The sequence below is a fragment of the Quercus lobata genome, chromosome 7, assembly GCF_001633185.2.
Source record: "Quercus lobata isolate SW786 chromosome 7, ValleyOak3.0 Primary Assembly, whole genome shotgun sequence".
NCBI lineage: Eukaryota > Viridiplantae > Streptophyta > Magnoliopsida > Fagales > Fagaceae > Quercus > Quercus lobata.
The window spans coordinates 16,048,840-16,120,928 of NC_044910.1; the positions used below are offsets into that span (position 1 = coordinate 16,048,840).

General features: G+C 35.9%; 1 protein-coding gene across 3 annotated transcripts; it reads right to left on the bottom strand.

Annotated features, from left to right (window-relative positions):
• Positions 1-543: 543 nt before the first annotated feature.
• Positions 544-27,932, bottom strand: LOC115952895 (protein DETOXIFICATION 25-like). Of its 3 annotated transcripts, none has more exons than XM_031070230.1 (10): positions 27,784-27,932; positions 27,544-27,621; positions 13,428-13,677; positions 12,742-13,283; positions 3,620-3,706; positions 3,474-3,530; positions 3,130-3,368; positions 2,862-2,980; positions 1,736-1,822; positions 544-763 (listed from the first exon to the last, which is right to left on the bottom strand). In XM_031070230.1, the coding sequence occupies exons 3-10, from the start codon at positions 13,671-13,673 to the stop codon at positions 701-703; spliced, it is 1,440 nt and encodes a 479-aa protein (XP_030926090.1). In that variant the 5' UTR covers positions 13,674-13,677; positions 27,544-27,621; positions 27,784-27,932; the 3' UTR covers positions 544-700. The 3 variants fall into 3 exon arrangements, with proteins under 3 accessions (XP_030926090.1, XP_030926089.1, XP_030926088.1); XM_031070229.1 differs by having other exon boundaries at positions 27,544-27,639; XM_031070228.1 differs by having other exon boundaries at positions 27,544-27,642.
• Between the last annotated feature and the right edge of the window lie 44,157 nt (positions 27,933-72,089).

Genomic DNA, 72,089 nt, shown 5'->3' on the forward strand with positions numbered 1-72,089 from the left:
TGGCGTCCTTTTTTGTAGCCTAGCTAGCTCCAACTTGTATTGGAGCTAGCCTAGAGTAGCTAATATAGTAGCTCATCAGCTAGCTTTTAAAATATTAATGCTTTGCAGTTTTTTTATTTATTGTATTTTAAACTTCGAGTCCTTTATGGTGATTTTCTTGCATGTAATTAGATATGGTGTTAGAGTTGTTATTTATGTTTGAAAAAAAAAAATTCATGTAATTTGTGTGGTAGAGAATCAAATGAACGAGAAGAAGAAGAAAATTACATCCCTATTCTCTTTCACTTGTTCAGAAAATACTTGCTGCCCTCTTAGAAAAAATTTCTCTTTGATATCAAATCTTAGAGAAACTTGTAAAAAATCATTGTTCCCTACTATTGCAAAACCAACACTAGCCAGATATGCTCAACATGTTTATGAACTAACAGTGTGGATAAAGGAAGTTCCTTCTTTTGTTCACTTCTACATGCCTAATTTGGCTTATGATATTTAATGAAATTTTGTTTAATAAAAAAAAAAATTGAGTGTAAGGCATTAATGCAATTAAGTAGTTCAATTCATGTTAGTTGTTACTCCTTGATTAATTCTCTACTGTTATTAAAATGTACTTTTCATTAAGGCAAAACGAATAGATATCCTTGTCAAAACAAAATCAAATTACAAGATAAAAAGCCTTTAAAAAAGCCATCAACGCTTTACTCTAATTAGTTTCCTCAGGCAAATCCAAATACCATCGATTCAGACGTTCAGATGCCTTTTTAACCTATCAAAAAGAAGGCAAAAATAAATTGTTGATCATCTATTATAGCATATATATATATATAATAGACCTTAAATTAACACCAGATATGCATTGAACAGTCACTATTAGAATTCATACAACAATGATAATTGGAAACTACTGTTGACTTCAAGCTATGAAGCACGGTGCAGATTTGGATTTGAATGTGAGTGTAGGACGTGGCAATTTTCGAAAAAATAGGGTGCGGATGTGGTAGGATACATTTTTAATAAATTATTAAATATATTTTTATATAGTGAATTTAATATTTTTTATATAAAAAAATTCAAATAAAGGGGTAGAGTTTATTATTAAAAAACAATTATTTATGATTTGTTTTTAATAAAGTCAATATTTTTGGTAGTTGTAAATAAAAAACCACCTTCCAAGAAGCTTCCTTTGCTCATTTTTCAATTCCCAAGCCCACCCACGTGAAACAATTGACTTTCTCACCTACTTAATTTATATTCTTTTGTTATAAACCTTTATTCTTCTTCCTCACCTCTTCTAAGTTCTAACCATTTCTTTGTGTCTTCTCATCTTCTTCTTCCTTCTCTCTCTCTCTCAATTTTTTTATTTTATTTTTTTTTTATTTATTTTTTTCTCTCACAAGGCCACATGAAGCAGAAGAATGGCAGCCAGCGGCCCATTTTGGCCTGTTTCAGCGGCCGTATCGGTTGGAATCAGGTCGTATCGATCTGATTCGATGGCCGTTTTGGCCTGAATTGGACCATATCGGCTGTTTCAGCTCTTGTTTTTGCTGGAATTGGCCCGAATCGGAGCAAATCGGTCAGTTTTGGCCCGAATCGAAGAGAAAAGGCTAATTAGCGCGTCGGATGCCATGTCAAGGCGAGTTTGGTATGGGTGTAGCGGCCCTGGAGCCGCACCCGTGCTTTCTAGACTTCAAGTCTTAATTAGTATAACTTTATTTAATACTTTCACAGTTTAACTTACCTCGTTGTCCCAGTTTGTTCTCCATATAATGAAGAAAAGAACAATTGTCTGCATCAGCTCTCCACATAACAACCCAATCCATAGACCCTATAAATTAAACAAAGAAAAGTGAACTTTAAGCATAGGAAAACAGAAAGTAGAAAAAACAAAGTGTATTTATTATTTTGTTCTCTAATTTCCGAAAAAAAGAAAAAAGAAAATTTTATCTTAGTTTTAAATCAAAGTATTTATTAAATTCTGTTTAAAATGTGACATCATTAGGATTTAGTCAAAAAAACCTTAACCACTTCATTTTAATCTAAACGTCAGGAGGAAAATTTTAATAATTTATAAAAAGTTTATTAAACTAAATTATGATAGGGTAAACTCACAAAAGGGTAAATTGTAATTGAAAGTTTGTTAGCAAAATGTAAAATCTGTCATCTTAGGTGTGTCAAGGACGGTTTTGTGACAAAGGCCGAAATGCAAAAAGGGCCAAATCTACTCTCGAAGTTTTTAAAAATGTGATCATTTTAAGGGTTCAAGTCCAAAATTCCAAATATATAATAAATAAAGGATAAGGGTGCTTCAAAAAGACAAAAATCAAAATGATAATAACAAAAATGCAGAAATAGTGACTGGAACACTAGGAAGGTAGATTGTAATTTTCTTTAAATCAAATATTGAAATATTTTAGCATATAACTAAAGAAAAATTAAGGGGAAACATTAAACATGTTAATAAAAATGAAATAAATAAATAAATGTAGAGAGATTAATTAAAAGATGATGAGAAACCATTGTCGTTGTTCCTTTTCAAATTTCAATCGATCAACAATTAATGGTGTTTCTTTTTTTGACTGAACAATTAATGGTGTTTCAGTTACTATGTACATTTTATGTTCTTTTCTCATGGTTTAATAATACAGATAGAATAAGTTTTTATGTCTAAGATTAATTTCCTTTTTTCCATTAAGCAAGCATATACAATTATAATTTACAATATATCTACCATTGACACAATTAATTAATATTTGTAAAAATATATTGTGCTTTTTGATATATGAAAATTACTAAATCAGTTGAGGAAAATTATTTTACGTCATGTGATGATCTAACATTCTCTAGGTGCACTAATCACTTCTTACCTGCACTTCAAGATCGGCCACATAAGCAAGCAGAATTCCAATTGGCACGCCAACCACATAATAGCAGCAAATGTTAACAATTGCAACAATACCTTGTAAACCTGCACCCACGGCCACACCTGATGACAAGAACCTAAACGTGAGTAAAAGTTGAAAACATGTTTACATATATCAATGTATATATGTATATATGCTTGCTAAAAGTTCAATATGATGAAACAATAGAAAACGCTATTGCTCTCAGCTAATCAGTAGACGAAACACTCACCTGTAAGTACTGGTTGAACACTGTTTAGTAAGACTGAGAAAGCAAGTAGAGTAGAGAGACTTGACACAGCTTCGGCAACCTCTTCATCACTTGTAAACCAGTAAGAAATTTTATTCCCAAAAGCTAAAAACAAGGCCCAAAAAATCACTCCAATAGTTATTGAAGTACAAAGAATAACTTTAATGGAAAATTTTGCAGCTTTAGCATTTCCTTTGCCAATCTCGTTTGATACGCGCACACTGTACAAGTTACATAACAAGAGGATTGAGTTTGGAGACAAAAAGTGGCAGCTTCACAATTGAGAGAGAGAGAGAGAGAGAGAGATGAAATCATGAAAGCCTTACCAAGCAGCACCTAAGAATCCAAGGTACATCATGAATTCCCATGCAACGATATTAAGGCTACAAAAAGGAGTTAAAAGTTGAATTCTATTTTTCAAGTAAATTGAATAGAAAAAGAAGATCAATATGGAAAATGAGATAAATCTTACCAGATAGAGAAAGCTGATATGCTTACAGTTGCATTTGTCATATATCCAGCCAACAAAACCAAGATAGCACTGTACCAAAGCTCTAAGCTGTTGAAGATAAAATAAAAATCATTGAAAGGCATTAGATATTACTGCCTGAACCACACAACTGTGTGTTTGTTTGCACAGCAACCTCATAATCTGTTGGTTCCCAAAAGCCCTCAATAATTGAGGCCCAATACATGAAATTTTCAAATTTTAAATGGGATAGAGTAGAGATGTGGAGGTTTGATCTGAGAATCACCTACTATGATATGATAAACTATATTTATTTTAAAATTTTAAACTATTAAAACAGATGTAATATTTAATCATTAACCATTATTTGAGTATTTTATATACTTGGAAGGCAAGAATTTTAGATTAACTTTTGAGTATGGGACAACATTGTATATGATCCCATTGTTATTGCGTTTCCTGATTGTTATGCCTTGTTTTATTGTTTAAAGATGATTGATGCATTGGATATCGCTTAAGTGAAATGCAAGCCAATTTGATCGCGGATAAGAGTTTCAGTTCTAGATATGATTAGGTCTTGGTCATGACATTAATAATTGTTAAAAAAGTGATGTAAAATCCAGAAAACCCCCAAATGAAGTGGAGAAAATATACTCATTTTGTATAAGTATGTGTAATAGTACAAGTAATATAAGTAAAAGACGAGTAAGTTATAGTGGGCCTAAAACTGAGGCTTATACATCAACAGTCCCTCTCAAACTCAAGGATGATGAGAGAATAGCTTAAATTTGGAAACAATAGATCACGAAAATTTTCTATAAGATGTCACTTAGTAAAGATGTCGACAAGCTGATCTTGAGAGGAAGTAGAGACCATTCAGAGAGAACCTTGAAGGGGTGATGCCAGACAAAATGACAATCAATTTCAATGTGCGTAGTATGTTCGTGGAAGACATCATTATGAGCGATCTAAATGGCATTTCAGTTGTCACAATAGATAGAAGTGGTAAAAGAAGTACCGACACCTAAATCCTTGAGTAAGCAACATAACCAAAGGAGTTCATATGTGGTATTAGTTAAGGCATGATATTCTTCCTTGATACTGGAATGGGCCACAACATAATGTTCCTTACTTTGCCAATGAGATTAGAGAGGAGTCAAGGAGAAAGTAATAACCAATTATGGACCATCCCCTGTCCAATCAACATTAAAGTTGACTCATAGAGTGAAAGGAGATTGGACAAAGAAGTATAGACCATGGAAAAGAGTGCCTTTAAAATATCAAAGAATGCACAAGACTGCAACATAGTGATTTAATTGTGGGGTAGACAAGAACTAGCTCACTTGGTGTACAACATAGAAGATGCTTGGACGAGTGACTAAGATATAATAGACTACAAACCAATTGCTGATAAAGGGTGAAATTAGGCAGTGGTTCTCCAATGGAAAGTTGCGCATTAAGTTCGAGATCATTATTGTTGAGGTCATTACTGATAATTATCATATCATCAGCATAATGAAGAAATCAAATGGTGCCTTTATCAGTGCAACGAAGGAATATAGCAAAAAGAAAATAGCAAAGTCATAAGAACTAGTAAAATAACTCAAATGAGAAACCATGGAGTTGAACTTAGCAAACCAAGCACGATGAGCTTACTTAAGACTATAAAGTGCACAAAAGAGTTAACCGTCCTTGTCTGAGGATGAAAGAGACTACATGGAGGTTGCATATAGATTTCTTCACTCAAATCCCTTATTAAGAAAGATATCTTTAACATCATTCTTGAAGAGGAGCCACTATCGAAAGGCTACAACAACCAATAGTGTGCAAAAGAATAAGGGACAAGCAACCAGAGCAAAGGTTTATTATAGTCAATGCCATACTCTGGTGTGAAACCTTTGGCAACCAGACTGTTAGGAACCTATATTTCCATTGTAGTGTAATTGTACATGTGGACCTTACTGATTGTAGCAGGTAGGTAGTTATTAGTTAGTTACTTTGGGGTTAAGGGTTACCACACTAGTTAATAAGGTAAAGAGTGGTTAAGAGGGTGAGTTAGTTGTACTTGAGTTAGTTAGGATTACACCACGGGTATAAGGGAAGCACTGTGTAACAGAACAGATTCATTGTCTTGTGAATAATACATTGCTCATTCTTTCTCTCCATGGAGGTCAGGTTCCCTTGAAGTGACCAATCCATTTCCCTTTCTATGCACTAACAGAGCCTTAACATTTGGTATCAAAGCATTTGATCCTTCCATACCACCATGACAGAAACTCATTCCACTTCCCAAAATTCCAATTCACAAAACTTCGAGAAACAGAATTAAGAGAAAATTGTAGCTTTAGCTAAGGTTTCTGAAAATCACGAACATGCATTACAAGAAATCTTGAAGCAATTGCAGACCATTATTGGGTTCATGCAAAAAATTTCTGAAGCAAAGGATAAGCGCCAAATTTCCAATTCAAGTTCTCGAGCTCTTCTCATCAACAGTAATGGAGGAAACCTAGAGTCTTCACCTCTCAATTCCCTCAAGAATCTGAAATTGGACTTTCCAAGTTTTTGTGGAGAGGACCCAACTTGTTGGGGTTATAAAGCTAACCAATTCTTTTCCTATCACAATACCCCTAAACATTAGAAGGTAATGATGGCTTTGTATCATCTTGAGGAAGAAGCTCTCACTTGGTTCCAAGATGCAGAGCAAGTAGGTGGTTTTCCTAGCTGGGAGGTCTTCATCAAAGCATTGCAGACTTGTTTTGGTGTCATGGCTTATGATGATCCTATAGGGTCACTCACCAAACTTAAGCAAACATCCACTGTGATTGCTTACAAAGGTAACTTTGAAATCTTGTCTAATAGAATTTTTGGGTTATCTAAGTCACACAAATTGAGTTGTTTTCTAAGTGGATTGAATGATGAAATTAGACAACCAGTTAGAATGTTTGTCCCTAAAACTCTTAATGAAGCTTTTGGGTTAGGAAAAATTCAAGAAGAATACCTATCTAATGGTAGGAAGGTTAGGAATTTAATGGATACTGGTAAGGTTTCAATTTTGGGTACACCTAAGTTGGAGGCTAGAGTGGAGTCTAGGATTAAAGTTCCTTTGTTGTGGTTGACTGGAGCACAAATGGAGGAAAGAAGAAAATTGGGGCTTTGTTACAATTATGATGAGAAGTGGCAGATGGGGCATAAATGTAAAAGTGCTAAATTGTTTTTGTTGGAAGAAGTAATGGAGGTGGAACCTAAACCTTCTGGGGTACAATTGGTGGAGATTAATAAGGATAAAGTGTTGCTTGATAACCAGGATGTCAGTTTAAGGAGTGGAGTGGACCCTGTTGAGATTACACTATATGCATTAGTAGGGAATCCTACTTCTAATACCATGAGGATAAAAGGTTGGATTCAAAATCATGATGTGGTATCTCTCATTGACTCTGGGAGCACCCATAATTTCTTGGATGTTGCTGTGTTACCAGTTTTACATTTACAGCTGGATACTTCTCAAATATTGAAGGTTAGAGTAGCTGATGGCACAGTTCTTAAGACCTTAGGGAGCTGTCATGGGGTTACTATCACCTTACAAGGGCATAGGTTTGTTGTAGATTTTAATATCTTGCATTTGGGTGGCTGTGATGTGGTTTTGGGTACACAATAGTTGAGTACTTTGGGGGTAATCAGCTGGGACTTTCACTTGTTAACTATGAGGTTCCTATATAGGGGTAAGAGTGTATTTCTCCAAGGATTGCAGCTTGTTGCTTCTTCAACTATTTCTGATGCTGATAAGTTTTTTGGTGGGTCAACTAGAAAGGGCTTGGTGTTGCAAATCACTACGATAGATTCTGTTGCTTCTGTCCTAATCACCTCTTCCACCAGAGTTGGTTGCCTTGTTGGGTGAGTTCTCCTAGGTTTTTGCTGTCCTTACTGGCCTGCCTCCCATTAGAGGTCATGAGCACAGCATCAATCTCAAGGAAGGCACACAACTTGTGTGTGAGAGACCATACAGGTACCCTCATTTCCAAAAGTCTGAAATTAAAAAGATAGTGAATGAATTGTTGGAAGTAGGGTCAATACAGCCTAGCCAGAGTCCATTTTCTTCACCTGTTTTGCTTGTAAGGAAGGCTGATGGTAGTTGTCGCATGTGTATAGATTATAGGGCTCTTAATAAGACCACTATTAAAGATAAATTTCCTATACCTGTTGTGGATGAGTTGTAGGATGAATTGGCAGGTGCTTCAGTGTTTTCTAAGTTGGACCTTAGGTCAAGTTATCATCAAATTAGGATGAGGAGTGAGAATGTTCCTAAAATAGCTTTTAGAACTCATAAAGGGCATTATGAGTTTTTAGTCATGCCCTTTGGGTTGACTAATGCACCAGCCACTTTTCAGGCTTTAATGAATTCCATCTTTAGACCTTATCTAAGGAAATTTGTCCTGGTGTTCTTTGATGACATTTTGGTTTACAGCCAATCCTTAGATGCTCATTTATCTCATCTTAGGACTGTTTTGGAGGTTTTATTGTCACACCAAATATTTGCTAAGCAGTAAGTTTGTGTTTGGGTCATATCATTTCTGGTGAGGGTGTTAAGGTATACCCCAAGAAAATATCAGCTATGGTGCAATGGCCAATACCTGATTCTGTCAAGGCTTTGAGAGTTTCCTAAGGCTAACTGGCTATTACAGGAAATTTATAAAAGGTTATGGTTCCATTACACAACCCTTAACTGATCTCCTCAAGAAGGATTCTTTCCTTTGGAGTGATAAGGCTTTGGAAGCTTTTACAAGGTTGATGGAGGCTGTGACTCATCCTCCTGTGTTGGCTCTTCTTGATTTTTCAAAGCCATTCATTATTGAGTGTGATGCTTTAGGGAGGGGTTTAGGGGCTGTACTTATGTAGGATTAGAGACCTATTGCTTTCCATAGTCAAGCATTGAAAGGCAAATACCTTCATTTATTCACTTATGAGATTGAATTGATGGCTTTAGCTTCTGCAGTAAAAAATGGAGATCTTATCTATTGGGAAGGCCTTTTGTGGTTAAAACCGACCACTAGAGCCTTAAGTTTCTTCTTGAACAAAGAATTGCTATCCCATCTCAGCAGAAGTGGCTTGCTTAACTCTTGGGATATGCTTTTGTTGTGGAATATAAAAGGAGTTGTGATAATAGGGTAGCTGATGCCTTGTCCAGACAGTTTGGGGTTGATTTTGACTTGCCTGCTTCTAGTTCTGATTCCAGGACAAGTTGCTTGATGCTCTTGATTGTCCCTAACCCTACTTGGTTGGATGAATTGAAAGCTAGCTATTCATTAGATGCTTTTGTCCAACAACTTATTGTTGTTGTCCAAGCTGGTTCTCCTCCTAAAGGCTTCACTTTTCAGAATGGGTTATTGTTTTACAAGGGCAGGTTCTTTGTTGGTCCATCTTATCCCTTAAGTTTCGATTTTTGCATCATGTTCATAGCAGCCCCTTGGCTGGCCACTCTGGATTCCTGAAGTCTTATTAGAGGGCTAAGAGTGACTTTTATTGGAATGGAATGAAGTCTGACCTCAAGAGGTTCATTAGGGAGTGTGACATCTGCCAAAGGATCAAGTCTGATACATCTTCCCCTTCTAGTCTACTTCAACCACTGTCTATCCCTGTTACTCCTTGGACTGATGTGAGTTTGGACATTGTAGAGGGTCTTTCTAAATCTATGGGGTATGAGGTTATCTTGGTGGTGGTGGATAGGGTGACCAAGTATGTGCATTTTGTTCCTGTTTCACATCCATATAATGCAGCCAAGATTGCCTCTCTTTACGTGCATCATATCTTTAAATTATATGGCATGCCTTCTTCTACTGTGAGTGATAGGGATGCCACCTTCACTTCATTGTTTTGGTCTGAATTGTTTAGATTGCAAGGCACTGTTTTGGCTATGTCTATTTAGATTGCAAGACACTGTTTTGGCCATGTCCATTGCCTATCACCCTTAGACAGATGGGCAGATTGAAATTGTTAATAGGAGTTTGGAGCAATATCTAAGGGTTTTCACTAGTGATAGACCTCATCAGTGGGCTTCTTGGCTACCATTAGCTGAATTTTGGTTTAATTTCTCATTTCATACTAGTTTGCAGCTAACTCCTTTTGAAGCTTTGTATGGCTTTCCTCCGCTTAAGCTCCAAGGTTATGTGCCTGGTACTACTAGGGTGGATGCTTTGGATTCACTGTTAAGTAAAAGGCAGGCTGTTTTGGACACCTTAAAGGTTCATTTGGCTGTTGCTCAAGCTAGAATGAAGACCTATGCTGATAGCCACAAGCAGGAGAGGTCTTTTGCAATGGGGGATTGGGTTTTTCTGAGATTGCAGCCCTATAGGCAGCAGTCATTGGCTTCCAAGGGCAGATGGAAGTTATCTCCAAGATATTTTGGGCCATTTTAGGTACTGAAGAAGATTGGTAGTGTGTCTTACAAGCTAGATTTGCCATCTGAGTCAAGAATCCACCCTGTTTTTCATGTGTCATGTTTGAAGCTAAAGCTGGGTCAGCATGTCACACCCTTACCTACTCTACCTCCTGTTGATGAATCTGGTCAAGTGTTTACTGAACCAGTGGTTGTTCTGCAGAAAAGGACTAAATCTTTGAGGTCTAGGGTCATCACAGAAGTCTTGGTGCAGTGGTCAGGTGCTTCTCTTGATGATGCAACATGGGAATCCCTTCATCAGCTACAGCTCTCCTTCCCTCACCTTGTGGACAAGGTGCTTTGAAAGGGAGGGGTAATGTTAGGAACCTATATTTCCATTGTAGTGTAATTGTACATGTGGACCTTACTGATTGTAATAGGTAGGTAGTTATTAGTTAGTTACTTTGGGGTTAAGGGTTACCACACTAGTTAATAAGGTGAAGAGTGGTTAAGAGGGTGAGTTAGTTGTATTGTGAGGGTGAGTTAGTTGTACTGGAGTTAGTTAGGATTACACCATGGGTATATAAGGGAAGCATTGTGTAACAAAATAGATTCATTGTCTTGTGAATAATACATTGCTCATTCTCTCTCTCTCTCTCTCTAATCTTCCATGGAGGTCAGGTCCCCTTGAAGTGACCAATCCATTTCCCTTTCTATGCACTAACAGAGCCTTAACATAGACAAGCATTGTATCTCTCAATAGACCCATTGGATCAAGTATTGATCTTCAAAACCGACTTATAACTAACCATAGACTTGTTAAGAGGTAGATAATATTAATAAGATCTCAAGTATGGTCTTTAGCTAATGCATTAAGTTCCTCATTCATTATAGTATATCATAGAAGGTTAGTGGTCGCCTCAGCTTGTGCAATGTAGCAAGAGTTGTTTAGCAATGGGAATGGGAAAGAAAGGATCATACCCAAGAAGAGCAATGAAGTGTAGGGTTTGACATAGGAGGGGACCTAATAGTAGTGTGAGGCAGCTCTCGGAGGGTAGTCTAGGAAAGTGCTTAAATGTTCAAAGAGTGATCAGGTGTAGCACTCGAAGGGTTGAATAAAAACACAGCTAGAGAAATCAGAGGACTCGTATGGAAAAAGGTATAAAAAGAAGAAAGTTAAAAGGAGGGACAAAATTTAAATACCTTAGTAAAAATTCAATGTTGTTAGAAGACATGTCAACAATGAGTAACTGGATCATAATAACAATAGACCTTCTAAGTTTCGCCGTTCCTAAGGAAGTAGGAAAGACTAGAGTGAGGCTCAAGTTTGGTATGCCTATAAGCCTTTAGCCAGTGCTTTTGGTAGCTCATGTTGGATCAATTGGTTTCATTCTCGCAATGTTGAGTTGATTGGCTTGAGATTGTTCCAACAATACGATTGAAGATGTGATTGGATGTTGGAAGATGATGGTTTTGGAATAGACAATGATCTTGGTAGTAGTGAGCAGCTTTTGATAGAAACAGAAGCACTAGAAATGTCTGACAACTACGAAGTGACGTTGAACAGCTTTGATGGTGGCAATGGTGACCAGAGAAGGCAGGGGTGTCAGAGGAATGCCTAGGAAGACAAGACTATTCCTGAAAACCAAAATGTTAGAGTGATCGCTTTGATACCATGTTAGAATTGTAAATCAATTATATTGTATTCAATGTGTAAAAGTATACAAAGGACTGTCTTTATATAGATAGACATAGTAGTGTAGTGCAAGTATGAAGTATGTGTTCAATACAAATAATATGAGTGTGAAACATGTAAAATATGGTATGCCTAAAACCAGTTGGACTTGTATCCTAGAAGTTACGGTAAATTAATGTATTCCTTTAGGAACTATTTTTTTTTTGCTAGAGAATGTCATGTACCTTAGCAAGGGAGTAATAAAAAAAGGGCAGATAGTGAAATAAATTTAACTCTATAAGAGCATTAGCATTGATGGAGCTAAAATTTTTAGTTTTTAGCATCTCAAAAACCCATTTTATCTATTTTAATACACCTAACATCAATGATTCTATTTTTTTTTACTACTTCGATTAAAATAATATAAAGAACTCATTAAAATTAAAAAAAAAAAAAAATTCTACCACAAAAAATTTAGGAACCAGCCACAACAACCTCCACCACCACTCAATCAGCCATAGCCATAGCCATAGCCATAACCACCACTGTGACAACCACAACCAACGGTAGAAAAAAAAAAAAAACAAAAAAACAAAAACACAACCCATCACCAACAACTACTGCCACCACTAGCCACAACCCACCATCTCAACCACAACCCACTGCCACAACCAAATTCACTACCACCACCACCACCACCAACTCTGCCACACCGACCCACAATGACCCACACTAATCCACCCAATACTGGCTCACACCGATTCACCCAACACTGATCCACCCACTACCACCACGAACCTAAATGAAGAGGTAGGCAAAAGAAAGGAGAAGACTGGAGAGAGAGAGAAAAAAAGAGAGAAGGAAAAAAAAAATAAAAAATAGAAGACCAGAGAGAGAAAAAAAGAACAAAGAGAGAAATTTTTATTTTTATTTTTTTTATTTTATACCTTTGTTGAATTTTTTAACAATAACACTATTGATGTAGCTTAGTTTTTGTTGTTTGTGGTACTAAAAATAGCAATTTGGCAATATATCTTGATCAATGCTAATGCTTTAATGTGAAAAACAACTTGTAATTACCAAAGCATCACGCCAGAGGAAATTGACAGCTTTACTACAGGCCATAGATCGATGAAGGCAGCAGTAGAGAATCCTTTCCATGTATTTGGACACCAACCTCCGAAAATGTACACAAACTCTCCACCGATTGGTAACCAACAAGCTATGTTGAACGCACCCATGGCACCAGCAACCCCCAAGTCAAGTATGCTCACGAATATCCAAGATAAAAGGATATGAAGTATAAACGAGAAAGAAGATAGCCATCCAATAATCGAGTTTTTAAGTTGTGCTTGTAAGTACATTTGGATGGTAAAGGAAAAAACAAAGGAATAGAATATAGGAATGAACCATAAGGAGATTTCTTCAGATGCTACTGCTATTGCTTCATCCTCACCAAGTAGCCTAAATAAGGGAGTTGTGAAGATGAAGATTGGTACCATGATTGTTGCTGTAACAGCATCAACGATCCATGAACGTTGCAAGTAAATACCCATCATATGATACTGTCCTGCCCCAAATGCTTGCCCACATAAAGTCTCAGTCGCACTTGACATGCCCAACTTCAAAAAAGAAAATAAAAAATTATAATAATAGAAAAAAAGAATTTTGTTTTTATTGTATATGACTATACAAATTGATTATATCTACGCTCAATGGTAGCTCTTAAGTAAAGGTAAAACAAAATCAACAGCTAACTAGCTTACCAGTATCCCATTTACAAATCGTAAAAGAACACTCTGCACAAGTGCATATGCAGCAAGGTCCAGTTCAGAAACATGTCCAAGAAACACTTGTGTAACCACTATCATTCCAAATGAAGTCACTCTAGACAATATGGATGGAAATGCTATCCTCCATATGAGCTTTGATTCAACCCAAATCCTTCTTTTAAGATCAGTTGGCACTTCTGATTCTGATCCAAGAAGCCTCTCCTCCACTGCATTATCCATTGTTCTGTATAATAAAATAAAAAATGAAACAGTTTTGAGTACACTTGGGTTTTCAACTTCTTAACAATTGACCCCATTAAAAAAAATAAATAAATGAGAGCATGCCTGATTTTGTGCAGGATAATTGTCAATTGAAAAATGAAAAAAAAAAAAAATGCACAAACTAGTACTAATTTTACTATAAAAGACTTACAATGAATGTTGTTAGAATTATAGTTAAATGAATAAATTTACTTTTTTTTTTTTAACAATTTAAACTTTTTGGACAACTAATAATTTATCATAATATTGGAGTAGATAATCTTAAATTCAAAACTTTATATCAACATAATGAATAAAATAGGGATGTTTATCCCACATTGATTGTGTGTGTTTAGTGTCCGCTGTTTATAAATCCAGTCTACAACTATAAAAGTTAGGTCATTTTGTAATTGTACTCTAGTTATGTAATGTATTATAAAATCGGTTTAAAATACTAATAAGTAGTATTATTATTTTCATGTATATTCTAATAAGTATTACTATTTACTAAAAAAGAAAAAACATAATGAATACTTGAAATACATTTAGTAATTAATGACAAATAAGTTTTTAATATTTTTATAGTAATATGTGTACTATCCCAACATCATTCTTAAACAATTTGTTTATTTTACTAATACGATTCTTATAAAAATGTTAAGACAGGAGGCTATCCCCATATCGAAAATTGAAATTTAGTCCTATCATACCAATAATATAATATGAGATGAGTTCAAGTTACACCTGGTGTAACTCTTTTAGAGTTACACCATTTTTAAATCATTGGATTTAAGTAGATCCAACGGAAAAAAAAAATCCTCATTAATGTTAATATTTTAATTGATCTCATTTATTATCTTTTATTTAATATATTCCATACTTATCTCTAAACCAAAAAAAAAAAAAAGCCTACGTCTCTCTCTCCTCCATAATTACGTTTTTCTCTACTCTTTCTTTCTCCTCCATTGCTTTTCTCCAACTCAATTCCATTGCCTTTCTCTTAATTCCAATCTCACCACCATGCTCCTTGCCTCATCAACATGAACACTCCAGATCTTATCTCATGATCATGAAGGTTGTTTTTCAACAAGAACCCACTACAAAGAAGCATTAGTTTCTTTACTCAACTCATTAAACGGAAAATTATTCCTCAGACAACTAATTGAGAGCCATAATAACACTGCATTGATCAAACCCAAAACTATACTCGACACAGCATAATATGTATTCCAAGTTTCTTGCAGATATAAACAATCATGAATAATAAGACCAATGACAACAAGAACATGAATTTAATCAAAACCTTGTCTTTAAAAAAAAAAAATAAAACAATACATAAAACCTAAAAAGTAGTACACAAATTCATTATTAATAAAAATTAATTTCAAATTGAACTACCTTTGTCAATATCGTATACCCACAAAAGTTTGAACGAAAATTAAAATCTATATATTTTAAAGTATCTGGCATATAAACAATGAAGACCCAAAATTTTTTTATTTAATTATAAACCAAAATATATAATAGCGTAAAAAAATTATTTTGAAGAATCAAAAACATAGAATACAACAAGCTCTCTCAAAATCAAATACCTCCAGAAGGAAAAAAAAATTTTAACATAAATTTAAAAATAATCAAAATAGAATTATATTATATATATATAAAAAAAAAGATGAAAAATAATTTCAGGGACTTTGTGTTTATTAGAAGGCTCGATTAATTGATTAATAAACAGAAAGTATAAAAATTTATTAAAAGAAAGAAAAGCAAGAGAAAAAACCTCTTGAAGATGAACCGAAAATGAAAAAGGTTTTTTTTCAAAAAAAAGAAAAGAAAAAGAAAGAGTTTTTTCTTTTTCTGATCAGAACTGAATGAAGCTCGTGGGTTTTGTTTGGTTAAGCAAATTGAAACAGATATGGCTTTTGCTTAGTGCTTCAACTATTTATATTCTACTACTAATATTATCCTATACTTGATAGCCAATTCATTAATTAAAAAAAATTAATTAAAAATTTAAAAAATAAGTGAGAAAGTGTCAATGTGGTTGTTCACAGGTCTTTACAGACGTGGGGAACAATATTTTTTATAAATTTTTAATTAATAGTAATTCTCTTTAAAGCAACTAATACTTGTTTGTAGTGAGTTCTTGTTGAAAAACAACCTTCATGATCATGAGACAAGATCTGGAGTGTTCACGTTGATGAGGCAATGAGCATGGTGGTGAGATTGGAATTAGGAGAAAGGAAATGGAATTGAGTTGGAGAAAAGCAATGGAGGAGAAAGAGAGAGCAGAGAAAAACGTGTTTAGGAAGGAGAGAGAGACGTAGACTTTTTTTTTTTGGGTTTAGAGATAGATATGGAATGTATTAAATAAGGGATAATAAATGAGATCAATTAGGATATTAGTATTAATGAGAGTTTTTTTTTTTTTTTACCGTTGGATTTACTTAAATCTAATGGTTTAAAAAATGTGTAACTCTTTAGAGTTACACCAGGTGTAACTTGAACCCATTTCATATATTATATAAACAATGAAGAAGAAATATTAGACCTCTCTACCTTTGAAAATATAAAGTTAGCTAAGTTATAACTTATAAGGGCTACTGGGCTAGTATTTCGTTTTCCCTTTTCCAAGCCTGAGGGATTACAGAATTAAAAATGGAGCCCAAAACGAGTTTTCCAAAATTGTCTCCAGTCATAAAGAATCTTAGTGGATTACAATAAATCATAAAATAAAAAAGAAAAGTGCAAAAACTTGTAATTTAACGGGTTGACATATCCTAATTTTCTTAAGAGATATATTTAAAGTTCAAAATTCCTACCTTTAATAAAAAAAAAAAAAAAAAACTTGTTTTAAAAAAACTAATAATGTAAGAAATTGTTCCCCTACCAATAATGTGGAGCAACCAATGCAGGTCCCAAAAAGTTTTGACTCAAGTCCCTAAATTTAATAAATGTTCCCTTTACCAATAATGTGGAACAACCAATGCAGTTCCAATTCATCAGAAAAAAAAAAAGGGAAATGTTACCCATAGGAACATGCAATTTAATGATAAAATAATAAATGTTATTGACAGCTTTTTATATTTCCTATAAAAGTAGTATCAAAACTTTCTTATTATATTTTATGGGAAATGCTAACGAGTACCCTTAAGGTACTGGTTAAGAATCCAGTTAAAGAAAGTTTTTATAGGAAAATAAAAAAAATCAATTAATATTTTGACAGCTTTTTTCATTTCCCATAAAAGTGATGTTAAAACTTTTTTTAATTGGATTTTTAACCAGTGCCCTAAGGGCACTCGTTAGCATGACCCATATTTTATTACCAGTTTATTTATTTATTTATTTTATTGATATTTTATTAATAGTTGTCCTAAGAGTATCATGCAAGTTCCTAAATTTAGTAAATGTTCCCTTTAATAATGTGGAGCAACCAACGCAAGTCCCAAAATTTTTTGATGCAAGTCCTTAAATGTGTCCAACTACCTTTCTAAAAAGTGATAGGATAAAAAATATTTTATTTTCTTTCATTTTTGTTTGGTTTGGAGTGGAAAAGTTGAGGGAAGGAACAAAAAATGAGTTTAAATAAATTTACTCATAAACCCTTGTTAAAAAATGATGTCCAATTAAAACAAAAAAAGTTACAAATAATCACAAAAAAAGAGCAATCACCCAAATTTATTAAAAAAAAAAAAAATCATGTCAAAAAAAAAAAAATCACGTCTAGTTAAAAAAAAAAAAACCAACTATTACACCCAAGCCCTAGAAATCAAAAGAAAAAAGAAAAAGAAAAAAAAGAAGAGGCAATGTTACTGCCCAGAAGAAGAAGAAAAAAGAAAAAGAAAAAAAGAAAGAAGAAAGAAGGCACACCCAAGCCTAGAAAATCAAAAGGAAAAAAAAGAATAGAAAAAAAGAAAGTAAAAAAGAAAAGGCAACATTAATGTTACTGCCCAGAAGAAGAAAAAAAAAAAAAACAGAGAAAGAAGGCACGCCCAGGCTTAGAAAATCAAAAGAAAAAAAAAAAAGAAGAGGCGACGTTGCCTAGAAGAAAAAAAGAAAAGAAAAAGGCAACGTAATTGCCCAGGAGAGAGAGAGAAAGAATAAATAAAGGCAACTTGAAGAAGATCATGTGCATATGGGTATTTTTGTCAATCAAGAAAAAATTCATCTTCACTAAGTTTTATATCTATTTTGGAGAGAACATTTTGGTGGGCTAGGTGTTTTCTCTCTGGATCCTATCATTTATTTTCCTTTTTCTTTACCCAACTAAACACACTCTAAAAAAGTTTTCCTTTCTATTTTTTCTTCAAAGTTTTCCATCTACTCTGTTTCACATTCAAACAAACACACCCTTAGTATCACAAATAAATTTACAATTTTTTTTTTCATTTGAATAATAATTCACAAATTGATTATTAGGTTAATAGTTAAAACTCTTCCTTCTAAAAAAAGGTGAATACTCTTAATAATAATAATAATAATAATAATAATAATATATAATTATATGTAATAATAGGTGAAGCAAAATTAGATTTCAACACACCCTTAAAGTTTTCTACATAAATAAATTTACAAATAATTTTTTCATTTGAATTACAATAATCACACATCTAATTGAATAAATTGGAGGTTAATAATAGTTAAAACTCAATAAGTCTCCACTGCAAAAAAGGTGAATACATATCTCCCATGTCTCCTCCTCTCTCATAATAATAATAATTATAATGTTCAAACAATAATTCAATCCCACTCTTCCTTGCTTCACACTCTCATACATAGCGCTTCATTGGCGCCTCCAAGAAGATTCCAAGCTCAATGATTTGTTCTTATTTTTTAATGATTTGTTCTTATTTTTTATAGTTTTTAGTGTGTCTGGATTAAGATTTTGTTAATTTGTTAAAAGTGACAAAAATATAATCATATATATTATATTAAGTTGAAGTTCAATTTTAGAATTCAAATTGAATCAAATTGATTTCTAATTGTAGTTTAATTTTGTGCTATGTGTCCAATTTGATTTTTAAATGTTGGTGTTAAGTTACTTCTATTCATAATGCTCAATGTGGAAATTGAATCTACTAAGATAAACATCTTATCATCACAATTGTTAATATTTCCGTGCGTAAGCACGGACTACATGCTAGTAATACAAATAATGCACCTACATTGTATATGAAAATTATTCAATGATTTATATAGGACAAGGAGAAATCTTTCAAATTCCTCTTATATTTTTTTGATTGAATGTGAATTTTGAAATTTTAACTATTAGATTTCATGCTCTTTATTTTCTTAACACGCATGTCAAATTTGATTTAAATTGGGTATTATTTACTATTTGATCAATAAACTTATTTTTTACCACAAAAACTTGAAGTTCAAAGATTTTCTTGAAATTTTGCAAGCATAAAAAATATCATAAGAACATGCAATTTAATGGTTAGATTTTCAAAATTCACAACCAAGAAAAAGATAGAGTAGGAGTTTGAATGATTTCTCCCTAAATTAGTTTGGAGAGAAACATTTTTCCATTTATACAACTTTTTAAAATTATTATTGAATTTTTGAAAATTCAATCTAGCTTTAAGGAGTTGATATTTTTATATAGTAACATTGATTCTCTTTTTATATTAAATACTTCAAAGTATTATAATAATTGAAGGGTCGGGTTTAAGTGATAACTCAATACTAATAGCATCATTTATGATGTCTCATATCTATAATTTGAACCCTATCTCCTCCTCTCCCATTAAGTGTGTGTGTGTCAAAGAGTCCTAGGCTATTGTCGTCTAACTCTTTATAAACTCTCACTAATAGACAAAATAATAATAAACTAACAAAACTCTTTATAAACTCCTTTATTGCAATATAGGTTACTATTTTGGCACAAAATGATAATTTTATAATTTAGAAAAAAAAAATGTAATAAGTCCTTAAGCTACCAGCCTATCATAATAGAGTAAAATGGTAAATGCACTATATGGTGTTGGAAAATTTTAGTGCCAAAACATGTCAAAAATGGCTTTTGTAGGTTTCTATTTGTTTAAAGATGAGAAGTTGTTGCCCTTTGGTTAATATTTACTAGACCAACAAATAAATTTATGAGTGATGTTTCTTTAACCCAATTTCAATTTGAAACTAGCGAGGTATAGTCAATTGAAGTTGATATAGCAACGATGTCCCTGAGAGTCCACTCATAACTCCCTTAAGTGAAAACGGTAAAGTTCTAAATTTTTAGTTCTAATACTATTGTTTGCACTAATGTAAAGCACTTTTTGCACAAATTTTAGAGGGGCCAAGTGCAGCCTTACCAAAGCTAAAAACTTTAGATCTTAAAATCTTCTTCCTAAGCCTAAATAAAGAAAAATCAACCTTGTACCAAGAGCAAAAACAAGAAAAACAAAGTGTGTTCTTGATAACGCCATGAGTTCTAAACCTTTCTTTAAACCATAGAGATCTTTTATATTGAATTTGCTGCAACAAATCTTCAAGGAGGTTCCCTGTAGTGCTAGAGATTTTGGTTCATGTGGACGAGAAATTTATAGAAGAAATCACTATACAAGGAGTACAGAAGTTCTAAGACTACTGTGGTAAAAAGACAAACAAATGCGTTTGCAGAGTTTGAACTTACAATAGAGAGTCTAAATGTGCAAAGGTTTTATAAATATTCAATTGTAATTATTCTTTTTTAGTATATTTTTTACAACATTGCGACCCCAGAGTAGTTTTTCTATTGAAGATATTTTTTTTAGTTGGTGTTCTACTTTGTTATGGATAAGAGCTAACTCACAGATTCTTAGAGTTCAGGTTGTTGTGATAGGTGATAACTATAATATGAAATGCTAAGAACCTGGGTTGTTGTAATCTTCTTAAAAATTCCATATGGACTCTGGTTCCTCCACATGTTGCTCGCAATGTTATCAGCTGCAAATGGGTATTCCGGCTAGTGGCGAAGGGCTTTCATTAATTACCTGGAGTTGATTTTGGTAAGACTTTTAGCCCAATTGTTAAACCCACTACGGTACGTATAGTTTTATGTATTGCGGTTTCTAAGGGTTGGGTTATACGACAAATTGATGTTCAAAATGCATTCTTGGACGGTCATCTCTCTAAAGCTGTTTATATGACTCAGCCCCCGAGTTTTACTCACCCCCAATTTTCCAAGCATGTTTGCAAATTGCAGAAGGCCCTATATGGCCTAAAATAGGCTCCTCATGCCTGGTTCTCACGACTCTCTGGTCATTTGCTTAATTTTGGTTTCAAAGGCTCAAGATCAGATTCTTCTATGTTCATTTATCATGGTACTGCATTCACCATACTCTTTCTCATTTATGTGGATGATATAATTATTTACGAGCTCCAAACCCTCTGCTATTGATGATCTTCTTTGGAATTTGCATTTGGATTTCGCTATTAATGATTTGGGGAATCTCAATTTCTTATTTGGTTTTGAGGTTGTGCCTATTTTGCTGGCATTTTCTTGTCTCAAAAACACTATATTCTTGCTCTTCTTCAAAAGTCCAAGATTTTGGAGGCTACGCCAGTAAGCTCCCTTATGGCACAATCAACTAGTCTCTTTGCCTTTGAGGGTGATCCTCTTGATGATGTTACCATTTATAGAAGCACTGTTGGCACCTTGAAGTACCTCTCCCTTGCTCGCCCCAATATTAATTTCAAAGTTAACAAGCTCTCTCAATACATGCATTGCCCCACATCTATTCACTGGCACTATGTCAAGCGTCTTTTGTGTTATCTTAAACAAACACTACACTTTGGTTTGCAACTCAGATGCTCTATATTCCATTCTTTTCAAGCCTTTTATGATGCAGATTGGGCTAGATGTCGATCAGGATGATCATCGATCTATTGGAGATTTCTACATTTTTCTAGGTGATAATCTCATTTCATGGGGCTGTAAGAACCAAGTCACTGTGGTCGCTCCAGTACAGAAGGTGAGTACAAAACCCTTGCTAATACTGTTGTAGAGGTCAAATGGCTATGAGTTCTTTTATCCAAATTTGGTACTCTTGTGTCACAGTCTCCTATTCTGTGGTGTGGCAGCATTGGAGCTACCTATCTATCTTCAAAACCTATTTTCCATGCTTGCACAAAGAATGTGGAAATTGATTTTCACTTTGTTCATGATATGGTTGCTGATGGCTCTCTGTGGTGGGCCTTTTGTGTTGTTGGGCTTTAACCTTCTTCTGCTATACCACGGCCCTTGATTCTGGGGTAGGAGAGCTAGGGCTAGCCTAAGTGAAACACACCTTAGACCAGTTTGTGCACAAGTTGGGCCATCCTAATACAGACACACCTCGGCTTGAGTATTGAGTATGCGACGTGCCTATGACAGAAACAACTGATACAAATATTACAACAGGAACAATATGGCAAAATAACTATAACATTTGACAAGTAATACTAACGCTTAAATAAAAAGAAAACCTAACGGGGTCCTGGTAGAATAATATAACCGCAGAAAACAATGCTACAGTAAACAATTCAATAATAAGGTAACAAGCTAATCATTCCTTAATCATGAAAGTAAAACTCATTTTCTAGAGGAATGAACTTATTCTTCTCAAACTCATTTTCTAGAGGAATGAACCTATTCTTCTCAACAAATGCAAGTCCAAAGAGGGAACCGATCCCCAATGCGAGTAAAGGCTTCTGCCATAGAGATTGCACATTTTGGAAAAAGGACCTAGATAGCTTAAATTTTAACTCTTAAGTCCTCAAAGAGAGGGTTTGTCAAGAGGGAAAGAAATGGGTAGCCTATTAATGCATGCCTTTATTCCTATCACTCATGCTTTTTTCTAGTTTGCTTTGTTTTCTTTTCTTTTCTCTCTTCTTTTTCCTTGTTCTACCTCTATTTATTTCCGTGATGATGATACCTCTTTTCCGATGATCCTTTACTGTTCACAGCTACCACCCTTCATATTGTCTGCCATGAAGGGATTTGCCGCTTTTACCCCTCAATTGCTTTTAGCTCCTTGTGGGTGTCCTTCCAAGACTGCCCACTGGCCTGCCGGTTGCCCAACCACTACAATTACACTGAATGTGTTGGTTGCACCATTCCTTATTCCCAAACAAAATGGCTTGTCTTGTTTCTTACCTTCCTCTGTTCTCACTACTCTTACTTGGATCAGGATTAAGCCTCTCTCTCACCTACCTCTATGGCATGCATTAAATGGTCCCAGCTCGTTCTTACTTCTTTTGGGTGAGATGCCATCCTAGTAGAACATTTCTCCCAAAGAAGTTTGAGTGGGAACCTCAAAATAGACCCCTTCTTTCTCCCCACTGCCAAACCACACCCTCTGATACTCTTGACCTGTGGCCCACCTCCCATGTATTGGCTGGGTACAAGTGGTGGTACTTGGGCCCTTTGTATAGGCTCCACTTCCGTCTGAATCCATCCCTTTCTGGCCTTCACGCCATTTCTGTTGCCTCCGCATTTGTCTGATTCTATTGTACATTTTGGTGGGTGTTTTTAACTCTTGCGGCATGAAGGACATATGGGCTTTTGGGCTTGTGTTCCCTGCCTTTCACTCCTTCCCTGGACTAGGTATTGCTTGGGTGAAGGCCTTCTCCATCTTGCCTAGCCCATGTTTTTTTCTTTCTTATGTCCCTGGGCTTCATGGCTAGGGATCCTACCATGCCACTTCCTTGTTCCTGCTATATCATTACCTCTTTTTTATTTCTTGTTACTCGTGGGCTTATGGGTTAATGCTCCTGCCATGCTAGTCCACTTTCCACATCTTTACCTCTTTTGAAATTTATTGGCCAACATTCCTATCGTGCCAACCCATTTCATTCCTCGGGCTTCCTCAGCCCATGTACTTCTTTTTTACCTCTTTTGTACCCATAGGCTTTTTGCTAAATCCTTTAGGCTTCCTTGGCCCAGTTACCACATCTTTACCTCTTATTACTTTTCGGGCTTATTGGCTTTTAGGCCAATTCAATGAATTTACTAATTCATTTCTTGGGCTTTCTCGGCCCATTTACTTTCTCTTTACCTCTTACTGTTCCCATGGGTTTGCAACTTCATTCCTTGGGCTTCCTTGGCCCATTTACTTCCTCTTTACCTCTTATTATTCTTGTGGGCCTGCTGCCCATTATTCCTGCCATTCCAGCCTACTGGGCTTGCTTTACTATTTTCTCTTCTCACTTTCTTCATATTGTTGGGCTTTTTTTTGCTATTGGGCTTTTTGTCAAAAGTGGGCATCAATATTTAGCCCCTTGAGCATATGAATTGCTCCTGTAATTCATATGCGAATACTTACGCAATAGTTTTTTTCGCAGGTTTTTTAAACAGTGGACCCCGTCTTATTTCCTTTCCTGCCATGAACATGCTTATCTCTTCGAATTTCTCAGTTTAGCAGTTATTCTGGAATACAACCTCTGCTTCATTAATACGATGCGTCTTTTGATGATTGACCCGTTGCTTCCTTTCAAGTCACTTTTATTTTCCTTAGTCCTTGCGCTTTTTTCTTTCTCATCATTCTCTCATAACTCTTCTTTTCCTTTCCCTTCACCGTCTCATCTTCCCTAAAACCTCATTACCCATCTTCTCTGTTCAAACAATCCATCATATGTCGCCTGCAAAAGGTGATGGTTCTCCCTGCCGTAAGGGGAAAGAGGTTACCACTGATGATTTGCCTACCAAGACCATGGGTGAAGAGGCTCCCTACTTTGAATCGGACCATTTCGAGGAGGAGGAGGGGGGTCGCAATTCAGGTAATGAATGTCCTCCTCTCATTGACCTATGATACGACACTCATATCCATTTCCTCGTAGTACTACTCTTATGCTGTGGCCCTCCTCCGAGACCCCCTTGCATATCACAAGTGGGTCTTGCGTACCTTCATAATTTGTATACTATCCTACTGTTAGGTGTTCGGACCCTGACACATCGTGGCATACCGCTTAGCTCCAAAGTTGGCGCTTCTTTCCTTTTCTTCTTCTACACCAGTAATTCTCTCAAGTTAGGCTCTAGATCATCCTAAATGTCCTCCCACTTGGGGACAAAAGTGCCTAGTGGTTTGGATACTGAGCTGTCTCCAGAAGGTGCCCATTCGTCGTAGAACATGATTTCTACTAGATGGGCCTCTACTTGCTCGAATGGTGATGGGTTTGTTGTTATCCGCATCATCCTGTCATTCAATCTTCCCTTCATATACTGGTGATAGGTAGACAGAATCAGGTGATGCTTGTGTAACCATGGTCTTTCTAGTAATATATGATAGGAAACTTTTGTCTTTACCACATGAAAATGAGTCGAGAAGGCTATTGGACCCACCTTCAGCTATAGCAGTGGCCTACGGTATACTCACCTCTTCCTCCGAACTATTGGGCATCCCTGAATCTTGCTTTCTGGGATTCCTACTGCTTGCAGCGTGTTGTGTGGGATGAGATTCACTGAGGCGCTCGTATCAACTAGGGCTCTCTTAATGGGGATTTGGATTATGGAGGCTGCCAAGTAGAGGGGTCTTTTGTGGTTTGAGTACCCCACCTCTATATCTTCGTCATTGAAAGTAATCTTGTTGGTGTCTTGCAGGAAAGCTTTGTTAGCTCTGGTTTTTTCTATAAGACATTCTACTCTGTCTTCTTGTGACTGTATATTATATGATAATTATGACAGAATTTTAAATTTTTTTGCTTCTGTTCTATAATAATATTATTATTTTATTATTAGTTCCGGACACTAACACCCTACAAAATTTTTGCATAATTAAAGGGGCAAAAACCCTAAAGAAATTCATTTTTTTTGATAGTTTAATTTGATTAAATTTGTATATACAACCTCATTTCATAATTTTATAAAATAATTTGATAATTACAATGATTATAGGGGAGATTTGAACCCTAATTCTTAATAAATGAGAACAAATTATTTATTGAATAATAAAATCTCAACATTTCATCTTATTAATTGAGTATTAAAATGATTTAAAATACTATAATTTTATCCTTTATACTATTCATTTAACTTGTCATGTTTGTAATTTTTTTAAGGAATTCTTTTATGGGCATAATAAATTCAAAACTATTACATAACAAGTTGAATTGATGATCTATCATAGGTTAAAATAAAATGATATATATATATATATACACACACACATACATAAATATACATATACATATTTGGACTTACCATATATAATTCAAAATAAGGGCGTTGTGAAAATGTTATGAGATTTTATTGTGTCCGTAAATTTTTTTTCTTTTTTGAATAACTGATGGAAATTACAATGAAATCTATGTGTTTTAAAATTCTAAGGTGAAATTATAAATTTAAAATTTTGGAATACAAAAAGGGAATATAAATTATTTATGTGCTTCTTTCAAAAAATATATATATATACACACATACATACATATAATGATATACATATACATACTTGGACTTACCATATATAATTCAAAATAAGGGCGTTGTAAAAATGTTATGGGATTTTGTTGTGTTCATAAATTTTTTTCTTTTTTGAATAATTGATGGATATTACAATGAAATCTATGTGTTTTAAAATTTTTAGGTTGAAATTATAAGTTTAAAATTTTGGAATACAAAAAGGGAATATAAATTATTTATGTGCTTCTTTCAAAAAATATATATATATATATATATATACATACATACATACATACATATATATACATACTTGAACAATTGAACTTACTATATATAATTCAAAATAAGGGCGTTGTAAAAATGTTATGAGATTTTGTTGTGTTCATAAATTTTTGTCTTTTTTGAATAATTGATAGAAATTACAATGAAATCTATGTGTTTTAAAATTTTTAGATTGAAATTATAAGTTTAAAATTTTGGAATACAAAAAGGAAATATAAATTATTTATGCGCTTCTTTCAAAAAAAAAAAAAAATATTATGCGCTTAATTTGGTATTTGTTTATGCATGTTTTAAAATCATATATATATATATATATATTTCAAATTCAATTGTACTCTCTTCCTAAAAAAAAAATCAATTGAACTTTTTTGACTTTTTACAATTTATTTTCTAAACAAAATAAAATATAAAAATTAAGTTATATCAAACCAAAAGGATGTAATGAAATAAATAAGGTGAAATGAAACGTGGATGTGGTTCATTACCCAAAGGAAAAAGAAATAGAAGTCTAATCAAGTCTCAACTACCAGCCCTGGGTCCCTATGACTGGTAGTTACAAATTGAATAAAGAAAAAGAATATATATATTTTTTTGTTGACCTATACTTTCTAGTTTCTACTCGGCCAGAAGCCAGAACATTAAAATCAACCACTGTATTATTCATCCAAAAAAAAAAATCAACCACTGTACGGCTTAGAAAATAAGAGAAAACTGTGTGTGTAGGTGTAGCCACCTTAATAAGCTTTTATTTATTTATTTTTATTATTTATAATATTTTTTTATTAGAATCTTAATAAGCTAAGTACAGCTTTTCCTACCTTATTTGTAAGTAAATGAGGATGGACAATAGGCAAAGGAATAATATTCACTAAATTAAACAACTTAAATGACATAAATATAGTATGATTAAGATGTGGAATTAAAAAGATTCATAAAAAAAAGATGTAGAATTAAAAAGGGGGTCTTGTTCTAAAATCAATCTTAATGTGGTAGCTGCAGTGTTTTTTCAATAATCAATCTTGATTGTTTAGCTACCATATATATAGATACTACTATTATATATTCTTCAACTAAGCAAGGTATTGTGCTCTGATTGAATCCTTACAACTTAGAGCAGTACAGTGAGTTCAAACGTTCACTTGAACTTCAGAGATATAGCAGTGCAACATTGTAACTTGTAAACTAAAAGAAGAGAGACAATAGATAGCATACCTTGGCCTTATATATAGATTGCTGCCTTTAGAGAGAGTGAACCGAAGTTGACTTCAAGTGCCGTGCAAATGTTCCAACCTTAGAGGGAATGAGAGACTACTGTCATGCGAAGAAAGATGTAATCGTTAAGGAAAAGAACTGGGTTGTTTTTTTTATTATTATCAAGATCTGTCTTCCAAATCTTTCATGAGCAATATCGAGAGAGAGAGAGAGAGAGAGAGAGAGAGAGAGAAGCTTTACTCTGTGTTTTTGAAAGAACAAAGATCCTATCAAACTCTGGCCACAATGTTTCTATGATCGTGAAACTTTATGACCTCTTCCGTTAGCATGCCTAGTGATACTGACAATGACAAGTATACGGAAAATGTCAAAAATTATGTACACTTGGTACCCGTTAGGTTATACTCATGAAAAGCAGCGTCTTGCGTGCGTGTTTTTTTTTTTTTTTTTTAGTATGCGCGTTTTGTGGCTGTGTATTGTTTTCAGTGGGTCTAGTACACAGTTTACGCGACTTATTGATTTCTTTTTTCAAAAATTTTTTTATTAAAAATTGATCTATGGTAATATTTATTTATTTAAAAATTATTTTACTATAGTATTTTCAGTTTTTAGTAAAATAAGTGGTATTCAAACACACCCTTGGTTTGTTTGGGATTTACTTATTTTGATAAAACTGATTTTTTTTTTCCTGTAACTACTATAGATAAAGGTAAAAGTTAGTTGAAATATTACTGTGAGACTCATGAATAGTACCAAAAAGTGTAGTGGGGATCATGAATAATAGCAAAAATAAATGAATAGTAAAATAAGTTGGCTTTTTAATTTTTGCCAAATACACATCTTAACGTGGCGTTTGGTACATGGTAATATTTTAGGATTTTCAAGAATGTTTAAAAATTCCTATATTTAGTTGCAAATTACGCTAGGAAATCAAATGTTAGGGGAATCTGGATTCCCCTTTAAACCCCTATCAGTAGGAATGTGGATTCCCTTTAAAATAGGTGGGTATCCAAATTCTCAAGTTTAAAGGAAATTGTATTTTTATAAATTGATAATTTTAACCCTTTTTCCTTATCATTTAAGCAATTAAAATAAAATATAAACAAATTATCAATATCTTTTCTCTTGTCTTATAAACCGAAATGTTGTCAAGTTGTTTTGTTATGGATTAAGCTCTTTTATAAATTATTATTAAGAATAAAAAATTTGAGAATTTAAATAGTTATTTTTGTATTGTACTTGTCATTTTAAAATGTTAGACTACAATTTTAATGAATTTGTCATAATTAATAATTTATATTTTGTTTTTCATTATTTATTTAGAGGTATTTTTTTTTAAAAGACTTGATAGTTCACATTTAAATCTAAGGATAGAATGAGAAAAATAAATAATTCATTTAAGATTTTAGGAATAAACCAAATATTATCATCTCACATTTCTAGGAATCTTAAGAGATTCCTAATGAAACCAAACATAGAAATAGCTATATTCCTAGGCATCCAGATTGTAAGAAATCACATTCCTAGGAATGTGGATTCCTCTGTACTAAACGCCACATAAGTGTTGTTTTTTAGGTTTTTTTCTTAAAATTCTATCATGTGGCTTTTTTTTCATGAGATAAAAGTGTATTTTTTTAGTTACTCTCATGAGATAGAAGTGTATTTTTTAGTTAAGTAGCTACATGGCAGAATCTTAAGAGGGTAACCTAAGGAACAGTACCTAAGTACTGTACCTAAGTCTTGCCCTATGGAAAAAATTAATAGATACTCTAATGCATTGGTTTAGAAAGTATTTTTTGAAATTTTTTTAGTGAAACTACATTATTGGTTCCTAAAATTTACTTTGTAAGCATAATTGGTCCCTCAAGTTTCAAGCGAGCGCTATTAATCCCACAAGTTTAAAAAATGAATGGTACTAGTTCTTTGGTGTCATTTTTTTTTTAATGATGTGGCATTTTTAATAAAAAAGATTACAAAATTATTTACAACCGGTACATCTTTTACAGTTTACAAGTGCTTTTACAAAATTATGAGTTGCATGTGAGTCATTTTTTTTTATTATTTTGCTAAAAAAATCTTAGACTCTCCAATATCTTCCTATGACACTTCATCTTCCTCTCCTACCATTCTCCCAACCATTGTGGCTACAGCTGTTGTCGCTATCATCACCGCTTTTCTTCTACCGTATCGACTCCTCCAAATGGTCTTTGTTGTCATTGCATTAGCCAACACAAGCTCTGCCCTTCGCCAATCTCCATGAATGTCTGTCAACTGCTAATCTCCTAAAGATCTTTATGTTTCTGAAAGTTCAATTAGTGTAAAAACACCCTTGAACGTTTAGACCCCCAAATTACAAATTAACCAATTCAAGCTTTATGTCAAACAATTAGTGTGCGGAAAATGAACAAAAACTATAAAACAGAATTGGAAAACAATCTAAGCCAATTTAAAATCACAACCCATAGCAAATAATAAAAGACAAAGATAAAAGGGAAGGAAGATGCACACACAAGGACAACACGCGATGTGTTATCGAAGAGGAAACCGAAGCCCTCGGCGTAAAACCTCTCCGCCGCCCTCCAAGCGGTAAACAATCCACTAGAAAATGTAGTTGGGATACATGGACAGTAATAGACCCTCCAAGCCTAATCTACCCAGTGCACCTAAACCCTCCAAGCTTCTTGCTCCAATGAGGTTGCGTCGAACCTATTTCTTTTCTAACTTCCTGGATTCCGCTACTTGACCATAGCATCAACCAATGTAGATTGGTTCCTTCCTAACTGCTTCCCAGAACACCAAATAGCCCTCTCACAGTAATGGATATGGTGAGAACAGGTTTTGGTAGAATGCCTCTCAAGGGTTTAACAATGGAGAGGAAGAGAGTTGAGGAATTTGAAGAGACTCTTATAAGATTGTAGATGAATCAATCTTATTTTACTCTAGGGTTTCTCTCTCAAAATTCTCTCTGGAAGCCCTCTTCTTTTGTGGGTATAAGAGGTATTTATACTGGGGTGAGAAAAGAATGTGAAACGTCAGGTTTTTCAAAATAGGGGTGGCTCGTGGCTTGGACTCGCGGCTTGACTGAGTCGCGAGATCCAGCTGCGCAATAACAAAACGGCTAGTTGTCCTATTTTGTCATGTAGTGCTCTAGCTAGCATGACGCTTCAACTTCTGGCATGCTTGACACGTGTGCTGCTTCTGGTGGCTTGTAGTCGCGAGTCACCCGCGAGATTCAGCCGCGAGACTCTGTTTTCTTGCACATTCTTGAGCATTCAATCACTCTATCTCACTCACTACCCTTACAACAAACCCACCTAAATACAAGGTTACTAATTGCTGAATTACAAGCAAATTTGGTACGGAATAAAGCCAACAAGATGGTTGATTAAATTCAACCTTACAATCTCCCCCTTTGGCTATTCCGTGACAAAACCCTAAAACAGACTCTAAACTTAACATGTGAGTTGGGAATAGTTGAGCAAAACTTACTCACACCTAATTCTAGAAATTGTGAGGCACTTGAATCATATAAGCATGAATCTCCTGAAACACAATAATACACCATGATCATTGTATGTAGAAAACATGAAATGCATATGAAACAGGCATAAGGTGATCAAGCAAGGATGAAGATAAGAAACAAACCATGGCTTGATTAAACAAGTAATCACTACAAGGTAGTGATCACAATGCTCATTCACACTTGGAATGAACACTTGAACATACAAGCAAACAAGAACAATGCAAGTTACTTGTATGCCCAACACTCAACCAATGCATAATACACTAAGTATATGCATCTAGGAACAATCCTACAAGGGCACAAGAGTGACAGTACTTAACCAGAAAATGCATGACATTTGGATAGAAGTACTGATTTAACAAAAACATAGAGGCTACATAAAGCATGGTACAAATCATAAAGCCTACAAGAAATGCATAAAACATAACCCTAAAAGCTTACAAAAGCAACATAGGTACAAAACACAATATATACTGAATAACATCAACAATATATATATATATATATATATATATATAAAGAGTAAACCAAGTTTCAAAACCATCCATGTGTTAAGAGTTAGAAACACAACATTCACTGAAACCACAGTGTATCAAACCTATAGCAACAATAAATATCCAAAAATATAAACAAAGATAACAAGATGGACATAGTTTTTGACTGCTCCCCCTCAACATATTACTCCCCCTTAAGAGTTGCTTCTCTGCTTCTCAACAAAAACTTTATATATCAACCTTACAATTTCCCCTTTTTTGATCGGAATGGCCAAAGGGTCACTGTCCATGCTGGGTGGTGAAGCTATCAAATTTTGCTGACAAAATATCAATCTGGTCTTGCATGGCTGCTATCCTCTCAGAGTGCTTGGTCTGGACCCCTCTGATTCCATCAAGTCGTTCCAGAATGATCTGAAATGCATCTGGAGGTGTATCTGAAGAAGTTGATGCTCTAGTCCTCTTGCCACTCCTCCTGGGTGTTGAGGTTGATGCCTGGCCTGCTGCCTCTGCCTCTGCCTCAGTCTCCGTTGGGACACCCTCTCCTTCATCACCTTCATCTTCTTCACCTGGAAGCCGAACACTTATCCTTTTGAAGGTTAGCTTGTTAATTGCAGAAGGTGTGGACATGGGACTGATGTCTCGAGGGATTGTAACACCCTTCTTTCTAAAGATCCTCATGAGCAGACTAGGGAAGATCAGTTTAGGCCTAGAAGTGGTTCTAGTCTCATCCACAATAGTGTCAAATATGTGGGAACTGATGTTAATGAATGTCTTTTCCTTGAGGTCAATCAGAAAAATTGCTCTTGCACTGATAATTGTAGTCAACTTCCTTATGGGATATAGGTTGAACATCATTATAATAGTGCGACACCTCATGTCCACTGGAAAAGCTGTGGTATTTAGGCACTTCCCTTCTCTTTGTCCACCTATCCTCTGTTGTATAGTTTCAATAGAGAGAATCCTATCCTTGTAGTTGACAAACTCTTGATCTTTTAACCCTTCAAGACCTAGCACATCATTAATGTCATGTGCATCTAAAGTGAATTCTTTACCTCTAACCCAGCAGCTTAGTTCATCTTCCCTTATCATAGCATTGGAATAAAACTCCCTAATCAGGGGTTCACACACAACTGGGAGATCACATAGAAGCTTTTCCTATCCTCTCCCTTCAAAACAGCTAGGAATAAAAGTGTCTCTCAAATCCTCCAAATCCACAAACCATTCTTGAATGATTCCTGCCTTTAAGAAGAAATCCTTGTATCTTTCAAAATGGGAAACAGACTTGAACAAGTTAGGGTCCATTTTCATTCTCTTATCTGCTTTCTTTGCAGGAGTTTTCTTCTTTGGGGATGAAAGAGCCATTTGTGAACAATCAGAAAAGGCCACAACAACATAGTACAATACATGTGTAGAACAAATCAGTACTTTGTTAGTAACAAAGACAAACATAAAAGGACAAGCCTCATAACTTAAATCAACCACACAGATGAATGAACCTAAAGGTGGATACTCAAGAACAACTAGCATTATGCAGGAGAGTATTAAAGCAGCAGAGATTGAAATCACCCAAAAGAAAAATATATGTCAATGAGACATACATTTTGATGAGTATGAAATGACCCAGAGAACATAAGACAAATGCACACACTAGATGAACAGGCACATAGTCAACACAGTAAACCCAACAAACAAAACAAGAACATTTTGAATCAACACATCAAAATAAGATCAGACAGGATGGGTAAACGATAGATAACAAACCCTAGCTAAGCACATGATGAAGACCAAAACCAACAACTTAAACAAGTTCAAAATAAATCAATAGCCTCCACTAGCTAAGCACGGACAAAGAGCAATAGCCGAAACAAAAACCCAACTCAAATCAGACAAAAATGCGAATATTCAAGAGGGAAAAATATAAAATCAAGAAAAACTGAGTTTGAGAAAGAAAACCCATACCTGTTACTTGAAGATTTTGAGTTGAAAATAAGCAACAATGGAGTTCAAAATGGGTTACACGGAGTGTTTGGGAAGGAGACAGTTGAGAGAGAAGATGAACAGTCACAAAAAGTTCGAGGGAAAACTGAAAAAGATTTTAAAAACTGCCCTCACTGTGCAAAACACGCGTTTTTCGCGGCTGAGGTAAGTCGCCAGATAGTCGCCAGATCCACCCACCAAAACACTTCAAGACAAAAGTTTTGAAAAATTTTCTAAGTGTTTTTCGCGACTGGAAGTTTCACTCGCGAGTGAGTCGCGAGCTAAGTCACGAAAATCTCTATGTATCCCTCGTGACTGGACCTTCCACTCGTAAACAAATCGCCAAAATTGACACGCGAGCTCGCGACTGTGGCATGTGACTTGACTTACCCGCGACTGAGTCGCCAAAACAGGGCAAAAATGTTTTTTTGAAAATTTCAGTGTTTTGAAAAACAAAATACTTTCCAAAAACACCTAAAACACTTAAAAATCTTTTTGTGCTTGAATCAACAAAGATTGAGCATGTGAAAACACATTTCATCAAGTACAATCACAAAAATGAATATGACATTTATTGAACATAAACTTGTGTGTTGTGTGTGGATATCAACAATGAGATAGTCCTTAGTCTAATGTGAAGTTTCAATGATCAATTCAACCAAGGCATACACAATTAGCACTAGATCATGTGACCCATCTCAATTATAGAAGTATGCATATATGACCTCCTACAAAACTTGATAACATAACTTGGAGTTTTACATTTGACTCCACATTCAATCATAACATTTGATCTTTTTGGTCATTTTAAGACAATCACCTTTCATTATGAGAGTGATATTTGATATTTCACCTTGATGAGATAGCCTTTGACTTTTTGAATAAACATTCACATAAATTTTTGGTCGCTTTCCCTTTTTCCTAGTCAAATACTAGTATGTGTGACAGGCTTTTGCAGCTCAATATCTCTTTTCATTTGGAGATTTATATTTGGTGAGCTCTTTTTAGCAAAGAAATAAAGAGTGGGAAGATATATAGGTATAAGTCTATGCAAGTCTCAAGATTAACATAACCATTCACTAATCATTCATGATAAGTTTGAAGATCTATTTACAACAGTCACATAGATTTCAAGATTTCTTCCACAGTGATAAGAGTGCAAAGAAACAAGCTACGCTCGAAAATGCACAAAACCATTAGCACAAAGGTACAAGGAAAAACAAGTTTTTGAGACAAAACTCAACAATGTCAATCAAACTTTTTGATTTTCAATTTTTTATGTGATTTTTGGATTTTTGACACATAAGAAGAAAAAGATTGATCAAAAACAAAAATCAACAAAAGTATGCACAAATAGACAAACAAACAACCACCAACATAATCAATAAGCAAACAATCAAACACCGTCACAAAGCATAGGAAGTATTGATGCATGGACATGTTGTAATGCTTATGCATGAGTACTCTTTTTCACCCACACGTCACTTGCGTTTGTGGTGATTTCTTTATAGGATTGGGTATGGGAGTTAGGGCTTTCAAACCTTCATGTGAAGCTTTCCAAGCAGTTGGTGAATGCACCAATCATCTTCATAACGTTCATCATTTCGGGATCACCGTTTTGATCTCTTAATGGTTCACCAGCCCAATTTCTCCTATCATTTCTAGGTCCTCGTGACCTTTGAGGAGTTGCACTATTCATTGCTCTCAGCTTTTGACAATTTGGTCGAGTATGCCCTTGAAGTTCGCAGTGATGACACACATAGTTTGATCTAGGATCTCTTTGTGGTCGTGGACGAGACTTGGCTCGGGATTCAGACCTGCCTACGGATTGATTACGTGGTTTCAACAACCGTTCGTTCTCCACGTTCCTCTTCTCCTCTATCTTGGGCTTCTTAGCAGTAGGGCCAACTTCAACTGGCTCTTTGGCCGGTATAAACTTCACTTCTTTAGTAATATTTCCAGATGAGCTACTTCCTCCGGTATATCCTAATCCGGATTTGTCTGAAAAGTTCTTTTGAGATGAAATAACATCATCTTGTTTCTTGGTGGTGACCCTCTCTATTTTAGCATTTGCTTGCACAACCTCTTGCTCAAGAAATCTCACTTTTGTGTAAGCTTCTGACAGCTCACCGTTCAGTATTTCTATCTCACATTTAGCCTCCCTATATCGAATTAGGAGACTTTTATAGTCCTCTGCCTTCTTCATTTTTCTCACAGCTGCCTTAGCCACCCTTGTGTACTCACCCGACTTCTCCAGGAGTGAGTTATAATTCTCTTGAAGATTGGTTGTGCTTTCATCTTCTTCAACATCTGATTCTTCAACAACTCCCAATGATTCTTCATCACTATGTTCTCCAAGTTCTCGTACAAGCAGATTCAACTCATCTGAAGACTCAACATGGTCAATAGTCATAAAAGCTGAATAATTCCCTTCTCCGTCATAGCTTTCCTCAGAATCTGAGTCGGATGAATCCGAGTCACTCAATGTCGTGGCATACACTTTGCCTTTCGATTTTAAATAATTCGGACATTCTTTCTTAAAGTGTCCATGCCCGTTGCATTCGAAACAAGTGACACCTTGTGTAGATTGAGATTCTTTTCCATCTTTCTTTTTGAATTCCCTTTTCTCCCTTCCTGAACTTTGGAATTTTCCTTTATCACCAAATTTGCCATTATTCTTGAATTTCAAGAATTTTCGAAAATTTTTTACAAGGTATGCAACATCTTTGTCAACAACATCTTCTTCCGATAAGTCATGGACTTCCACCTTCTCATTAATGGCCTTAAGAGCAAGAGATTTGCTCTTCCGTTGATTGGGCAGCGACATTTCATAAGTCTGAAGAGAACCAATCAGCTCTTGGACTTTGATGTCATCAAGGTCCTTACTCTCTTTAATCGCTGTCACTTTGGCACAAAAACTTTCCGGCAATGATCAAAGGATCTTCTTTACAATTTTAGAATCCTCCGTTTTCTCTCCCAGATTGAACTTGCTTACAATCACCTCATTCAGCTTGCTATAAAAAGAGTTAAAGGATTCATCCTCACTCATTTTTAGCTCCTCAAACTGAGTGGTTAGCATCTGCAGTTTGGTATCTTTTACTTTCTTCGTGCCTTTGTAAATGGTCTCCAATATCTCCCATGCTTCTTTGGCAACGGTAATGTGAGAGATCCTGTGAAATTCATCTGAAGACACACCACAGAAAATAGCATTGAGTGCTTTACTGTTAGCATTAGATGCGGCGAGTGTTGCCTTATCCCATGTGGATTTGGCTGCCTCAGGTCTGGTCTAACCTATCTCAACAACATCCCAAACAGATTCATCAATGGAACACAGAAATGCTCTCATACGAACCTTCCAAAAAGCATAATTACTACCATCAAAATATGGAGGTGCATTTAGGGATTGAGACCGATCCATCTCAAAAGGGAGTCAAGGATCACACTATGGTAATGAAACTACTAGAAGTGTACCCGCTCTGATACCAATTGAAAGTTCAATTAGTGTAAAAACACCCTTGAACGTTTAGACCCCCAAATTACAAATTAACCAATTCAAATTTTATGTCAAACAACTAGTGTGCGGAAAATGAACAAAAACTATAAAACAGAATTGGAAAACAATCTAAGCCAATTTAAAATCACAACCCACAGCAGATAATAAAAGGCAAAGATAAAAGGGAAGGAAGATGCACACACAAGGACAACACGCGATGTTTTATCAAAGAGGAAACCGAAACCCTCGACGTAAAACCTCTCCACCGCCCTCCAAGCGGTAAACAATCCACTAGAAAATGTAGTTGGGATACATGGACAACAATAGACCCTCCAAGCCTAATCTACCTAGTGCACCTAAGCCCTCCAAGCTTTTTGCTCCAACGAGGTTGCGCCGAACCTATTTCTTTTCTAGCTTCCTGGATTCCGCTACTTGACCATAGCATTAACCAATGTAGATTGGTTCCTTCCTAACTGCTTCCCAAAACACCAAACAACCCTCTCACAGTAATGGATATGGTGAGAACAGGTTTTGGTAGAATGCCTCTCAAGGGTTTAACAATGGAGAGGAAGAGAGTTGAGGAATTTGAAGAGACTCTTATGTAAAGATTGTAGATGAATTAATCTTGTTTTACTCTAGGGTTTCTCTCTCAAAATTCTCTCTGGAAGCCCTCTTCTTTTGTGGGTATAAGGGGTATTTATACTGGGGTGAGAAAAGAATGTGAAACGTTAGGTTTTTCAAAACAGGGGTGACTTGCGGCTTGGACTTGCGGCTTGACTGAGTCGCGAGATCCAGCCGCGCGACAACAGAACGACCAATTGTCCTATTTTGTCCTGTAGTGCTCCAGCTAGCATGACGCTTCAACTTCTGGCATGCTTGGCACGTGTGTTGCTTCTGGCGGCTTGCAGCCGCGAGTCACCCGCGAGATCCAGCCGTGAGACACTGTTTTCTTGCACACTCTTGAGCATTCAATCACTCTATCTCACTCACTACCCTTACAACAAACCCACCTAAATACAGGATTACTAATTGCTGAATTACAAGCAAATTTGGCACGGAATAAAGTCAACAAGATGGTTGATTAAATTCAATCTTACAGTTTCTTTGTTCAGATTTGTTTCCAATGGTTCCATAAATAGCATGAAAAAATGTTTAAATTTGTTTCATTATAAATCTTCAAATATTTGAAGTATTGTATTAAAATTTTTTTTTCCTAAAAAAAAATTGAAAAAAAAATTTGGTCATTTTTCTTTCTCCGCCATGAACCAATGGTAGTCACTGTGGGAATCTTTGTTGCCTATCACTTTTGTTGCACTCAAAATATTTGTTGGTTTCTTGCTCCTGACATTAGACTACTCTCGTTAACAAGAGAGGATTTGTATCCAAGCAATTTAGATTAGAGAGAGAGAGAGTTACGTAAAAGACTTTGTATCCTCAAAGGTGGTTCTCTTCAACTCATATCTGGATTTTTGTTAAGAGAGTTTCCAGTAAATTATTGTTGGTTATGAGGTGGTACGACCACTTGATTAGAAAAATGGAAAATGGGCAAATGCCCTTTTTGGGCAAAATAAGCAGTGTTGTGCCCTCTTTCTCAAACTAATTAGGAAAATGCCCCTGTTTTGTAACTCGATAATTGTAAAATCGAGTTATGTGAAGAACTCGATCACACTATAATCGAGTTATCTTCAGCTTTTTGCCACATTGGTTGTCCAGTGTGGCATTTGCTTTCTTTAATCCCTACATAACTCGATTATAAGGAAAACGAGTTATATAACCGACTATGTAGATCTCGAGTTATGCTCTTGTTAAAGCTGTTTCGCGCTGTCTTGGTGTCAGGCGTACGGGTTCAAGTCATTTAATATAACTTGATTAAATGCATGTCGAGTTATAAAGCATACTCGAACTCCGTAAAATCGAGTTATTCTCGTATATTTCTTCTCCTCCCATTCATAGTGTCTTGCTTTCTGTCTGAACTGAGTTCCACTCTGCTCCGCACAGCTGCTTCCGGACTGAACTAAAATTTGTATCACCTCAGGTAAAAAACTCACACCAAAATTTTATGGCAATGGTATTTTCATTTGATATTGTACTGAATTTTTATTTTTTTGGTTGAATGAGTGTGAAGTAAGTACATTGGTGTGATTTTGGTTGTTTGCTGTAGTTACTGAATTTTTTTTTTTTTTTGGTTGAATGAGTGTGAAGCAAGTACATTGGTGTGATTTTGGTTGTTTGTTGTAGTAAACGTTGGTCACAAGAGAATGAAATCTTTACTATTGCACATAATCATCATTGGTCATAATCATATAGGCAGTGTACATAATCATCATTGGTTAGACATTAACAACAACATTTTGTATTGCACACAACGTGTAGACATTAACAACAACGTCTAATGTATATGGTCAAATGTTAGTGTTAGTATTTCATTTTTAGCATGTAATAGTACACAAATTTATGACTGTCTTTGTCATGTACCATTTTATGCAACATCACATTATTTACCAACAGTTGACGCACACTGTTATCTTGATCATTTGTTGTTATTGTATTTAGCGTCAATGTCTGGTTCTGGCAACCCGCAACTCTATAGGCCTCACGATATATTTACTGCTATGGGTCGTTGCTGGGTATTGGAAGATGAGTTTCAGCTATCCAATCAATCCGAATCTGCGAAATAGTGCTTACGTTCACAATACCATGAAATAGGAGTGAGATTGGTTATTTCATGAACAACAAATGTTTTATGATGAGTTGGTTGGTTTTAAGTTGCCAGTGCCTCGGCGACTCGCATCGCAGATGCCTAGAGACACGATTGACGAACTTCGTAAAGTATTGAACTGCATATGAGAAGAAAATAATCGAATGAAGATACGTCTTAATTGATATCGGACCTAAGTCGAGATTCGACAGTCAGTGGAGGGAGGGTGGTACGAGCATGCACAATTCATGCAATCACTTCTTGCTGATCCCATTTATCAGTCAGACGTGGAGATGTCAAATGAAGAGTAATCGTGTCGTGGTGTAATTAGACTTTGTTGTTGAACTATTTTGTTTAACTATGTTTTAAATGTATGCGTGTCACTGTTGTTGCATTTGTACTATGTAAACCTTATGAGCATGCACGTTATTCGTAAACTAGTTTATTCCCACATAACGCATAAAAGTTAAATATTCCCATACATGATGTTTTTCAATAAGCACCTACAACATAATACAGAAAACTTAAAATAACTTACACGATGTCACCAATATGCATGCATTGCATATTGAACACTAACGCTACTAACATTATTAACTTAACCCTAGACATAACACACATACCACATAGGCATTCACTCTGATAGGTAGTCCTCGTAGTTGAAGACATTGTTACGTTTTGCTGGAGTGAGTTGCCTATTCGTTGCGGCGGCTAGCTCTTCCGCCAGCTGTAGCATGTGATACCTAGACCTACGGAGTATCATCAGATTGTTCTCTTTTTTTATTGTTGTCACTGCATGCTCATATTGGTGCATGTTTCGCCGCGATAGTGTAAGCGAGACACGATCAACAAGAGGCACTTCGAGTCGCATGAGATCATCGTGCAGAACGTTGGACTCGTTCACACGAAAATCCCACTCTCGTCGCAGTCCGGCATAGTATTCCCTCTCGTTGGAATCTGTCTCCCTTCTATAGTTATTTGAAAAACAAGGTAGCATCCAATTGCGCATTGACATTGGAAAATGTGACTTTTGATCGGTATGTGTAGATGTTTTGCAAGGGTAGATGTGTAGATGTTTTGCAAGGGTAGATGTAAATGGGACTTTATATAGGAGTTTTGTAAGGGCAAATATTCACGTGGATGTGACTATATGTAAGGGTAAGTATTCACGTGAATAAAGATGATATGACTTGATAGTATATTGTTCAGTGAGGTGTTGAGGAGCATATGCAAAACCGCGAACATGACTTGGGTATACAATGGCACCTATTGGTGCATGTGGTTCATTGAGGTAGCTGTTTGATATGGCTATAGCTTGTGCTATAGCAGCGGGTTGGTGATGTGTACTGCAAAGAAGGTTGTGTATTTATTCACGTGAAGACTATTCAGCATTCTTATGCTTCATTTGACATGATTTGACGAGACAGTGCTGAGCTCCGTTAAATGTATCATAAACTTTTCAGGGATTCTCTGCATCCTTGAAAGTGTTGCATTACAAAATGATGCATACTGTGTATTGACATGCGTGTAGGTGATATGATTGGACAGGGTTCAATAGTGCGAAGCTGTTGAGTAGCACATGCAGTACTACGAACATCAGTGTAGCAATGGTGGACAGCTCACTCCCAAAATTGATGCATAAACTTTCTAGGGATGCTCTGTGTATTCACGTGAGTGTGGATAGGTACTTGTGGTCAAGGTTTAACAGTGCTGAGCTATCCACTGTCACTACAGTCAGAGAAAAGTTTGTTACAGAAATATTTTCTAGCATGTCTAGTGGAAGAGAGAGCAATCCAGGAAGTCGAAAAGTTCAAGCCTAAAAATCCTTCTTTCATGGATATCTCGCGGCCGCATAATATGGTGAGCCTTTATACATAATGTGAGCATGATGTTCTCTTAAATATGGCCTTGAAACATATATGCTTTAATGCTTAGTTGTTTCTCCTTCTTGTGCAGTATGTACTTGCTGAATTTTCTACCAAGTATATTATTGGAAAGAAATTTGTCACACTTCAATGTCTTGTGCTATTACCCCTATCAAAACTTATTCAGCAATGAGTTTCGAGAAGGGATGGGTTGCATTTTTGAAAGACAATCATTTAGAAGAAGGAGATGTTGGTGTCTTTGAGGTGATCGAGAGGAAGCCTGTTGTGCTTAGTGTCTCAATATTTCACGTGGTCGACCATCAGAGTTCGTACTAGGATAACCTGTTTAAATTTTAAACTAGTGATGTTTATGCTTATATCTGATGGATGTGGTTTTAAGACTTTTCTCTTATGAGTTTGGTATGTCTTGTTGAAGACTATTCAGCATTCCTGTACTTCATCTGACATGACTTGACGAGATAGTGCCGAGCTGTGTTAAATGTATCATAAAATTTTCAGGGATGCTCTGCATCCTTGAAAACGGTGCATTGCAAAAGGATGCATATATGTGTATTGACATGCGTGTAGGTGATATGACTGGACAGGGTTCAACAATGTGAAGCTGTTGAGCAACACATGTAACACTGCGAATATCAGTGTAGCAACGGTGGACAGCTCACCCCCAAAATTATAATGAATCAGTTCAGGGATGCTCTGCCTCCTTGAAAATGGTGTATTGCAAAGGATTGCACATCTGTGTATTCACGTGAGTGGGGATGGGTACTTGTGGTCAGGGTTCAACGGTGCTGAGCTATTGAGCATCACGTGTAGAACTACGAACATCAGTGTAGCAATGGTGGATAGCTCACCCCCAAAATTTTGCTTACACTTTTGAGGGATCCTCTACATCATTGAAAATAGTGCATTGCAAAAGGTTGCATATTTGTGTATTCACGTGAGCATCGATGATATGACTGAACAGGGTTCAACAGTGTCGAGCTGTTGAGTAGCACATGCAGAACTGCGAACATGACTTGGCTAAACAGTGCTGAGTTATGTCAGCCTTCTCCAACCTCACTTAACCATTGTATTGTATTACGATCAGCGAGTGTAGCAACACTGGAGAGTTTTATCCCTATATTCCCTTACAAACTTTTCAGCGAGTCTTTGCGGGTATAAGATGTAGTTACATTTTCTCAACATCAATGTAAAATTACACGAGTGCAACTATGCTTCCAAGGTTTACATCAATGGCTTCCGATTATAACAATTGCAACATTAGGGACCTGTGGAGCAATGCTACAACAAACCAATAAGTTGAATGAAACATTTTAGAGGTTGATTAGGCTTTTAGGCATTTGCCCTATTTTTAGTAAGCCAAATATCATCATAATGATGACCTTGTGTGAGACATATGGATTTTCAGTGAGTGAGTGGTTAGTCTAGTTTGGATGAGTCTGTATATAATGTATCTATATAAAGTAGTACACTAGCAGAAGTAAGATACACGGATATGTGTATATGATACAGCGACTCAAACAACTCATATAAATGAATTATTCGTATTATTGAATCATATGTGTGGTTGGTCTGTGTGGTTTGGATGAGTCTGTATGTATTGAATCTATTAAATTTTCCTACAAGTAATGTGCAATAAATCCAATTTGGGTGAAAGGAATTTATGTGTGTAACATTTCAAGTTACATAGACAGAATATTGGAAACATCAACATATCTAACTGGAGGCATTTCACTTCCTAAGATTTTTCCTACATTACAAAGCAGAGGACATTGTCCAACTAAAGCAGAAGAATCATATGTAGCAACAAAGAACAACAGGGAAAACAAGAGAAATTGATTTCATATAAACTTAGCCAAAACTAATGAACAGTTAATCTATAGAGTTGCAAAAGTTGAATGTACATAATCATCATTTGTCAAACATTAACAACAACATTCTGTATTGCACAGAATGTGTAGACATTAACAACAACGTCTAATGTTCGTAGGTAGAAATTTTTGGAAATCATCATTGCTTGAATCTGAGAAGTCTGAAATATCTCTTTCATTATCTAACACAGTAATTTCATTAATAGACTTGATGGCTTGCTCTTGTGCCTTCCCCTTTAGTTGCTTCCTAGCTTTTTGGATTGCATGAAACGGTCTAGTCGCCTTTGCATTTGATTGTTCTCTTGTTCAAGACGAGCAAGTATGTTGGCAGGTTCATCTCTAGGTAACTCAGCTGAGCGTGCCTTAGGAACTCGTAACCCGTGCCATCGACAATACACCTCTAACTCACACTCTTCTCGTATAGGGTTGACCATGGTGGTTCTGCTACGGTGAACTCTATTGCGGTGGTATCTGTACTTAGTTTTGGAGGTTTGCCGACCATGATGTGCCCAACGCTTCCAAGACTCTCGTACGTGTATATTGACATATTAATGAAATGTCTCTTCTTTCCAACCCATTTCCCTCCATAGTGGTCTGTGTATGTCTGTAGTTGTTGATCTGTTGGAACTTGTGATGATTCATTTGTTGAAGTAGATCCAAACTTGTTTCGCATTGTACGATTTGATGTTGAGGCATTGTGGTTCATAGCTGAATCAATCTACGAAGTTAGCGGGGTAGACAGAAGATCATTATTGTGGTGCATTTATAACCTAATTTCATGGTCCGAGCATTACAATTTCAGTTATTAAGGCTTGTCAATGAACAACTAGGCTGGAAAAACACTATATCAACAGGATTTTAAATGTTCCGAATGTCACATCAAAGGTGGGCAGTAGTTGCAACATTAAATGTAAATGAGACATTTGTGCATCCAATTTGACAATTGTGTATTCACGTGAGTGTCGATGTGAAATGGTGCTGAGTCGTTGAGCAGCACGTGTAGAATTACGAACATGACTTCGCTAAACAGCCGCGTCTATTGGCTCATGTGCTGCGATTGAAGGAATTTGAGTTGACTACAGTTGGTGCTACAGCAACAGGTTGGTGATGTGCCCTCAAAGTTCGAACTTGGTCATCTTGAAACTTCGCTATATTAATTGTGTTTCGCCTGTCACGCTAAAATTACACTATATTAATTTATTAATTGTGTTTGGTATTTCAGAAAATAGATCCTGAAGATCACAGTGTTTATTATTTTTGGTCATTTTCAAGGTGTTTAAACATCACGGTGTGAAACATCACGATGTTTATTATCTTTGGTCATTAAAAATTTAGAGGTTAAAAGCATTACTTTGCTCTTAGAACCATCACTCTTACAGATTATGCAACCCTACAGCCTGAAACACTGAAATATCTCTTGTAATCGTAGCCAATTAATGTGACACTGCAAATTTGGAATTCACATTTACTCGGCTGTTCGATAAAAGATCGTGGTCATATACATTCGATTACGGTAGCTAAATCAAAGACTCGCCAGTTTCATGTGCAGCCCAACTGGAACTGAGTTTGAAAAGTGTTTTAGCTTTGATGTTGGTGGCTTGAGGTCACTGTTATATCTGTTTAATTGTGCTTGGTCCTTTACAAAACATTAAACTTCACGGTATTTATTATCACGGTGTTTATTATCTTCAGCTCGCTGTTATCTATACTATTATGTATACAACCTCCCCTTGTTTGGATTCCATATATTTTAGTTCAAAAATGCCCTCACAGTCTTATGTTTAAGTAGAGACAAAACTAAGAGACAATCTGGTAACAATGCAACTGTAACTCTCACTAATACATTGCCCAAAATACCCTCATCATACTCACCTACAAGTTTTCAAGTAATGTGGATAAATATGTGAATTAAAATTCCTACACTTTAAGACCCACAAACTCACGTATACTACTAGTTTCTATCTCACTTTCTATCTCTCACTCTTCTTCAGATTGAAGACATTTAATTTAGCTCTACATCCTCCTTTATTTTTGTTTAGATTGAAGACATTTATTGTCAAAGGCTTCAACAAGTTTTTAGGTTCTATCTTTTCACGGTGGCCAATTATCATGGTTGACTTCAAGATTTTAAATAGGAGGGTTTGTGCCTGAAATGGCTTCTTGAAAAATAATACTGGTAAAGTAATTTTTGTAGTGTTTTTTAATTTTTTTTGGAATTTACGGTATTTTATTAAGGGAATTAAGCTACTTGGATGAGAATTAAGATTGCTTGGTTTTGCATTTACGTGTGTAGCTCATTGTGCGTGATTTGATTCAACAAGACTCTCTTTACTTATGTGTGCAGGTACTTATATATTATTTTTATCTATTTTGGTCCAATAACGTAATATTTAATGTAATTTTAGATTGCTAACACTTTTTCTGGTTTTTGGGTTCTAGATTTGGTGAACAATTTGGGTGTAATTGCGAGATCTAGGACCAAGTAATTTATCCAGGCATTGTAGGCCGGAGCGAGGAATGCGTGCACGATTGGTCAATTTGGGGTTGGGCTTTAAGGGAATTAAGCTGCTTGAAGTGGTAATTTATGCTACTTTCTTTCTACTGTAATTTACGCTAATTCTTTTTCGAGGGTATTATGTAAACAAGTTTTTCCATGTTATTTATGCTATTTTTGTAAATGTAATTTATACCACTTTTTTTTACAGGGTATTATTATATATTTGATGTATCGTGTTAATAGTTACCCAATTGAAATGTCACATGAAGTGGTTGTTATCTATCATCCTTGTAAACAAATTTCTATTGTATCATAAATTATAGGGTTTTTATTTTTATTTTTATTTTTATTTATAATTATTGATTTACATCTCTATAAACGTGGGATAGTTTTTGAAATAGTACATGTAGTTTTCACGTGATTCCATTATCTAATATGACTCGAATTGGGGCAATAGTAACGGATTGATGAGGGTACTGTGAGAAAATTTGCGTACATATTCACTTGAAGCAGTTTGATAGGACTAGACTTGGCGCAATAGAGTAGCTGGCGTATCCAGTTACTCTAATTTTTTTTTTTTTTTTGGGAATGACTTGGCTCCCGTTGTAGTTATTATTGCTATTGTAGTTATTATGACTATTACTGGTCGCTAACTCGTGCGATGCATGGAGCAATTGAACAACACGATGAAAATTAACATTCGTATACTCCATTGCAGTAGCGCGAAATCAATACACTCAATATTTGATGAAAAAAAAAACGTTAGACTTAATGTGGGAGTGCATGACGTCGTGCCAAGTGTCACTTTTTTTCTTTTTGGATGAGTTTGCATTGCAAGGTTTCATCAATAAATTTTGTAATGAAAATATGATGCATGAGGTATAGTCCAGACGGGGAACAAATTCATAATAATATAACTGCTGATTTAAAAGCGACAACAATATCCAATTAGTGGAAAATACATGATACCATGTTCTTCAAACTGCCACTAAAATAACAAAATATACAACTGGCTGAAAGCCACTTATTAGAATTGTCATACAATTCTCCAAATACGCTACAGAAACTAATACAAATTCGTCCCCCCCTTGGGTACAATGGCCAATGGCAATCATCAAGAGTCAGATGGTGGAGAAGGTGGAACAACACGTCTATAGTCAGCAAAGTCTGCTCGCAGAGCTACAACCTCGGCAAAAAGACCATATAGAAGCTGCCCATGGGCTGCTTGAGTCATCATAATGGTCTCCATCATAGCACGAAGAGAGGGAGGAGGAGGGCCTATATGCGCTGCAGCAGCAGTGTCAACATCTACCTCATCATCACCATCCTCGGCGGATGCAGCTATGGGATCCCTATGCATGTCCTCATGTGGAACATCTCCAATAGTAGACTGTACTCGTGTTCTCTTGGATGAACCAACACTGGGGTCGACAAATTTCTTTTGGGCACTTCGCTGTTTCAGAAATTTGGCTCCTATGGGGGCTTGGATGTGAACCAATTCTTGGGAAGGAAAGTTCTTTAATCCTAAATATTTGAGGACCCTATGGATGAGAACTGGAAAAAACAAACCATGCCTCTTATAGTTGCTCCTACGCACCTCCACAATAGTTTCAATGAAAAGGGAAGGAAAACAAATGGAACTATTGGTGACAAGGGCGTAAAGAAAGAAACACCTGTCTACAGGGATTGTATGGATATGAGAGATAGGGAAAATGTTATGACAAGCTATCCTAAAGAAGATATAATTAAGCTCATTCAACTCATCGGTCCTAATACTTCGGTCAGAACCCCAAGTGACAGATCGTCCACAAAGGACATTATAACATCATCAATACGAGGAGACCTAGAGTATGGATAAGTAGGTGTACGAATTATAGGTACATCAAGAGCTTTAGATACGTGCTCCCTAGTTATTGTAAACGGTACACCACGTATGCACGATGCCACTTTGTGACCACCGAGCTCCTCATGCACCGAGAGATTTGAATAGAATTCTCTAATTAAGTCAGTTAGAGGGGGTTGTATGTTTGTACACAGGGACAGCCAATGCCTAGACTGTAGATTCTCATGGACAGAAGGATGCAGTTCATGTAGATTGATTTTCCTTTCTCCCCAAATAGCCTACACTTAATCAAGGTTTCAAAGGTTTACTCATTTTCGGGCGTGAGGAACCTTAATTGATCAAACACCACTTCAGGTTCGGATGTAGCTTTGGATTTTCCCCTCTTAGCCCTCTTCAGAGCCATAACTAATTGATGGTCAGCAGTGGAAACACGATCAGGGATAAAAAGAACAGAACCAAAAACCGCATTACGAAGAGATAAACACAACATTCATACTACCTAACCCATTCATATTTTCATAGCCAAACAGATCATTTCATCATAATCTACATAGACAATGAATTTTGAAGCAGAGAACAATAATTGGAGAATAACGCACTACCATGTATAGAAAATCATCCATACAATGTACTGTCTAGAGCAGTTTACAACAATACAATGAAAAAACAATATTCTTATGATCAATCAACAAGTTTAGTTGGTGAAATAATAATAATGCATTTTGGTCCAAGTCAATAATTTGAAGATAGAGACCTAGAGTATATAAACTTTGGTTGAACTCAAAGAGCCAACATATTTGTTAACATGTTAAATTTTGTGAAAATGATCAATAATGTCACGCACCGATAGCAAGCATTCTAACAGCAATAATATTATACAGGAAACATCTTTAGCACTAGGATGTAGGACCTGACACATTTTCGAAATTCCTAGCTACATGTAGTAAGTTTCACAAACAAATAAAAAACCTTAAATTGCACAATGTATAGTTCAGACATACAAACAGCATAAGGAGTACCACACAGTTACATCATGGAGCCACTGGCAAGTTCACCCCCAAGGAAGGAGACTACTCGAAGACAACCTACAAGATAAGCAAGTAACCTTACTAACAACAAAGCATTTGACTAGCCAAACACCCAATTTCATCACAATCTACATAGACAATGAAGTTCGAAGCATCATCCAAAAATGAATAGAGAATAATGCACCACCAATGTTTAATTTTAAAGACAATAAAGGTTAAAAGAGTCTTACTACGTAAAATCTTCGAAGAATTTGCGCGGGAAATTGTCGATTCTAGCCGGATGCAGCTCAGAGCAATCGAAGATGTAACTTCAGACTTTTGCAAATTCTGCAAAACTGGGGGAGAGTTTACAATGGTGGGTAATCGCGTATCTCAATTTCCTAATAATCAAGTTATAAAGATACTTGATAATACGTAAATCAAGTTATGTGCAGCGTGGTCCTAGACCCAGCCCAGATATTTGGACTGATCCAGATGCAGTCCAAGAGCAATCCAAGTGCCCAGAAGGGTCTTCCACATAACCCGATTATTCATAAATCGAGTTATGTGCAGTGTAACATAAACAAGTCCTTTAGGTCATTTGCTCTTTTTGGTCCATTTCGGTCCACTTCAGTCCCTTAGGTCTACTTTAGTCCATTTGGTCCATTCAGTCCACTTTGTTCAATCGCTCTTGCTAGTCCATTCGGTCCACTTCCGTCCCTTAGGTACACTTTAGTCCATTCGGTCCTTTTGGTCCACTTTGGTCTATTAGGTCCATTTTGTTGAATCCGGTCCAGTTCGGTCCAATTCAGACCATTTGCTAGAGATGTGCAGCGTGGTCCTAAACCCAGCCCAGATATTTGGACTGATCCAGATGCAGTCCAAGAGCAATCCAAGTGCCCAGAAGGGTCTTCCACATAACTCGATTATTCATAAATCGAGTTATGTGCAGTGTAACACAAACAAGTCCACTTTGGTCATTTGCTCTTTTTGGTCCATTTCGGTCCACTTCAGTCCCTTAGGTCTACTTTAGTCCATTTGGTCCATTCAGTCCACTTTGTTCAATCGCTCTTGCTGGTCCATTTTGGTCCACTTCCGTCCCTTAGGTACACTTTAGTCCATTCGGTCCTTTTGGTCCACTTCGGTCTATTAGGTCCATTTTGTTGAATCTGGTCCAGTTCGGTCCAATTCAGACCATTTGCTAGAGAACTCGATCCTCTTGGTCTAGTTTAGTCCATTTTGTCCACTTCAGTCTATTGTTCCCAAACAGACACTTAGCTGGTTTAAGCATGCCTAACTTAAGTTGAGTCTAGAACAATTTGATTGAATTAGTAAATGAACTGAATTTTGTGTTATTTCATCCTTATTAATAATAAAAACAAAAGGTGCATAACATATCCAATTTCATTCGTAAATTTTGAAGTAAGGTGCTAGTAAAAGTCATGTTAAAACTATTACTAAAATCTCAACATTTATGTTAATATAGATCATAACTCAACTAAATTAAAATAAAGGATGTTACATTCTTTATTAATTGTTAAAAATAAGTTTGACACTTCAGATAAAAATTATCTAGAAATAAATAGAAAGTTAGAATGTGTACTGTTTTGAATAAATTTCAAAAAAAATGAAGGATGAGAAGTGGGTGTTGTTTCATCTTTTTTTTTTTTTTTTGATGAACTAGAAATTTTATTAAAGAAGGGAAAAACAGAGCTACAAGGCCCTCCTGGACTCTTCCAAAATGATGGAAGAGAAACAAGCAGGGCAATTCCCAAAATCAAAAGGACCAAAGAAATTACAAGAAAGAGACCATTTTGCTAAAGTGTGGGCTGCTGCATTACACTGCCTAGGCACCCACTTCACAAAAACCTTATCTGAGACAGACGAAAACAATCTCAATTCAGAGCACAAGGACCAGAACCTCCAAGGGGGGTTATGCTAATTTCATTTCAGTTAGTGATCAATTTGGATGATTATTCTTTGAACCATTCGGACACTCCCAATATTAAGACAAAAGCATCGAATGGCCATGTAAGTATAGCATCTGTAGCAAACAAAAGTGTAAGTAAACCATTTTAATCCCAGCCGGATTGGTTTTGAGAAACTCTTTGCACAGGAATTTGCAATCAAGTTTACATTTCAAAAGAGAAATTAAACTTCACTAATTGCATATTTGCATGTATTAACCGGATTGGTTTTGATTATTTAAAAAATCATAATCTAGAACAACCGAAATCATATGGAAAAATAACAAAGAACCCCGCAACTATAGACTGCCAATGCCTCAGATTATCTGCATTACCAGCAAAAAAAATCTCATAAATTAAGTTGATATAGACCATAACTCATAAATACCAACACAGAAATCACAAATAATGAATAATCATAAATACCAGTAAATACTAACAACTTAACAAATATCAAATCTTCACAAAACTATTGTTTGTTAATTGAATAGAGTAGTTGCAAAATAATAAGCTCCCAAAATAATAGAACATATCCAACATCTCCTACTTGCAATCCATTTTCCCTCACAAATGCAGACCAACCAGCAGATATGACACATGGTGAGTATTTTCCTTCAAAATGTATAACTTGACAGGCCATAATCGGTCCACAACTTGGAGCTTCACAGGTACAATACTTCCTTTGGTGTAGTCCTTGCTAAAGCCTTCTCTCGGTAAGTAGTTGATAATGCTGGGGTAAGCTCTGTACAAAAAATATTAAGACATATTTCAAAAATAGTTGAACCCATTTGAATGAAAAGCAGTTTTGAGGCAATACTATTGTTTGTTATGCTGATGGTTGGATGGCAGTTATGTGGATGTCAGTTTGATTTGATCATGATGCTTCATAATGACTTTACATTCTTATGTGATTTCCTTCTACCACCTAAGATGATACTATTTGAACTAACAACACAATGAAGCAAATCATTACCAAGTTATGTACAACAACAACTCTCTGCTACATGCTTTCTAATTGATCTATGGAAAATCAAAGTTAATGGGAGTTGCATTTCTAAAACCCAACAATATTACAAAGCTGAAAGCTTACCGCACGATCCTTGCCATTAACGTATGATGGATGAATGATAACCGTGAAAAGGGGATTTTCTGATTTAAAAGCATTGGCTCTCACAAGATTTTCGGCTTCACCACCATCTTTCTTAGGACATTGGTCATTTGAGAAAGACACATCATCGAGTGAGCAATCAAATTCAAGTTTAACTAACGGGCCGCTTGTGCATCCTACTCGATTTCCTCCAACCCCATAAGTTGATCCTGAAATGACATGAAAATATGAAGTCATGCACATGAAATTAATAGTAAATAGGCTTACAAAATCAACCATTAGCAAACAAAAGTGTAAGATTCAAACCTGAACCCTCTCCCCTAGTAAAAGATACCCCAAACACCATTTTTGATTTCTTTAACATTGACCCTTTAGATTTCAGTCCTTCAGGTTTGAAATGTGTATCCCCTGCTTGCTTTGGATTGGTTTTTTCCCTTTTATGAGGTAGAAGGCTTAAAGGCATCCATGATTTCAATGGAGTTATCATCACTCTCATTGTCTTCCATCCTATGAACTTGTGGTTGGTCATCTAAAGGATACTCTATTTTTGTTGCAGTGGCATCAAATACGAGTACAGAAAATGCTAAATTTCCTTCATATCTGAAAACTACCAAGTGCCCCACGGTTAGAGCATGACAACTTGCAAATTCGCACCACTCATTTTCAAACCAAACCTCTCCATCACGTTTTGTCAACTTCACTTTCCATTTTCTACCATTTGGAATCGTAAGAAAGGCCATATCTGATAGATCAACTCCATATTTGCTTATAAACTTCTTTGGAATCCGCTGTAAAAAGACGAAGTTCAACATAAATGCAACCTTTGTAAATAAACACATGCAATCAATCAAGCTCTATTCTCGTGTTATGTCAGTACCATTACAGGAAAAATAAATTTAGTCTTTCTTTTATAATAATACTTTCATAATTTTTCAAGGAAGATACTTGTTGGATGAAAAAAACCTAGGCAAACCCCATATAATAGTGGTAGAAAGATGCAATTAAGAAAATAACTCAATACTGATGGGATATGTATACAACATTGCAGTTTATAAGCAAGTTCACAAATTATAACATGGAACCAAGTTCACAGATTTTTTTGAACTTGGTCATCAACAAATGTAAATTTTTTCATCAATCACAAATAAAAAAGAACAGTGGCAGAAAGATGCAATTAAGAAAACCACATACTGATGGGATATGTATACAGCATTGCAGTAACCTACGCATATGACTACATGTAACATGGAACCAAGTTCAAAGATTTTCTTGAACTTGGTCATCAACAACTGTAAATTTTTTCATCAATCACAAATACAAAAAAGAACAATGGCAGAAAGATGCAATTAAGAAAATAGATACTAATGGGATATGTATACAGCATTGCAGTAACCTATGCATATGACTGCATGTAACATGGAACCAAGTTCACAGATTTTCTTGAACTTGGTCATCAACAAATGTAAATTTTTTCATCAATCACAAATAAAAAAGATCAAGTGGACGACGTTAATTACCATATGATTTTTAGAGAGAAAAAGATCATGAAATTAAGTATACTTACAAGCTTTCCTTCTTCAAGACTTTCAAGCATAGTAATCTTGAAAAAGTGTGGGGCCTGTGCAGGACCATCCACATTGTCTCTCCGCTGGTAAGAAGTCATAGTTCTGGTTCTCCAAACTGTTTTTTGCTGAGAATATCGTAACTATTGATGCCACTGGTCTGAGTACTATAAAATAGGAGAGTGTCCAGAATGGTGGTTGGCCTTCCACATAACCCGATTATTAATCAATCGAGTTATGTGTAGTGTAACTATAACCAATCCATGTTGTGTGCACTGTAACTAAAAGGAATCCATGATGTGTTGACCGGCTCGTACGTAACTCGATTCTATAAAAAGCGAGTTATTCGTAACATTACTCAATAATACATTAATCGAGTTATGTGAACTGTTCCCAGTCAGCCCAGATCTTTTGGACTGATCCCGATGCAGTCCAAAAGGAATCCAGGTGTACTTGCACATAACCCGATTACTTGGTAATTGAGTTACGTCACGTCAATCCATACTAAAGTGGGTTATTTGCAATTTAACTCGATAGTATACATATCGAGTTATGTGTAAAACCTAGCCCATATATTTGGACTGATCCAGATGTAGTCCAAGAGGAATCGAGGTGTCCAGAAAGGTCTTCCACATAACCCGATTACTATTTAATTGAGTTATGTGAGCCTCACTTTAATGACCAAATAATAGAAATTATTTATTTGCAATTTAACTTGATAATATAAATATCGAGTTATGTGCAAAGCCCAGCCCATATATTTGGACTGATCCAGATGCAATCCAAGAGGAATCGAGGTGTCCACAAGGGTCTTGCACATAACCCGATTACTAGTTAATCGAGTTATGTGGGCCTCACTTTAACGACCAAATAACAGAAATTGGTTTATTTGCAATTTAACTCAATAATATACATATCGAGTTATGTGTAAAGCCCAGCCCATACATTTGGACTGATCCAGATGCAATCCAAGAGGAATCGAGGTGTCTAGAAGGGTCTTCCACATAACTCGATTACTTGTTAATCAAGTTACGTGGACCTCACTTTAACAACCAAATAACAGAAATTGGGTTATTTGCAATTTAACTCGATATTAAACATATCGAGTTATGTGTAAAGCCCAGCCCATATATTTGGATTGATCTAGATGCAGTCCAAGAGGAATCCAACTGTGCAGAAGGGTCTTCCACATAACCCGATAATGAAAGTATCGAGTTATGTACTGTGTAACTAAACCAAATCAAATTTCTGGTAGCACTTATTGCACATAACTCGATAAATGTGAGATCGAGTTATTTGGGAATACACTTCCTACATTGAGTAAGAAGTCATGCAGCACTGTTCACACCCATATGAATTTGCAATGTTTAATCATCATACAACTGGACCTGTTCACAACCACTTCCATCAATAACTCATCCATATAGTGTCCAACGACTTCCATAATCAAATCATCCATACAATTCCTACCACATCCATAACCGAATCACTTCATTAAACAACCACGTGAATAAGAAAATCATCCATACAATCTATGGACTGGGGGGTAAGGAGCCATTATACATTTAAAACCATTGAACCAAGTTGTTCACAATGTAAGTACAACCATTTACATATAAATTTTGATTTCTCATATTTACAAGAAGAGATTTGAGTTCAACTTGTGCCACACCAATTGCCTCTTTGCCATGAATCCCATATCTGCACAAGTACAACGAAAAATACATCAATACCGCATCTTTTACTCATCTTTTAAAACCATGTTTTACTATCATGGTTACAATCTACAAATCAGTACAGGACTTGTAAGAATAACTTATGATTAGTAAGAATAATTGACAACACTAAATAAGAATAACTTATGATATATCCCCCCTTGTTACTAGGACGTGTAATTGTTACTTGCTATGTACCACCGTGGCTTGTTGATTCCACATTTTGTGTTGGACATCTATGACGGTTATGACCCTCTTGGCGACATAACCCACACTTCGACTTTGGTCCGTTCTCAATCCACAACGAGGTTGGCAACTCCCTATCCTCGTCATCCATCTCATTGCAGATTCTTGTGGACTTACGCCGACCTTTCTCATAGATCAACCTTGGGTTTGGCATCACTATTCTACTTTCTTGTAGCTCCGGCCATTCTAACCTATCTCTCAGTGGTTGGAATATCGGCTCGTAGCTGTGATATCGTTCTTCCACGCGGTAGAAATGATCCATAAACTCCGTGGCATCGTGCTTGTACTTGGCACAAACTGCTATCAAGTGTGAACAAGGGATCTTGTATGCTTCCCATTTCCCACACGTGCATGTCCTGTCCATGAGGGAAACCCTATGGGTGTGAGCTCCCCCGCCAGTATTCAACAATGAAGACTATGTCTCCGCTGTATATAAGCGCTATTGTGCGCTCATCCTTCTAACCATATGGAACTTCGCCTTCTCTTGATTTGCCTCAAACTTGTTATAGGCATATTTGCACCACTCTTGCCCCTCTTCCAACTGCTCTAGTGTTTTGTTTCGACAATCGTCAAAGTACGAGTTCACCTTGTAAAATGTGAACTGAACCATTGCAGTTATGGGCAAGCTACGTGCGCCCTTAAGTACCCCCATTGAAGCACTCTGAAAGGTTGGTTGTCATTGCCCCATATCGGTGCCCATGGTCATGTACAAGTGTCCACTTTTCTTAAGGTACCTCCTTAAGATATTCGTACGCATCCGGGTTGACATTCTGGATGCAATACATGGTGTTTTCAAACTTCCTAACTTGATTTGCAGTTGCTGCCTTCCATACCAAGTTCTTCAATGCCACACTATTGAAGTTAATGTTAACATTGCTTACTAAATGGCAGAGGCAATACCAGTGATGGACTAAGGGCAGTTGCAAGTAACCCCTATGTTCAGTGTCATCGAATCATGATTGTATCCCACGATGCCTATCGGATATTATACACAAATTGGTCTGGTCCATAACATAGGTCAGCAGGCATGCCAAGAACCATCCCCAGGACTTCGTGCTCTTGCTTTCAACAACGGCAAACGCAAGTGGATAAACCTCGTTGTTACCATCTGTTGCCATTACTAACAACAACTTTCCTTTGTACTTGCCATAGAGGTGCATTGCATCTATGCTTATCACCGGCCTGCAATGCCTGAACCCTTTAATACACGGACCAAAAGCCCAAAACGTGGAGTTGAATATACAAGTCCCTGGGACACAGGGGTCGCACTTTAACGTGGTTACAATGTCTGGATCTGCATCAGATAATGCCTCTAGAAACCATGGCAATTTCGTGTATGACTCGTCAAAATCCCTGAAAATACGCACAACTGCCTTCTGTTTAGCTTCCCAAACCTTGTACATAGTTACATCATGCCCGTGCTTCGCATGCAGAATACTACGCAGGTCCTTTACAGATCGAGTTAGGTCCTCTCGTACATACTTCTTAAGTGCAATGGAAATGAACTTTGAATCCATCATCCACCCATCAGTCGCTACTTGGTGGGATGTACAGCTGTGGGGACCATTACATTTACTGATCACCCACATCTTGTGCTTCTTGCTGCAAATAGCCCGAATTGACCATGGACATGCCTTATGTATGCGTCGCGCTACCAGCCTATTGGTGTCAGACTTAATGACCTTGTATTACTTATTATGCTCCACAGAGTAGAGGGTCAACACATAATGAATGGAGGCTTTATTCTGGAATAGCATCCCTTTCGTCGGCTGGTCATCTTTATGCCAACTTGTAAGCTGTCCTGTACCCAATGCAGGTGATGGGTCATTAATATTGTCCCATGTGTTTGATGTGAACCATTCTGGGATAGAAACTGTAGAAGGGCAATCCTTCTCAATGTTTTCGATTTGTGTTCCATCTAAGACCTCTGCTTCATGGTCCGATCCATCAGTATCAATAAACTCTTCGTACACATCTCGGCTGGCATCAATATCAATTCCCTTGTCCATGTAGGCTTGGACATGTTCATATGCGTGACTAGACCCTCCCACATCAAGTGTCTAGGTGGTGCCCAACACTTCAGTGTTGTCCAAATCATCAACCGCACTTCATGGTTGAGTATTGTAGGGCAAAGGCATGGCATCGGCAAAGGAAGGCTGCACGTCAAGCGGTAATGAGTATGGCTCTTCCACCCCACTGCCATGCTGTGAACTTGCACCAACATGGAACCCAACAGCCTCAACAGGTACATATAAGTCAGACGCTATGAACTGGGGGGTCCGCTTAATCACTGTCCACATCATGTCCACGACAACATCACAACCCAACGGATTTGAGTTGTAGACAACCTAAGTATTCACAAGTAGCTGAGGGGCATCGTACACAATGGATATCTTATGTGACTCCTTATCCAACCCTAGAGCTTGCATTATCTTTCGGTGCATTTTTCTCAAGTGTGTTCCAGATTTCAAGTCAATGAACTTTTGCTTCATTGACTTGCCTCTATAGGACAGCCCATGCAACTCATGGAAATACTGCTCCCATTGTAGTAAACGTAGAAGCAATGACGACCCATGGCAGACCTGGATAAGGACAATTAATTGTGGTTATCATGCAAAAGATAGGGGGTTATGTTAAGCCATGGTGTAATTAATCTTTACCCCACATGAACGTACAATAAAACTTTTATAGACGCACTATAATGATATCCTAAGTATTTTTAACAGATTAACTTGTTCACCTCTTAAGCCTTCATTTTCAGAACCCACACACTGAAGCTTTTTAGATCTAAAAGAGCCAGACAATTTAAACCCATGATTACTTGTATAAATGAATTTGTGTACCTCTATGGATGAATGCATATATCATCATCATAGGAATTCACATGTATGTTTGTTTATATATATGTTCATACGTATCTACACATACATTACTATATATGTATATAGTGTCACTATCGCACACACACACACACACACACACACACACATATATATATATATAGGATTTTGCTAATGTGTGCCCTAAGAGCATACAATAATTAATCATATATATGTGTGTGTGTGTGCATCTACATATATGTGTGTGTGTGTGTATATATATACATATACAACCACATACTGACATACAAATATTCATTAAAATGCTATCAACATATATATATATACATAATCCAAGTGTGAGAATCATAGCAAGAACTTGCACCATTAATACTAAAGAGCCAATCCAAGTGTAATGGGTGTTGAGATATACCTGTCAGGAGAGATGTGCCACAACAAATAATAAGGGAGCCACAGTTGTATATATGTAGATATGAGGATGCAATCCAAGAGGAAAACGCCAAGAACTTGTTCACTCTCAAGCTTTCTTTTTCAGAACCTGCACAGTGAAGTTGTTCAGAACTGAAAGAGGCAGACACGTGCATGGGCATTGATATGTGGGTAGTCAATAATAACTCGATATACAAGAGATCGAGTTAATTTAAAACTCGATTTCTAAGTGGCCGAGTTATATCTCCAGAAATCTGTTGATGTGATGGTGGTTCAGAAACTTGGCAATTTAAGAATCGAGTTACTCAATAACTTGACTTCTCAAAATGAATGGGAATAAATAATTTTGTTCAAAATAAAGGTTCACACATTTCATCTAAAAGTTATCGACGAAAACAAATGAGTTAATACATGAAAGACACATTTCTATAAAGGAATTTACATGTGTTGGAAAGGCTTGCAAGTGCATGCTTGTAAAGGTTCTCAAATTGCTAGAGGAACATAATAATATTGAATTTTCTTGATAGATTCTCCAAAAAAGAAAGACTCATTTCATATGTCTTAATATTTTCAATCTTTCCATGGTATATTTGAAAGGACAAAGTTTAGCTATAAGGTTATAGCTTAAAACTACAACTAATTTTGTAGTTAAACTTTGTCCTATTTGAAAATAAAAATCCAAATGTGTAAATGTTCCTCCTTTTTTGTTTAGACAACACTTTAATAGTACAAAGACACAATATATACAACTTTTAACTACAATACTTGAAAAAACTTAAAGCAGAAACCTAATGCAAAAAATATACAATTTCATAGAGGCAATAACACAAAAATAATACATATAAATTTTCATAAACTTAGAAGAGTAGGTGTTATCCGTCACATAAACACAAGTTGTACATTTCTTGTAAAAACACTCTGTATCATATCTATCATTGTGACAGCCACCCTCAACTATATAGATTTTCGTCCATTTGCATCCATTGTGTCATTGTTTTGTCATTGTAGCAGCCATCATTAACAGTTTAACATCTATACATATAAATATATATATATATATATATATAATGAAACTAATAGTAACCAATTAATAAAACAAAAAAAAAAGCACCTTAAAGATGCTTGAATCCCAAACATACTAACTAAAAACCCAAAATTATTCATAATTTGATTCCTACAATTTCTCAGTAACCAAACAAAAATCATTATTATTATTATCTAAATTTTTTTTTTTAAAAAAACCAAAGGAATGACACAAAAAGAGAGAGATGGGATGGAATTTAAATTTAGACATCTTGTTTGGGCTACATTTTCTATGTTAATTTAAAATTTCCAAGATTCTTTGAATTTCATATAAAAAGTTGCTAGTCTCACATCAAGGAAATTAGAATTTTGAACATAATGTTGTAACAATGTATAGAAAAGAGAAATGATGAGAATGAAGAAAACCTTACCCTACATAATTAGCTAACATTACAATAACCCTACTGAGCTTGGCTAGAAAGAAATTGAATTTACACTAATGAAATCCTGGCAATAGAGTATAAACTATTAAAATAGCAACAACTAAAAGTCCACTGCTTTGAAATTTTGAGTTAGAAGATTGCATAGCAAAGATCACTTGCTAAACATCTGTTTCGAAAACAATTTTGAATAAAAGACAATTTGACTTTCTTGGCTTTGTATACCTTCTAACAAAAAAGTTCTTCACCGTGTTTTTATCACTTTGTGTGTTATTACTTAAAAGAAAAACTTCTCTTTAATTTCTTGAAAGCAACTTAAGATTGGAAATATTAATGGAACTATACATATAACTTACGAAAGAAATTTTAATAGACAAAAAAGAACAAAACTTTCGAAAGACAAAATTTTAGATAAAGGTGATGATGGCTCAAGCTTAAGCATCTTTAAAAAAAAAAAAAAAACAACCACAGTGAATATGTGGAAGGAAAGCATCTAATGTGGTTGCAGTCTTTTCTGTTTAAGGCAGTAATTCACAATGCGGTCGGCAGTGGTATTCCACCAAGATATGGTTGAAGTGTTGGCCGTGGCCATGGCTGTGGATTGGGGATTCTCACGGCTGTGGCTGTGGCTGCATGGCTAGGGTATTCTTCTTACTAACATGGAGAAGAGGAGGTAGGTTTTATATAGGGATGAGATCATGAGAGGGGTGGATGAGTATTGATGTTTTATACAATTACAATGCAGAGTTCAAGCTCAAATCAACCTCAACCTCAACGTTGAAGATAAAGATAATATTAATTATCTTTTATCAACACAGATATTTAAATTAAAGATAAAATCCATTTGATGGATTTTATAACTATTTAATTTCAAATTCTTTGATGTACATGGCTTTATGAAAACGTATTTTAATACGTGAAAGACTACACTAATAAATGAAATCTAACGTATGGCAAATTGTAAAAATAGTATGCTATTCTTTGAATAGTATAGAAAGATATTTTATTGTAAATAGGTAACTATACTATTCTTTGTTTAGTTACCTATTTAATACAAAGAGCTATATATATATATATATATATATAATTTTATTTTAAATAAAATAATAAATGCTAATGTGGAAAATTGTGAGAGTTTCAAAAGTTTCGGTTTTATATATATATAGATGACATGGATAAGCAATGGTGCTATCATGCTTTATTTTAGTTTAAGTGGACCTTCTTATGCCTTAAACCTCATAAACCCATTACCATAGCCATTATTGTCATGAAGTTAATTATATAAAAAACACCACTGTCAAATCCATTCAACTATAAGACATGCATATGGATTGTGACTTTCATGCGCACTATAATTTTACCTTTGAAACCATATATGATAGATGCAACCCTCATGAAAACCTAAAAACATAGGGGATGGGTTCGAAGGCTAAGTCACCTACAGAAGGTGGCATTATTAACACAAACAATAGCATTTATTTGTGTGACTAGGCCAGGTAGAGAAATTGCCACGTTCTCAATCCCTTATATTCTACAAATTTTCAGAATGCAATACATGTCTTATCTATGCTAACCACTTGCATATTGCAACCATGGAAGCTATTTCTTAGAGCAGAAGCAATGCACAAAAGACCTTATAAGTCACAACATACTGACATACTAACTACTTCTTAACCATGAAGCTTATTTCTCAGAGCAAAATAAATTTATGTCTTTTATTAGGTTTTTAGTTTGTACAAAAAAAAAAAGTATATGCATATAGCACAAATATTGAAAGGAACTGGAAATAAAAAAACAAAAATGAGTGATAGAGTATAGGGCACATTCACCTTATTGTTCTTCTTTGTTCACCGCGCTTTCTTCTTCCCTTTCTTGTCTCTCTTTTGTTGAAAATATTGTGGTACTGTTCATAGGTACAATATTTTTTTTTAACAAGTACATTACATTATAATTTTTAATAAGTTGTTCAACGGTACTGTTTATACAGCCCCTAAACATATCCATATTGCCTCTTTTGTCTTCTTTCTTACAAACCCCAAATTAAGTCCTTCCTATTACCTATCAAAACCCTAACTTTCTTCTACCAAATAGCCATAAAAAACTCATGAAACTATCTTTTAATTCCTAATAGAACCCCACAACCTTCTCCTCAACAATGATAAATCAAAACCTATAAATGAATCCTAACCCTTAACCCACGACAAGCACACGTACGCAAATTCCTCAATTTTGTCCTACATCAAGAAGAAGATAATGAGTATCAGAGTTTGTTTCCACAAGAAATGTGTCAAACATGCTTGCTATCGAGTTCAAAAAAAAAAATTTAATAATAATGCATACTGCGAAGATAATAGTAGGATAATTTCCCATCATTTTGGTCTCTCTAATTTCAACATCTGATATACGAAGTATGGAATCAAAATAAATTGATATTGTACCAATTATAATTGCTCACTCTAATAAATTGTGAAAAAATTGAAAATATTTTTTACTAGTAATACCATTTTTTCCACCATATATGAGCGCTAAAAAAATCACTACTACTTTAAAAGAAAAGTTAAACGGAAATATCCAATCACCTATCACCAGGAAGTATAAGCGCACACAGGCATTTAATGATCTTTTCGTTTCTACCCATATGCCCTCATAGGTCTAATCTTACCTGTTTCATCAAACACAACAGCATAATTAAATTAACATATTCAATCAAATGCACAGTATAAGTAGCTCAAGAAGATGGGAAGTGTAGACGAGGTACATACCATCACCGGTCCCACAATCGGGAGCATGCGCAGGAGGGCGTCGTGACCTCTGCAAACCCACCACCGGCTCAATGTCCTTAGCCGGTATCCGCTCAATGTCCTCAGCCGGTATCTGCTCAATCTGTACAACCTCTTTGTGGGGGGTTGGAGATGAAGTTGACATGGTGGGCTCCACATGCACTAGAGGTGGGGTGGGCATGCTTGGTGTGGAGACAAATATGCATCCACCATCATGCGTAGATCCACTGAAAATTGGGAGCAACATACGGGGAGGGTCCTCATAGTCCGTGCTAGCACCACGGGCCGTAGTCTGGGCTGGAATAGTGTCCTCATAACCGGCGGTGTGGGATGGCCCAACACCAGCATCAGATGTGCATCGCGGTGTCCTGCCATCGTCGTCAGACAGTACCCAATCAGTGCCAAGCCATGACACTTCTGCACTCGAGTCATCCCCTTCCTCGTAGATGGGATCCGGCTCGATCGTATGGCCGTGACCAGCTCAACCACCTCCACGACGTGCACCCCCTCGAGACCCACCACTTCGCCCGCCGTGACTTGGGGCTTGTGGACCAATGTCGGTTGCTTCTGCTAGCGCATTCGCCAATTTAAGTTGGCCCAGCTCCTCAACATATTCTAGTGTCAGCTTAAGGTCATTATGAATGTTAGAACCTTCGTTGCAGCTCTGTAAAGACCTAAGCATCATCCGAACCTGCAAAACAAGGGCGTCATAAATGATAATTTTCGAGACTATGTCGTTAATTTAAGGCATGAGTCAATGTTGCAGATGAAGAGTACCCTATGAAGAAACTTACACATATGGTAATTGATTAAAAAAATTGGGCCATGCTTGGCAAGTCAGGGAGAAATATATAAGGTAATAGTGCACTAGAGTGGTCATTCAACCAGCTTTCTTTGATGTTTTCCAAAGCATTTGCACAAATTATCAAGTCTTAAAAAAAAAAAAAATTTCAGTTACTCCTTTTGCAATTAACAGGTTCATGGAAAATATACTATTGCAGTAGGTTTAATCCAAGGTAGACTAAAAACAATTGAACTATTGTACTAGGTCCAAGGACCAGGTATATCAACATATAGAACAACCTACCTATCCACCTAAGGTAACGCTTTGTAAACCATATTAACAAAAGCATATGATCTTAAAAGTAAAGGTGAGGGAAAAATAAGATTTTTCATTATTTTACAAATAAAAGAGTATAGATGACAACTTTCACTCAAATGTGCATAATAAAACAATTAGGCCTAGTAGTGAAAAGTTTGTTATGCTTTTATACCAAAACAACATCAAAAAGAACATTGAAAACTATATTTATTTCTGACAAATTCTACAGCACCAGAAAATTATGAAAATACCAAAACAAAAACCTCCAAGTTCACTGGGACTTTACAGTGTTTCTTGAGAAATTTTAGTCCTTAAATTGAGAACAACAATAATACAATAATGCACTATGCAGGTAATATCTATCATAAAATATGTAATTAGCTTTCAGTCCTGGAGGTAAGGCTATCTAGTGTGACTGTAAACTATCATGAAATGTCTAATTATCACTACTAAAAAGAGTTGCCCCGTCCATTTGAAATTACAAGCCAACCAAAAACAAAAAAAAAAACAAAAAATACAAATAAAAGAATAAAACCCAACCCACCCTTTTTAAAATTTTAATGTAATTATATGGACAAAGGTGTGGTCTTTCTTGTCATTGCCAATTAACCATTCCTCACGCAAACAAATTTGATAAAGACAAATTCACTTATTTATGAAGAACTTAAATCACAATATGTTTTGACTTTAAAATATAATGAAAGTTAACTCACCATGAGATGTAACGACTTCAAGAATTGTGGAGTTTTGCATTTTGATAAACATGCAGAAGATATTTTATCGAACAATGATTTCAACAAAGGGGAAGGAATTTTTGCCTCATCATGAGTTCCCAGGATGCAGACTCTAGTGTTATGTACCGCCTTGTGCTATGATCATACCATGTCATGTACTGAATGAGGTACGTATCATCACCGTCCAGGAGAGGGGCATCACAAACTTCATGCCCTCGGTTGGCCCATTGCTAAATATGGACATGATGTTCTACCTCCCAGTCCTTCTCCCATTTACCTTGGAGGGATATTCTGTGAAGGTTAGTCGACGTATCCACGACAAGTGGAACTGGTTGCTTCATCCCAAATTGACGGAAGACCCGATCAGGATGATGCCCCTCCACTATCCAAAAGTAGATCAATGGCACCTTGGCCCTCCAAATATGCTGCCCAGCGGTGCAATACGCAGGTAGGGAGCCCAACGTATGCGTGTACGGCTCCTATACAATCTGCATAAGTGGATTATGTTTGTGATAGTGAGACATCATACTAATTTAAGATTATGTTTGTGATATGTAATATGGAAAGCATGTAATTGCTTGCTTCTATTCGTACACAAAATCTTCAAGGATTATTGGGTAGAAAGTAAAATAACAGCAACATTGTGTTCAAAATATTAACAAAATTAAGTCAATAAGCAATTGAAACAATGACTAGGATTCAGCCCTATATGCATCGCAGTGTTGGTCATGTTAATGCCACTGTACAAAAAACAATGTACAGTTCAGACATTTAAATTGCACAATATACAGTAAAAGATCTAGGTTGACCGAGATCCACATTCCAATTTCAGCCCCATGTTCATATGCATAACATTCAAAGCTAAGCAACACCATCAGAGACTAGGGTTTTCAGGATTTTTTTGGGTTGGTTATGTTATGGTTTTATGGTGGGGGAGAGTTTTGTTGTAATTGGATTAAGTTAGCATTGAACTTTGAATGAGTTGAAACATGATGCGAGAATGAGCTTTTCGTATGAAATTTGCTGTGACAACATCTCTTATACTGAATCTAACCATGTAATTATGCATTTTACTGAATATTTTGTAAAAAAAAATATTATTTTTGGTTAGGAATGCTTAGGGGTTTCAACTTAGAGTGAGTTCAAGGATGTGCAAACGCAGGAGGCAATATGGGAAAGACAACATGAACATATGCTAGGTACATGAAACTTTTCCTTCTAATTTCAAAATTGCTCTTGTTTTTGTTTTTTGTTTTTTTTGTTTTTTTTCCTTTTTTTGTGCTCCCTACTTTATTTTTTTTTATTTTTTATAAACTTATTTGTTTTTTTTATTTTTTTTGATAAGTAACATAAGATCTTCATTAACACTCCACCCAGTACATAGGGAATGTACAAAAAAGGCAAAAACATCAAGAACCAAAGTACAATGATCAATTAACACAGGTAGGTTTAGAAAATGCCTTCCAGGATTCAATTTCCTGAAATTAGTAGTAAGTTATTCTACTAGAGTTCAAATCACCACTAATAGGTCTAATTTTTTTTAAAAATACTTGTAGGCTTTTAATTCTGACCTTCACAGTGTGTTCCCCTCATAATTTGCATGTTCTAAATTTCAAAGAATGATGAGCTAGTGCAGCATTATGGCTGCATCAATCAAGTGTTGCTACTGTAGTTAGTGTTGAAATACTCATTGACATACTGTAATAATTAATTAGTATTTGGTAACATCCTATGAATGCCCATTGTATTGTACTAGGGACTACGTTTGTAAAGTCTTAGGTTTTCTTAGATGATTCACAAGTCACATTCTGTCCTAAATGCCTTACCAGCTTCTACCATGGTTAATTAGGTGTTTGTTTGGTCTTTCTTTTTTGCTGAATGGATGTTTGGTCAATGAATTATATTTCTTTCTCATGTATCATATAGTTTGTGGTACATGTTATGGATAAAGTTAGAGAAATATATAAGAAATACAACAATGTAACTGTTAGAGCTTAGAAATACACATTAACAGTAACAAAGGAGCCCCAACATAGGAAACAAAACACATTTAATCCTACGCAACACAAAACTAAATGAAATTTTATTCAGTTCAAGCCTGAGACAGAGTTGGCAGTGTATGAAAATTGGGGAAGAAAAAGAGAAGATTGTGTGCATGATTAGAATAATCTTCTAAGTCATATTTAGTGTGCGTTTGGGAAGTGCGTTTTGTGCTTCCCACGTCCACGTATTGCGTTTTTCTTTTCCTTTTATTTTTTTTTCAACCCGTGATTGTTGACTTTTCTCTTGTGAACAGTGCACGCACTGTTAACGGGACCCACAAACTTTACTGTTCAGTAACTTTTTCATAAAAAAATTGGTCCCACGATACTATTTACACATTGTAAAAAAAATTTGCTACAGTGTTTTCAATTTTCAACTGTATCTAAAAGGACCCTTAATAGCTTTCCCGTACATGGCACGGGTGTCAGGGGCGAAAAAGTTTCTTTACCAACAAATAAGATTTAAGTTGGGTCGGAGGGTCTAAACTGAAACTCGACAATGGACTTGATGCACGGCCCAAAGGCTATCGGTGAAAATTCAAGAAGTCCACTATATTTTATGCCTTGGGCTTAGATTGGAACTGTCAAGAGTGGTTCATGAACAATCCCTACAGGGAACACATCAGCATGGTTGGAAAACATACTGTAAGAAATAACCCAGCAGTAAAATATTTCTGCAGGAAACAGCCCAACGGTAAAAATGTTTCTGTAGAAAAGGGCCCAACTGTTAAGGTACTCTTGCAGAAAATAGCCCAGCAGTAAAGTAAAACGAAATTAATTACTTTACAGACTAAAGGAAACATCTATGTTTTCAAACTCATCATCCGTTAGCTCTGGAGAGGAATCTTCTAATACAACAATATGAGGGAAAAACTGTATAGTAACAGTCACATCATAACCATTGATAGTAAATGAGTAGATAAATATCATCGATTCCATAATAACAAATAATGGAGAAGACTTAGTGTGACATGAAGGGAGAGAGAGAGATCCCAGCTAGCGCAACAAGATCATTATGGTGCCATGGCATGCTCATGAATATAATATATGTAGTGAGTAGAGAGAATCATTTGTGAGTAGTATGAGTAATGAGTGAGAGTGTACAGCAATACTGCTGGAATGTTCTGCTGGGGCAAGTAAGTATTTAAGAGTAGAGCTATGAGAAAGTATTTTTGAGTTAGGAGCTGGGAGACTTAGTTTTTATGCTTGAAACTAAGAACTCAGAGGCTTTTTCAGAGCTTAAAGAAAGCTTAAACAGAGAGGTTAAGGCATAAACTTTTCTGGTGTAAGTCTTAGTGCCTTGTTGGTTGTTGAAGCATTAATGGAGAGCTCCATTTATATTAAGATTTTCAGGAGGTGATTAGCAAATAATCTTTGCTGAATCTTCCTCAATCTCCAGAAAATCCTTAGAGAATCGTTCTTAAGATTTTTAGTTAAGAGTAGTAAGCTTCACTTTAGGAGGTTCTTGCTGTTTTGGGTAACAATCAACTGGGTTTCTGGCTTTAGCATTAAATGCTGATTAGCCTTGGCTGATGGATTAGAGCATGCTTTTGGCTAATGATCTTGGATATGCTGCAACTAGAATTAGAGTTCCCTAGGGCAGATTGGACCACCCCAAGCCAAGTGTCAACCTTGGAGCCCTTGCTGAGAACTTTGCTGGGATCCCCTTTGATGCCCTCCAAACCACATTTCCCTAAGTTTCCCCATTTGGGGTTCATGTGCTTGGTTCATGAACCAGATAATACATATTTTTAGTATGAAAATGAGTTGATTTTGTGTCGTTTTAGGAGCTTCACCGGTTTGGTCATGTTAGTTTTGGTTTCTTGACTGAATGAGCAAAAGGAAAAAGAAGTAACAGCTAGCTGAAGCTTTCCCAGCTTTTTTGTCACATTACCTTCAGCTTTATGTCACTTGAGAGATGATGGGATTTCAGCTTGTGGAGAAAGGATTCATGCCCTGGTGGACACGTGTCTGTTTTCTGATCTGATTAGACATGTTGGGACCTGATGGGAAGGGGCTCCAGCTGTTTAATCATTGCTGAAATTTGGCTGACCAATTCACTTGTTCTTTAATTGTTGAGATTTGTGTGTGGACTGGCCTGACCCAGTTGGGCTTTGTTGATAAGTTTGCTTGGGCTTTGTTAACCCTACAAAATGAGTAGTTTTGCCATTGGTGATATTCATGGGCTTTATAGTTTGATCATGGAAATAATAGACATAGTTCCCATAAAATTTTTTGAAAAATATATTCTTTTAAGAAATGAGTAATTTGTATTTCCCATGAGTTGGGGATAAATAATATTTGAATTTACTAAATATGTGCCAAAATAGCATTTGGGCTTCATGAAATAGTTGCCAAAAGATTATTTGGACTTTGCAAAAATAAGTGCCAAATTAACATTTGGGCTTTGAGTATAAAGTAATTGTTTTTGCCAAAATGTCATTTTGGGCTTTGTAAGATAATTGCTAGAATGGTTTTAGGCTTTGTAAAATGGATGTCAAATTAGCATTTGGGCTTTTATAAAAATAGTGTAAAGATAATTGCCAAATTAGTATTTGGGATTTATGAAAGAATTGCCAAAATAATATTTGGGCTTTATAAAGTAGTGCCAAATTAGTATTTGGGCTTTGTAAAATAGTGCCAAATAAGAATTTGGGCTTTGTAAAAATGATTTTGAGATTTTGTAAAGTATTGTTGTGTAGCAACGGCCTTTAAGGTGCTGTGTAGCAATGGAATTTGTAAATAGTGTCGCATCATAGCGGTTTTCGTAAATAGTGCTATGTCGTAGCGGGCTTTGTAAATAGTGCCGCATCGTAGCGGGCTTTGAATTCGCCACATCGTAGTGGAACTTTTGGAATTAGCCGTATCATAGTGGGACTTTTGGAATTAGGTTGTGTTTGGTTCCCGTAAAATATTTTTCGAAAAATAAATATTTTATGGAAATGCTATTTTCGGGAAAGGAAAATATTTTCAAGTGTTTGGTTGCATTATGAAAATTGTTCTAAAAAATATTTTCTGGTGTTTGGTTGTATTCTTGAAAATAATAGAGAAAACACATTTTCTACTTGATGCTGACATTTTCTGACATTTTCTCAACTTCCAAACAAAACCCAACCAAAAAAAATTCATCAATGGCGCGATCTGAGTGAAAGAAAACCCATTCGTCGGAGTGGTGGGTTTGACAAATGGGTTCGTCGGAGTGGTGGGTTCATCGGCGCGGTGCGATCTGGTGCAATCAGCACGGTGCGAGTGGGTTTGTCGGTGATCTAGTGCGAGTGGGTTCGAGAACGATGGCGAGACGATCTCGCCGGTGGTGCGACAATCTCTCTCTTTGCCCGTGGTCCGGAAATGGTGAGACGATCTCGATGATCGGTGACTGGGTTCGACGAGGATGGGTTTGAATGATTGGAGCAGTGCGATCGTCTTGCTCCGATGCGATCTGGTTGTATTCTTGCTTCGACAAGGCGATCTTCTTGCTCTTTCTCTCTCTCTCTCTCTCTCTCTTCTATTTTCCAAGGCCGAAAATCATTTGAAGTGAAAATGAAAACGGAAATCATTTTCCACCGTTTTGGCTATATTTTACGGTCAACTCGGAAATGCTTTTCAGTTTGATCAAATTTGAAGTAACAACCAAACACCCACTTTTCCGGAAAATCATTTCCGGAATCAGTTTGAAGCCAAAACAAACGGAGCCTTAGCCACATCATAGTGGGACTTTGGAATTAACCACATCGTAATGGGACTTTTAGAAATAGCCACATCATAGTGAGACTTTTGAAATTTGGGCTTTCTTTGAGTTCTGCCCACAAGCAAAATGATGTTGGGTTTTGTGTGGGGATAGTGTAATTTTGTGGCCCAATTTTGGTAGTGATATGATGAGCATATTTTGTGGAGAATTTAAGTTGGATGATATGTGGGATATAATAGGTAATATTTGTGAGACGGCCCATGGCAATTTATTGGCTTGTGTATGATGTATTTGTGAAGGCCTAATAACATGAAGAATATTTGGGTAATATATATATGGGAATATTTATGTGGGTTTAGAATAATGTGTGGGCTCATGTGGGTATTTTGTGAGTGGGCTAATAAAATCAAGGCCTGAAAATTTGTACCTCAACAAAGGGTTAGCGACTAGTTAATAATAATCTTAACTATTAAGCTTCTTAACATAACACTACAGCAGTATTCTTCATCAATACAACTCCTTAATCGGGGATAAGAGCCTTGAATCACCATAGTCAATTCCTTACCTTTGTTTTTTTGTTTTGTTTTTGTTTTTTTTTTTTTTTTTTTTTTTTTTTTTTTTTTTTTTTTTTTTTTTTTTTTTTTTTTTTTTTTTTTTTTTTTTTTTTTTTTTTTTTTTTTTTTTTTTTTTTTTTTTTTTTTTTTTTTTTTTTTTTTTTTTTTTTTTTTTTTTTTTTTTGTCTATTGTTAATAGGTAATTTAGGGTGCAGGAGTAGAATTTAAAGGCAGCATTCACCAATACAAAACTTGATGACAATCAACACCATGATTCAAAATAATCTAACAAAGCATCAATACCAAGCATAGATCCTAAATAAACCAGAAGGCTTCAATAAAAGCGTAACCAACCAAGAAAAGAACCAATATTCTTAAATCAACTCATTCCTACAACAATCCAAGATTTCAAACAAAAATAAAAAACGTGGTCATGTAATTGAGGGAAACGAAAATGAAAAACTCAAATTGAGGACGTCAATTAACCAAATACCTGCTCCGCTCGTAATGTAGCCAGCGACGTCCGGTACGCAGCAAGGATGTGTGTGGCATGCTCTGTGGTGATCTTTGGCCCGCTCCACCTAGCAAACATGGGGTTTCGACAAATGCTCATTACTGAACTTTACATTTAACAAACTTTGCTTTATATTTCACATCCATATACTAAGCATTGATAAGTTTCTTTTGTTTGTTAGTTTGACATATTTTTAATTATAACAAAGAGACAAATAAAATCTAATATACTATTACACATAAATAATTATTCCTAAGAGACACTTAGCTTGAATAACTAGAACTCAATGAACGTACCTAATGGCAAGGGGCCTTGAGTGCACTGGCAGTAGAGGCGGCCTCGTAATAGGGCATATTCGTGGGAACCTTGAATAGACCCATAGCTACACCAACAAGAGTGCTCCTCCAATCTGCATCACATCCTTCTTCGATGCACTACAAAGTCGCCTGTAGAGCCAGGCCAATGCTACATTACTCCAGCTGTACTGTCTCGCATTGTTGATTGGGTTTAACAATG

What these genes read in the sequence shown, in the direction of transcription:
- LOC115952895 (XM_031070230.1), bottom strand. Translation starts at nt 13,673, where the DNA reads ATGGATAATGCAGTGGAGGAGAGGCTTCTTGGATCAGAATCAGAAGTG. An exon ending in GATTTGTAAATGGGATACTG is followed by an intron (nt 13,284 to 13,427) that starts GTAAGCTAGTTA and finishes TCTTTTTTGAAG; the next exon opens with TTGGGCATGTCAAGTGCGAC. An exon ending in ATATCAGCTTTCTCTATCTG is followed by an intron (nt 3,531 to 3,619) that starts GTAAGATTTATC and finishes TCCTTTTTGTAG; the next exon opens with CCTTAATATCGTTGCATGGG.